At 35.9% G+C, this 72089-nt stretch overlaps 1 pseudogene; it reads left to right on the top strand.

Moving 5' to 3' along the window:
* Window positions 1–40023: 40023 nt before the first annotated feature.
* On the top strand, window positions 40024–67417 carry LOC114261053 (protein IWS1 homolog 1-like; annotated as a pseudogene).
* The last annotated feature ends 4672 nt before the right edge of the window (window positions 67418–72089 follow it).

The raw sequence follows: 72089 nt of genomic DNA, 5'->3' as shown, positions 1-72089 counted from the left end.
ACAACTAGCCTTAAAAAAAATAAACTCATACCAATATGAACATTTACATTGCAACATGAAAACATGGAACAAAAATGAAAAAAGTAAAAATCGACTACTTCAATTGCTCAATAGTAACAACAATGATTATTCAACCAACAAGTATGGTAACAAAGCTCATATCAAAATACAATGTGAATGTTCGTAATTTGCAATTAACATACAACTAGCCTTGAAAAAACTAAATTCATACAAATGTGAACATTCACACTGCAATATGAAAATATGAAACAAAATTGAAAGAAATAAAAACCGACTATTCCGATTGTTTAACGACAACAAAAAATAATTGTTCAAACAACAGGCATAGTTTACCAAACAATATATAACAAATCATCAAACAATATATAAAAAGTTATCAAATAGTTTGTATATATTGACGTACGTTTTTAGAAAAATTTGTATATAATTAATGCTGGTATAATACTAGTAAATAAGCTACACAATGCCGGTGACTGCACAAACCGACGAAGAAACTACGGTTTATGTGTAACAATGGCAAAAAAAAATGATTGTTCATCGCCGGTTTACCATCATCTCTGTTGCGAGCCCATCATCATCTCTATCTTCAGTCTAAAACTAACATTCTCTTCCAAATATTCTTCCATTGCAGGAACTTAATGCAAACTAATAGTAAAGGAAGATCCTTGATCAAGTGAATCCCTCACATTGAGGTAAAGAAAATAATCTTTCATATTCTATATACAATGTCTTATATTTATTACAAAAAAAAATACATCTAATAATTGATATTCGCTCTTCTAAATATATGGTAATAATATATATATATATATATATATTATAATAAAAGTCTATAAAAATAAAATAGTTCATATAATAATTAAAGGGCTATTTACCAATAAACCCCATCTCACAAACAAGTACTCCAATTATTCTCAAGTTTTTTCTATTGATCTATTAAGTCTTATTAGTGGAGAGTTTCTTTCTATGTAGTCCTAATTTTTTTTTTTATAATTTTAGTAGTGTTTTGGTGGACAACTATACCCTTTTATTAATGTGACAAGAATTAATGTGACACTCCAACAATGTGACACTCCAAAAAAACTAAAAACTCCGTAGTGTACTTTTTTTCAAATGTGACAACGTGGCAAGTATGATGTGACACTCCAAGACTTTTATTCCAAAAAAACTAAAACTTTGTAGAGTATTTTTTTTCCCCAAATGTAACAACGTGGCGGGTATGATGTGACACTCCAAAAAAACTAAAACTCCTTAGTGTACTTTTTCCAAATGTGACAACGTGGCAGATATGATGTGACACTAAAAAAAATAATAACTCATTAGTGTACTTTTTTCAAATGTGACAACGTGGCGGGTATGATGTGATACTCTAAAAAACATAAAAAATCATTAGTGTACTTTTTTCACATGTGACAACGTGGCGGGTATAATGTCACACTCCAAAAAAAATAAAAACTCTTTAGTATACTTTTTCCAAACATGGCATGTGATACTCCAACGTGGCGGGTATGATATGATACTCTAAAAAATTAAAAACTTTTTAGTGTACTTTTTCCTAATGTGACACTTCAATGTAGCGCTTATAACGTAACACTAAAAAACTTCTTAGTGTACTTTTTTTCAAATGTGACACTCCAATGTGGCCGGCAAATAAGTCATCACACATCCAAAAGGACTAAATGGATCACAAGAAAAAATATGGGACTATATGGATTACAAGTCCAAAATATGAGACTTATTGGTCAATCCCCATAGTTTTAATTGTAATCACATCTTTTTAAAGTCTTAAATCATTTCATAACTTTTTTGTTTTGACATTTAAATCATTTCTTACTCATTAAGTTTTAAAAATTTCTTTAATTATTTTCCTTTCAAAAACCAATATGACAATTTTTTAAAATTCATATATTTATTCTAAAATAGTGAAGTATTAGAACTATGCACTGGTTTCGGAAGTTGGGTTGAGGCGGGTCGGTGCAAACCTGGACAAGCTAGTAAATGCAGCCTCAAACTCAGCCACAGAAGAACTCGCCTGCTTAAGCTGACAAAACTGGTCTCTCAGCTTCTCCCTGACTGCTGGAGATAAGAACTTCTCCTGGAAAGCATTCACAAAAGCCTCCCATGTACCTCCTATACGACCCTTAGTAAACTTCCACCACTGACCCGCATCCCCCTTCAGCTAGAAAGATGCCAAGGTCACCTTCAACCCCTCGTCTTCGATGCCAAGCATCTCAAACGTTTTCGTTGTCTGTTCGAGCCATTCATCTGCCTTAAGCGGCTCTTTAGGATCACCCACAAATTCATCCGGATTAGACCGGAAGAACTCCCTCTTCAGAAAGGAAGGTCCTGCATCTGCAACAACATCCCGAGCGTGATTCTCAGCTCTGAGAATGCCTACTGACTCCCTGAATGCCCCTGCTATCTCTCGGGCTGGAGCGCCCATAGCCTGCTGGCCTACTGGCTCGGCCACATTGGCCTGGTCAATTCCCTCCTGAACTGCCGGAATCTCCTCTGGCACAGGCACCTCCTGCCTACCCGGCCTACCACGCCTACCGCGTCCTCGTCCTCGTCCTGACATCCTAATAAAGGAAACAAAGACGTTAGCACATTAATAAATGTGCCGAAGCTAAACACTCGTGTCCTAATGCATTGGACAACAATAATTCATTCCACGTAAGCACATAATCACATAAGCACCTACGAATTTCATTCCCGGATAATGATAGTCCCAATGCGTTACTATAGTTCCGGTTGGAAGCAGCAGTGATCAAGTGCCTTTCCAACAAGACTACTAGAAACTCAAGGGTCCAATCAACATCCTAGAAACTACATTCCATACCCACATAATCACATAAACATGTTATCACATAAGCATATAACATCACACTAAGTCTCTATCAAACGAGACGAACCCATTGTGATACTAATCACTTCCCACGTACCCAAAGTATTCAAACCCGGTACACTCTGATACCAAGTTGTAACGCCCTCAAAAATAAACCCATTAAATATATATATCATCAACATGCAATGTTAAAAAGGAACCAATTCATTATAACATTCATCAGAGTCTTACTAACTAAAAACATTACATGTAACATCAAATTAAATGCCCTACAGGCTTACATCTTTCCAAGCCAACACTTGGACACAAAAGAATGAGTTCTAACTCAAATACAAATAAAGCCCTAGGCTTGAGTGTTTACATGTACTAACAAATAAAAACAAATAAAAACAAATAACTGAAATTAGTCTTCAAAATCCAAGTCCTTCCAAGCTAAGTCCTTGGAGGTAGCTTATCACCTGAACCTGAAAATGATGTTCCCATATAGGGTGAGCCACAACCCAATAGAAATATACTAAACCAAATATAAGCATTGAATAAAGCAATAGCATTCAATAGATGGTTAACCAAGATAATCAATTACATCATTATACAGTCTCATGACCTTAATGTCTAAGACACGTTTTACTTTCCAACATTATCAGTATGGCTCAGAACCTGGCCAAACTTACAACAGTGAACTATATATATATAATATTCACATTCTTCCAATGTCAACAAACAAATGAGACTCAGGCTCAAATCAAAACACTTCATACTTCCAGTTGATACACATTTTAGTGCTGTATCAATAAAAACACTTCAATATAAATAAGCACACATAAAAGTGATGCTAATGGAGTCCATCCCCTATCTCCTCCCAAACAAAATTCGGTTTAGAGGTCCATCCCCTATCTTCCCCTAAACCGTGGAGTACATCCCCTATCTCCTCCCACACAAAACAATGTATGTAAACACATAACATATACAACACACAATCAATACACATAATGTCTGTATTAATTCAACAGTCAAAATTGATGACTTAATCAATGATTAGTTTCAGTTATCCCTAATCCACATGCAGTGTCTACAACAATCACGACTATCCTCCACCGATAGCCCAAAACAGTTATTTCTAGACTGGGAAATAAATATACCAACAATTCAATAGGCGAGTGATTTAAATTATCCAACTACGCCATTTAATCAATGAATTCCCCAATTCCATGAATTTAACCATATTTCCCCAATTCCATGAATTAATTATACAAATTAATTTATTAATACAACTAGGGTTTTTCCCCAAAATTACCAAAGTACCCCCAACATATCAAAATACTAAAACTTAGAACAAAACTTATAAGATGGTGTAGGAAATCCCTACCTCGAAGAAAATAACCCGAATGGAGAAGACAGAGATAAATACCCAAATTCCAATGTGCTCCAAATCACTAAATGTTCAGATTAAATGGAAGCCTTCGACTCACTCTATCTTTTTAATAAAGGATCTAAGGTAGAAACTCAATCTAAGTAGATCAATCCTAAGAGAGAAGGTGTGTAGAGGGAGAGAGAACTCGTAACTAGGGTTTTGGAATCTGAAAGTGTATGAAAAACTGATCTGAAACACGCTGCTGCCTATTTAAACCTGACAGGCTCGCTCGAGCGAAGACTTGGTCGCTCGAGCGACCAGACACACGAAAACCCCACTCGAGCGAAGAAAAGCTCGCTCGAGCCAAGAATGCAATGCTACAGGTCTGCAACCCAGGAGCACGCTCGAGCGACAGAATGCTTGCTCGAGCGAGAAACTCGAAAAACAAACACCTCGCTCGCTCGAGCGAAGAAAATCTCGCTCGAGCGAAGAAACACTGCTCTCAGGTCTATACAAGACGCAATCGCTCGCTCGAGCGAAGAAAAGCTGGATCGAGCCAGAAGACACAAAATACAACCCTCGCTCGAGCGACCAAGCCCTGGCTCGAGCGACCAACCCAAAAACTGGACAGCAACACTAGGTTTACGAACCCAACCAACCTGAAACAAACCTGCCCAACATATCCTATAACTCCAAATGAGAAAATAAAGGACGACAACAATAATTACACAATGACAGAACAAACGGAACCTAAGTCCGGATATAATAATCAAATGGGAAAAGACCGAGGTCCCTATAAAACTTAAGGAGGAGATTTCCGAGGCCAGAATTAATGCCATCAAGGTAGCTGATGATCGACAAGTTCTTTGTGCAAAACTGTTGACTTGTGAGACAGAGAGGAATAAGCTGCTGCAAACCCATGCCATGTATGAAGAAAAGATTGAATCTCTCGAGATGTCACAAGTTGCTTTGGAAGAACTAATGATCAAGAAAGAGAAAGAGCTCAAGTGTGCTGTGGCTACCATTGGTCTTTGGAACAAAGGATCAAAGACTTTGGAAGATATCATTGGGTCTCAACAAATGAGTTGTGACAAGAGTGGCATTGGCTTTGGTGGTAAGAAAGAGCAAAAACAGAGTGCTTCAACATCTCATGATACAAGAACTCAAGGAAAGGGAGAACAAAAAATTCAACATAAGGATGGACTTCTCAAACTTCCTAGAGTTGGTAAGGTAAAAGAAAAGAAGGTACACCCTATTTTTATTTGTCATCATTGTGGTATGCATGGTCATATTCGCCCTTATTGTTATAAGTTGCATGGGAGAGTGTATTGCCTAGACCTAGGAATAGGAAGTTGGAAACCATGTCGAGACGGGTTCCTATTATAGGGGAAAGGAACCACAACGTCAAGACACCACCCAAGAATTGCAATTCTCACAACTTTGTTCGTACTAAAGCAGTTTGGGTGAGAAAACTTGACTTGTGTTAATTTGTTTATTTGTTTTAGCTTTTGGATTTTTGTGTGTTGTTTTTAATGAAAAAAAAAAAAAAAACGTGTGCTTGTTCATTTTTTTTATGTCTTGCTTTGTTTAGAAAAATAAAAAAAATAAAAATCCAAAAAAAAAAAGATTTTCTTAGTATGGTTTTGCAAGCTTGAAATTTTTGAGTGGTCCTTGGTACATATTGGAATTGATGAGAATATCCATTACATGCTAATATATGTGTGCTTTTTATGGTCATTACTCGTTTTGGAGTGTGTGTTCTTTGATTAGTATGTCTCATTCTGTACACACTCTTGGATTAGCATATTTTGGAGTCTTCTGCCTTAGTGATTATTTTTTCTCTATGGACTTCTGTCATTGATCTTTTACGTTTCTAGAAGAATTGACCTATACTAGCATATCATGGGTGATGTTGAGTCTCTTAACCACATTCCATCTTTTTGCATCTCCACAGCTTTCCCCTTAATTCTTTGCAGTCTAGCCATGAGGAAAAGGCTACCTCAGAGTCACCAACTAGGCCATCCTTATTATATCCATGCTTCTCTGGTTCGGTTTCCATACTCTTGAGCGTGTCAGCCACCAATATTGTGCAAAAGAAAAAGAAAAAAAAAAGGGAAAAAGAAAAAGAAAGAGAAGAAGACAAAATATGCAAAAGAAAGAAAAAAAATGTGCAAAAGAAAGGAAAAAAAAGGAAAAGATTCATTGATTGAGGGGGAGCCTCCGCCTTTACTCACCAAATACTTCTTGATTCCTAGTGGTTTGACTTTCCTTTGTCGTGCTTAAGATTCTCTTGTCAGAGGTCCAGCTTTCATATCACTACTAGGATTGAATCTAGTGTTTTTGAACTCCAAGTTTCACACACACACTTTTATCATGGGATCTATGCTTTTCACATAATGTATCACTTTCTTGCATGAGGAATCTTCTACAGACTGTGCACATTGTGTTTACTAGTAATTGTGCTTCTTGGATAATCTTATGTGTTTTAAGGTACTAATCTGAAATTCCTTGCTTGCCCCACCATATTATTTTTGTTGTTTTTTTCTTCTTGTTCACTGTTTTCAGTATTTGTGGTTGATTTTAGTGAGGGGGAGTTTGGTTCATCTTGATTTGGGGTGGTAAGGGAGATTGGCTATATGTTTTGCATGTTGCTATGCACTGTTTGCTTATTATTTCCTTCTTGTATACTCCTGGTATTTACATCGTCATATCATTGCTTGTGTGGTTTATGATCTTGCTTTTGTTGTTTGAGAGTTGTTTTTCATGAGTCTTAGTTTTCATCTATTCATGTTTTCCATCTCATGTTTCAAGAAAATCGTGTCATATGTCTATTGTTTTTTTTATACTCTTGTGGGACTAATAGTTGTTTTGGAAATTGTGGCACTAATAACTGTTTTGCAGATCAAGACCTTGAAAGAGAAGTTGGCTTTTGTTGGCTGTAATGGGTTGGGGTGTTTAGAATTTTATTTGCTAGGTGTGTTTTGCCACGGCATTGCCAAAGGGGGAGATTGTTAGGTTTTATTATTGGCAATCCCGTTTGACAAGGATTTCTTTAAGAAGTTGATTTTCTTCCAAAACTAGGATTACTTTTTGGTTTTCTATAAGTAGTTGGTTTTCTCCCAAAACTAGACTACTCCTGAAATCCTCCAGATCTTCTTTTTGGTTCTTAAGGTTTATATCTGGGGATATTTTTAGTTTTTCTTTGATGTTTTGATTGAGTATTCAACTCATGGTTTAAAGAGAGTACATCAAAGGTTTTGTTTGTTCCACAAAAGAGAGAGTTGTTCTTCGGTGGATTCTGAAGAATTCGAGCCTGAAGCTTTGGTGGATTCCAGGGTGGCTCATCGTAAAGACAATTCCGAGGTGAAGACGGGTTGGAAGAGGCACATAGAGGTTGGTTCAATTAGCCGTGGATTCGCTAGGTAATTGAGAGTATACCTATGTAATTTCTTTAAATCTTCTTAGTGGATTGTTTTGTGGCTGTTGCCCGTGGTTTTTTTATCACAGTTGGAGGTGTCCAATTGTGGTTTTTTCCACGTAAAATCGTTGTGTCTCTTTGTCTTGATTGTTTGATTGGGATTGTTATATACTACTTAAAATTGTTACATAATCACAAATCAATATCTAGGGGATTTCTAGATTTTTCAATTTTATTTTTTCTTTCACAAAAGTCCAAAAAATCAAAAAGCCTATAGTAAAAGATGCATTTTAGCCCCAGGCTAAAACAATAAAAAAATCAAAAACTCAAAAAGCCAACCCACATCTCAAACGAAGCCATATGCCATTTTTTTTAAATAACAAAGTATAATTTTAATTATTAATTGTCAATACAACAATTTTAATCTATCTATACTATATATTATAGTAAGAAACATTTGAAACAAAACTCTTAAACTGATATATAAAATTTTATTTACTAGAGACAAAATATAAAAAAATTAAGTATAATTATCTTATTTTTAATAAATAATATATTATTTTTTCCTGTGCATAGCACGGGTGACATGCTAGTATATAAAATATAGAAAATGATTTAATAACTTGTATTGACATTTTAATTTTTGGAAGAAATCTCACATTCCCAAACAACCCCAGAATGTGAAGTGTTGTTTTGAACGATTTCTTTCTCTTGCCGCCGTATAGTTTAATTCCATTTTTTAGTATTTTTAAAAACCAAAAGAAGTTAATTCCTCTATTTGATTTTAGAGTTTTCAAAATTAATTTTTGAGATTTTAAAAATACAAAAATTTTGAAAAAATATATGAAAACAAAAATTCAATATTTTTTTTTGTTTGTATTTATTGATGTTTTTTAATTCCTTCACAAATAGTTTAATTTTTAAGTATATTTAGATTAGGTCTATTTAAAAAATAATTAAAATATCTCACTAAGAATATAAAAAAAAAATTCAAATGGAAAAAATGATTGATTATTTTTTTACAAGTGAAAATATTGATGTGACATTTGATTTTTTAAATTGATGACAAACAAGTTTTTTGACCTTTTAAATTTTTTCTTTTTTTTTATAGTAAAAAACATGGGTATGTTTGGTTTGGTTTTGGGACATAAATTTTTAAAAAAAATCTTGAGAAAAGAGTGTAGAAATTTTTTTGGTTTGTTTGGTTGTATATTTTGAAAATAGTTTTGGAGTAGGAGAGTTTGGGATGATTTAATATTTTGTTGTAGTTAAATAGATGTGTGTGAGAGAAAAAATGATTGAAAAGGAGAGAGGAGAGAAAAAAAGTGATTGATTGATGTGTAGGAGAGAGAAAGTGATTTTGAAAATTTTTCTCAAAAAATTTTCAACCAAACAAAATTTTAAAATTTTTTTTCAAAAATTATGTTTTGAGAGTTAAACCAAACAATTCTTAAGATGTTCCCAAACAACTCCTAAGACTATGCTTGTATCTCAAATTTGTTAAGGTAATGGAAAAAAACAAATTTGAAAATGAAATCAGGAGATTGATTTTTGTCACTTATTGCCTAACAATGCATAGGTATAAGATATAATGAAAAGAAATAAACAACTAAATGCAACACTCTTAAAGAGAAAAAAATATTCAATGTTCAAGTTTCGTAAAGATTAACTCCTACAACTCCTGAATAAAAATGTCCCACAATGGCCAACTCAAGTAATCAATTGATTGAGTAGGAAAAATGAAAATGAAAGCATTGTTAAAGAAAATGAAAAATACTAGAGATACTAGCAATCTTACTAACACACTCACAAGTTGATGTGGGTCCCATACCAAGTGATGGTTGATCTTATCAAAACTTGTGAGTCTTGCGAGTGTGTTAGTAAAATTGTTGATAAGATTGTAAGTATTCCTAGCATTGTTGAAAGAAAATTCTTTAGACTTTTTTTTTTTTAGATCAGCAAAGAAAAATTTCATTAGCAGCATAAAATTAAAGGTACAGAAAAATGACATGCATTGAGAGAGATTTGGAAAGTAAAAAATACCTCTACTACTGCTACTCGCATCCATACAACCAACCCCTTGGCCTCACGATTTTTTTAAACAAAAAAAGTTAAGAAGGACTTAACTAGAAAATAAAATATATAAATCCCCACAAAATCAACCCACCAAAACACCCAAGTTGCTCCTACATTCCTCTTTTCAACAAACTAAAATTTTCTTTTCCAACACCCAAGCTACTGTACTCCTCTATTCAACCCAATTATTTTAAGGAAAATGATTTTCCCCCCGAATTTTGTCCCCTCGAATCCCCTGACTGCCCAAAACGACGTCGTTTTGGGCAGTTTCTTCTTTTTTTTTTTCTCCTTATGCAGTTTGAAACAGAGGGAGAGAAAGAGAAAGAAGGAGAGAAGAGAGAAGAAGAGAGGGGAAAAGAAAGAGAAGAGAAAGAGAAGAGAGGGGAAGAGGGAATGGAGAGAGAGAGAGGGTCGATCGTTTATCGCCGTCGCCGCCTCCTCTGCCTCCTCCGATCGATCGCCTCCGCCTCTGCCTCCGTCAATCGATCTCAGATCACCCGATTTTTTTTTTAAAAAAATGTGTTGATGATGATGATGGTGATGTTGATGAAGATGTTGATGAAGATCTGAAGATGTTGTTGCAGATGTTGAATGGTTGAATGGTTGAAGATGTTGTTGTTGAAGATGAATGGTTGAATGGTTGTTGATGATGATATTGATGAAGATCTGAAGATGATGATGATGATGTTGTTGATGATGATTTTCTCTCTCTCTCTCTCTCTCTCTCTCTCTCTCTCTGTGCTACTCTCCTCTTCCTCCTCCTTCTTCTTCTCTCTTCTTCTGTGTTATTGGGGAAAAAAAAATTCAAAACGACGAAACGACGTCATTTTGAGTTCGGGGGATTCGGGGGAAGAAAGGATTCGAGCTAAGTAGCATAATTGTTATTTTAATCATCCATGCTGCTGCACTTCTAGTGCCCACACCACCCAAACTAAAATCTTTTCAACAACCCACGCCACCACTGCCGAGACCCACGCCTATGCTGTTGCACTCCCAATGCCCACACCACGCCTACGCTGCTGATCCGATCGAGAAAACTCCATAGCCAACACCGGAAAACTCCACATCTAAGGACAATACCAAAGGGCCAACTTCTATGCAAACACCTGAACATACCTTACTCTTCCGAACACACCCACTACAGATCCAAACACCAACCAAACACCGCCAACCACCCACCTGAACACAACTTATTCACCTATGCTGCTGCACTCCCAATGCCCACACGATCCAAACACCAACCAACCGCTGGGACACTTCTATACATTTGGAAGAAGTTCATCCCTCAAACTCTCACTCGAAGAGGAGCGCTTGAATGAAAACCAGACAGATCTGAATCGACTTCGACACCCATGTTTCCCCCCAAACAAAGCATCGATACTTCTCCATAAATCTGAACCAGAGTTCACCCCTCAAGCTCCTACTCACAAAAGAGCGCTCGAATGATGATCCTGGACGTCCTTTATGCCGGTCCAACACCAATCACCTCCTCTATAATGACCTTTGTTCTAGGCATGCCCTGATGAAAACAACAAACCACTACCCCAATGAATCAGCTATAACGGGCCCCGAAGCACCAAAAAATAATATCTACAGTAGCACACAAATCACACCTAGGTGGGAAAATAATGGGGGAATCAAGATTATTGAAAGGAAAACTAACAAACAAACGCCGGAAAGAGCTAGGCCAGCCGACCGCCATAGCCAAAGGCGGCGGCTGGCTGGCCCAAAATGAGGCCTGGGGAGGAGGTTTTTAGAGAGAGAGAATAGTTTGGCTTAGTAGTAGTGGATTCTGTATTATAGTTTGGCTTAGTAGTAGTGAAAATTCTTTAGACTTGTTTGGACCATTTTCGTTGGATTTGTTCGGACTAACATATGGGTTTTATTTCTTTAAACTTGTTTGCACTATGTTAAGTTTTATTTCTTTAGACTTGTTTGGACAATGTCAGATTTATTCGTTGAGTCACTGGCAATGTACAGGGGAGGTGTTCACATGATTAGCAATAGGAAACTCATTCAAATTAAAATATAGGAACAATTATAAAAAAAATTCAGAGCTTGAATTATATAAATAGATAACTAATTAAATGGGTCAAGTACGTAATATAAATTTTCATAATGGGCCGAAAGCTTGGCAAATTGTTGTTCGGGGCCTAATTCATATTAAAATAAATAAATAGGGACATAATTAGACGGGTCAAGTACGTAACATAAATTATTGGGGCATTTATTCATAAATCTGTGTCATGCCCGGGGTACCTGAGCGTGCTAAATAGTTTGGACTCTCGATTTCTTTGATCTAGTTTTCGCGAGTACAATGTGAAACATAGATAAGGGTCCAAATCCGACAACTTTTATAGAAAATCCATTTTATTACAAAGCCTTTGCCAAAAATGGACTGCATCACTAGATCTCAGAGTCGCCACCTAATCTTTTGGGAAAACTAGGAAACCTGTGACTCGTGCCAAGGCCACTGTTCATCATAACTAAAAATGTCTCAATTTGAAACCTTAGATATGAGAGGAGAAGGTCATTAATTAAGCACCCCCGCTCACTTGATCAAAATATCGGCCTCTACTAAACCATGTTATGAGTTTTACTGATTTTATATTTTCATATTCCGATTATTAATAATCTTAAAAATTACTGTCATTCATTTTTAAACAATTTGATTTCATGTATTTTGAAACAGTTTTAAATAATGTACAAAACAAAGAAGATTGAGTTTACAAATATGAAAATCAATTTTATCTATATATTATATAAGGAAAAAGAGATTTCTAGTGAGAAGGCTTGTGAGAGTTCCAAAGTCTCATTCAACAATTCCTATTTTTTGTGATTTTTAAAATATTTAAATATAATCCTATGAGCTAACAAAGTAAATATATGTAACGCCCTCAAAATAATATATATAAACCCAACATTCATGATATTCATAAACAAGATAATAAAGCATATTTCCATTCATCAGAGTATTCTTACAAAAGTAATACATGTTGACAACAACAGTAAAAGCCTTGTAGGCTTACAACTTTCCAAGTCAACACTTGGTTATAACAAAAGAAGAGTTCTAACTCTCTACACAACTAAGCCCTTGGCTTTAATTTACATGTATCACCAAAATAATGTAACAACCAAAAGAATCTTCAACTCCCAAAACCATCCAAGCTATGGTCTTGGAGGTGGCACACCACCTGAACCTGAAAATGATGTCCCATATAGGGTGAGCCAACGCCCAGTAGAGATATGCTAAACATAATATGAGCAATAACTAAAACATTGGCATTTGATAAATGTTTAACTCATATAAACAAACATACATCTCTTTCCATTTCATTATCCAAACCAATTCATAGGTGTGGTTCCCTATTCAGCCATACAGTTCATAATGAGCCTACAACTCATATTAACAATACTTCAACGATTCAATTTCAAATGAGACTGCAACTCATATTAACAATACTTCAATTCATCTACGTTATGAAAACGCGATTAGAATTTCGGGACTTTCACCCTGGACACTCCGGCCAACTTAGTTATCACTGGAGTCCATCCCCTATCTCCTCCCAAATTCGATTTAGGAGACCATCCCCTATCTCCTCCCAAATTCGGTTTAGGAGTCCATCCCCTATCTCCTCCCAAACAGTGAAGTACATCCCCTATCTCCTCCCAAACCGTGGAGTACATCCCCTATCTCCTCCCAAACAATATACATATACAATGTATTTAAACACTTATTATATACAATGATCAACCAAGCACATATTCAATGTGTTATCCCATCTGTCATATTCAATGACATATTCAATTTGATTAGTTTTAATTCACCTAATTATCATGCAATGTCTACAACAATCAAGACTATCCTCCCCCGATAGCCCAAAATAATTATTTCTAAACAGATAATAAATTATCAAATAGATAAATTATCTATAATTTCAAAGGTGAGTGATTGATCAATCCAACTCCACCATTAAATCTCATACGTACTCAATTTCATTATTTCCAAATCAATTTCATATTTCTATAACTTTCCCAAATTAATTTATCACAATAAATTAGGGCTTTTCTCCCTATTTCCTCAACATTGACCCAAAGGCTCAAATATCACCCATAAACATCAAGAACCTCATTTCAAGACCCAAAATATACATATATAGGTCAAAAGAACAAAACCCCTCTTTATACATTTTGAAACCCTAACACCCAACATTTCCCAACTCAACATTAAATCAAAATGACCACAAGTTTATGTCAAAGATCGTAAATATGAGTAGTAATCCCTACCTCAAATGAAGAGACCCAAAGGAGCTGATGAACAAATTTAAAGGTGCTCCAAACCCACAAATCTTCGGATCAAAACGTAGCCCACATCAAGCTCTGCACTTTTTACAAAGGGACAAGGGTGAAAGATCACTAAACCAAGATCAAAATGTAGAGAGAGAGAGAGAGAGTTCTAGAGAGAGGAGCTCTCAAAATAGGGTTTTGGAAAGCTAGAGAGAGAGAGAGTCAAAAAGTGGTTCAAAAATGGCTTCCCACGGAATGATATAATACACAGTCCGCTCGAGCGTGGAACGCCCCGCTCGAGCGTCAGACATAGACTCATGCTCGAGCATGAAAATCGCCGCTCGAACGTAGAATGCACACTTCCAAAAGTTCTGCAGACGAGGGTCCCCGCTCGAGCGTGAAAGTGGGCGCTCGAGTGTCCGATGACCTGCAGAGAAAAGTACTGAGGGTTGAATAATCACGTTCGAGTGTCAACATTCCTGCTCGAGCGAAGGAGCAATAACAAAAGGGCCCGCTCGAGTGTCAAAATCCTCGCTCGAGCGTAAAGGCCAAAATCTGGGCATCAACTCTTGGTTTCTAAATACAACCAACCTGTTTCAAACCTGCCCAACACATCCCGAACTCAAGTACAAAGAATTTAAGGATAGAGATGCGATAAAGACACAACACACATCCACAGAACCGAGTCCGGACTACAATAAACACAAAAGGGAAAGCCAGGATCGCTATGATATATATTAAAGAAAAAAAAAACAAAAAATGACCTAAAATTTTGAATTACAAGTTCCTAAAATCTCTCCCCTAATATTTATTTCTTTCCTAAATCTTATCTCATAACAAAGTAATTATACATTAAAAAAACAAAACAACATAAATCTCATCTCATAATAAAGTAATTATATATTTTTAAAAAAAAAGTTATAGATTAAAAAGAACGTAAAATGACAATTGCTAATTTGTGTAATTTTAAAAATATTTAAAAATAGTACTATTGGCTAACAAAGTAAGTATATAGATTATTAAAAAAAAATAACAACCTAAAATTGTTAATTTTTGTAATTTTAAAAATATTTAAAAGTAATAAAATTGGCTAACAAAGTAACTATAGATTAAAAAAAAAAATTGAATTACATGTTCCTAAAATCTCTTCCCTAATATTTATCTATTTCCTAAATCCCATAATCTATCGATCTATACTATATATTATACCAAACTGACTTTTCATCTTAAAGGCTCTAAGCGTTTCAAAACCTTAAATTCAATTTTTTGAATTTTTGATTTTTATAAAAAAAAAAATTTAAAACATCTATTGGCTATTCTAAGGACATAAATATTAACCTTCAAAATTATTTAATGCAAGCATATTGCCAGTCAATACCCACAAGAAAGAAAGAAAGAAAGAAAAAGTACACAATTCTCGACCTCCTCTCCCTCTCAAAATAAATCAAGTCTTTATTTAAAAAGAATATAAATCTCATACAGCGATCCCGGTTTCCCCTTCATTGTTTAAATGTATTCCGGACTCGGTTTTGTGGATGTGTTATTGTCATATTCTCATTTCTATCCTTCACTCTTTTTATTTGAGTCTTGGGTTATGTTGGGCAGGTTGGGAATAGGTTGGTTGTGTTTAGAAACCAAAAGTTGATGCCCAGATTTTGGCCTTCACGCTCGAGCGGGGCTTTTGACGCTCGAGCGAGCCCTTTGTTGTTGCTTCTTCACTCGAGCGGGCGTTTTGATGCTCGAGCGTGATTATTCATCTCTTAGCATTTTGTTTTGTAGGTCATCGGACGCTCGAGCATCCACTTTCAAGCTCGAGCGGGAACCATCGTCTGCAAAACATCTGGAAGTGTGCATCTGGCGCTCAAACGGCACTTTTGACGCTGGAGCGTAAGTCTGTGTCTGACGCTCGAGCGGGGAGTTCCACGCTCGAGTGGACCTATTTTTATATCAGTCCGAATAGTAGCTTTTTGATCACTTTTTCCGCTTTCTCTCTCTCTCTCTAACTTTTCAAAACACAAACTTGAGAGCTTCTCACTCTAGATCTCAACTTCTCTCTGAGGTTTGATCTAGTTCTAGTGTGTTTCTAGCGTAGTCCCTTTGTAAAAAAGGTTGTGCTTGGTGTGGGCTTCACTTTGATCCGAAAATCTCTTGGTTTAGAGCACTTCAAGTTTTCTTCAACTTCTCCATTTGGTTTCTCCATTTGAGATAGGGATAACTACTCACTTTTATGATCTTTGACATAAACTTTTGGTCATTTTGATTTAATGTTGACGTTGGGTAATTTTGGGTGTTAGGGTTTCAAAATGTATAAAGAGGGGCTTTGTTCTTTGGGCCAATACATGTGTATTTTGGGTCTCAAATGGGGTTATTGTTGTTGTTGGTATTTGAGCTTTTGGGTTAATGTTGAGAAAAGATAGAGAAAAGCCCTAATTTAATGTTATGAATTAATTTGGAAAGTTATGGAAATATGAAATTGAGTTGGAAATGATGAAATTGGCTTAAAATAAGGTTGAATGGTGGAGTTGGATTTATAAATCGCTCACTTTTGAAATTGGTGATAACCTATCTGTTGATGCATTTATTATCTGTTTAGAAATAATTTCTTTGGGCTATCGGTGGAGGATAGTTTTTAATGTTGTAGACATTGCATGATGATTAGGTGAATTAAAACTAATCGGTTGAACATGTCATTTAATATGACGGTTGGAATAATACATCGAATGTGTGTATTGATTGATCGTGTATATGATAATTGTTTATATATATTGTATTGTATGGGAGGAGATATGGGATGTACTCCACGGTTTGGGAGGAGATAGGGGATGGACTTCTAAACCTAGTACTTCGCCGTGGGGAGCACCAGCCCTCTTTGCTAAGAAGAAAGATGGTGCCTTGAGACTTTGTATCGATTACCAAAAATTGAATCGGGCTATGGTTAAGAATAAATACCCTATGCCCCATATAGATAATCTATTTGACCAATTGAAGGGGTCCCGTTGTTTCTCTAAGATAGACTTGAGATCGGGTTACCACCATTGAGGGTCAGGGAGGAAGATATCCCAAAGACGACATTCCGTACGTGGTATGGCCAATATGAGTTTTTGGTGATGCCTTTTGGGCTCAGCATTGCACCGGCAGTGTTTATGGATTTGATGAACCGGATATTCCGGGAATTCTTAGATCGTTTTGTAGTCGTTTTCGTGGACAACATTCTGATTTATTCACCTTCTGAGGAGGAGCACGAAGAAAACTTAGGAGTGGTGCTTGAGTTGCTTAGGACCCATAAGCTATATGCCAAGTTTGGGAAGTGTGAGTTCTGGCTAAGAGAAGTTAAGTTCTTAGGCCATGTAGTCTCTGGGGAAGGGGTGTCTGTTGATACATCCAAGATAGAGGCAGTGCAGTATCGGACACAGCCTAAGAGTGTTTTTGAGATCCGTACTTTTCTGGGATTAGCTGGGTACTACCACCGGTTTGTGAAAGATTTCTCCAGGCTAGCTTTGCCGTTGACTAGATTGACATGGAAAGGGGTCAAGTTTGTATGGAGTGAGACTTGTGAAAATTCGTTCCAAGAGTTGAAAGTTAGACTTACTACCGCTCCAATTTTGATTATTCCGGAGAGAGGTTTGGGTTATGCGGTTTATTGTGATGCCTCACGAGAGGGTTTGGGTTGTGTGTTGATGCAAGAGGGAAAAGTAGTAGCCTATGGCTCGCGGCAGTTGAAAATACACGAGAGGAATTACCCTACCCATGACCTAGAGTTACCAGCTGTGATTTTTGCCTTGAAGATTTGGAGGCACTACCTTTATGGTGAGAGGTTCGAGGTGTTCTCAGATCATAAGAGTTTGAAGTATCTGTTTACACAGAGAGACTTGAATTTGAGGCAAAGAACATGGATGGAGTTCACTGAGGATTACGATTTCGAGTTGCACTATCACCCAAGAAAGGCCAATGTTGTGGCCGATGCCCTTAGTAGGAAATCCATTAGTGATGTAGCTTGTATAGCCATCCGGGAGTGGGAAATGTTGGGTGCACTAGGCGAGTTCAATTTGCTTCTGGGCGAATCCGTTGAGGCTGCAGCCTTGTTTTCTGTAGTTGCGCAGCCTACACTTATGAATCGAGTGTTAGAGGCATAGAGAGGTGACCTTGAGGTAGAATCCCTCCAAAAGAAAATCTCCAGTGGGAAGGTTAAGAAGGGTTTGGCTGTGTATCCCGACCTGAGTGTGAGATACCGAGACCGTCTGTTTGTGCCGGAGTATTGCCGAGAGGAGGTACTTCGAAAGTTTCACCATTCACGCCTTGCGGTGCATCTGGGAGGCACTAAGATGTATCGTGATTTGGGTCGCCAGTTTTGGTGGCGGGGTATGAAGAAAGATATGGCAGTTTTTGTGTCTAAGTGCCTTACTTGTCAGCAAGTGAAGGCCAAACATCAGAGGCCAGCGGGTTTGTTGCAACCCTTGCCTATTGCCGAGTGGAAGTGGGAACATGTCACTATGGACTTCGTTGTAGGTCTTCCAAGGACTTGGTGGGGTAGTGATGCTATTTGGGTGGTTGTAGACCGGTTAGCTAAGTCGACGCACTTTATCCCTATGCGCGTGAGAGACTCGGTAGATCATCTTACCGACTTGTAGATTCGGGACATAGTGAGGTTGCACGGGGTCCCAGTGTCGATCGTCTCAGATAGAGATCCGCGTTTTACTGCTAGGTTATGGCAGAGTTTGTAGAGTGCTTTGGGCACTAGGTTGACCTTTAGCACGGCTTATCATCCTCAGACTGATGGGCAGTCCGAGAGTACTATACAGATCCTTGAGGATATGCTTCGAGGTTATGTCCTTGACTTTAGTGGGTCGTGGGAGAGGCATTTGCCCTTAGCGGAGTTTGCCTACAACAACAGTTTCCTGTCGAGTATCGGTATGGCACCGTTTGAGGCCTTGTATGGCCGACCTTGTAGGTCTCCAGTGTGTTGGACCGAGGTGGGTGATGCACTTTTGTTGGGCCCGGAGTTGGTTCAGGAGACAACGGAGAAAGTTGAGCTTATCCGTAGGAGGCTTGTTACAGCCCAGAGTCGCCAAAAGAGTTATGCCGACCGTAGGAGGAGGCCTTTGGCATTTGAGGTGGGTGATCACGTCTTTCTAAAAATATCACCTAAGTGGGGTTTGATGAGGTTTGGGAAGAGTGGGAAGTTGTCCCCCCGATTTATTGGTCCCTTTGAGATCATTGAGAGGATTAGGGAGGTTGCATACCGTTTAGCTTTACCTTCGCAGTTGTCCAGAGTACATGACGTGTTTCATGTTAGTATGCTTTGGAAGTATGAGCCGGATCCATCACATGTATTGGATTGGACCGACTTAGAGGTTGATGAGGATGCCTTGTATGAGGAGAGACCGGTGCGGGTCTTGGACAGGTGGGAACAAGTCTTGCGAGGCAAGACGATGCCCTTTTGTGGAAACATCATGGTGTGGAGGAAGCCACTTGGGAATGTGAGTTAGAGGTCCGTGAGAAATATCCGGACTTGTTTGTTAATGTCAAATTATGTATTGGGAATTTTGTTGTATCGATGAACTTTAAGAGCATTGAATATGTCTTAAGTTGTAAAACATTGTATATGTTTTGGTTTATGCAAATTGTTGAATATGCCTTGAAAAATGGAAGTTTACTTTAATATTGCATATGTTAATTATGCTCGAAAATGCAAATATATTGTTGGCATTGAATATGTTATAGAATTGTGGAACATGGTATTGAAATTTGTTGAAATTCAAGGAATACATATTGATAATGCATGTTGTAGCATATGTTGTAATTTGCCTCTTGAAAAGAGATGGAATGACCGGTAATGGGCCAAGTTGTTGAGTATTGAATTGTAATATTGTTAAGAATTAAGAAAGCTTGTTTTTGAAAACTTGTATATAATTTCGGGGACGAAATTCTTAAAGGGGGGGGAGGTTATAGCGATCCCGGTTTCCCCTTCATTTTTTAATTGTATTTCGGACTCGGTTCCGTGGATGTGTTACTGTCATATTCTCATTTCTATCCTTTACTCTTTTTATTTGAGTCTTGGGTTGTGTTGGGCAGGTTGGAAACGGGTTGGTTGTGTTTAGAAATCAAAAGTTGATGCCCAGATTTTGGCCTTCACGCTCGAGCGGGCCCTTTGTTGTTGCTTCTCCGCTCGAGCGGGCGTTTTGACGCTCGAGCGTGATTATTAATCTCTTAGCATTTTGTTGTGCAGGTCATCAGACGCTCGAGCATCCACTTTCACGCTCGAGTGGGGACCATCGTCTGCAAAACATTTGGAAGTGTGCATCCGGCGCTCGAGCGGCACTTTTGATGCTCGAGCATAAGTCTATGTCTGACCTTCGAGCGGAGAGTTCCACGCTCGAGCAGACCTGTTTTTATATCAGTCCGAACAACAGCTTTTTGATCACTTTTTCCGCTTTCTCTCTCTCTCTAACTTTTCAAAACACAAACTTGAGAGCTTCTCACTCTAGATCTCAACTTCTCTTTAAGGTTTGATCTAGTTCTAGTGTGTTTCTAGCCTAGTTTCTTTGTAAAAAAGGTTGTGCTTGGTGTGGGCTTCACTTTGATCCGAAAATCTCTTGGTTTGGAGCACTTCGAGTTTTCTTCAACTTCTCCATTTGGTCTCTCAATTTGAGGTAGGGATAACTACTCACTTTTATGATATTTGACATAAACTTTTTGGTCATTTTGATTTAATGTTGACGTTGGGTAATTTTGGGTGTTAGGGTTTCAAAATGTATAAAGAGGGGTTTTGTTCTTTGGGCCAATACATGTGTATTTTGGGTCTTAAATGGGGTTATTGTTGTTTATTGTTGGTATTTGAGCTTTTGGGTTAATGTTGAGAAAAGAGAGAGAAAAGCCCTAATTTAATGTTATGAATTAATTTGTATAATTAATTTGGAAAGTTATGGAAATATGAAATTGAGTTGGAAATGATGAAATTGGCTTAAAATAAGGTTGAATGGTGGAGTTGGATTTATAAATCGCTCACTTTTGAAATTGGTGATAACCTATCTGTTGATGCATTTATTATCTGTTTAGAAATAATTTCTTTGGGCTATCAGTGGAGGATAGTTTTTAATGTTGTAGACATTGCATGATGATTAGGTGAATTAAAACTAATCGGTTGAACATGTCATTTAATATGACGGTTGGAACAATACATCGAATGTGTGTATTGATTGATCGTGTATATGATAATTATTTATATACATTGTATTGTGTGGGAGGAGATATGGGATGTACTCCACGGTTTGGGAGGAGATAGGGGATGGACTTCTAAATCGGATATTATTTGGGAGGAGATAAGGGATGGACTCCATTGATACAGCAAATCTGTGTACCATTTGTGAAGTATGGAAGTGTTTAATATGAGTTGTTATCACATGTGAATTGTGAATTATAGAAGTGTTTTATTATGAGTTATAATTTCATTTAAATTGTTGATATTGGAAAGGTTTTTAACATGAGCCGTAGCATCATGGGAATTGTTTGACCAGGTTCTAAGCCATGTTTATAAATCAAAATTGTTAAGTAAAGGAAAAATGGAATGAAACATGGACATTCCTGTTATGAAATTGGGTTGTGCTGTATGTTGGTTTATATTGGTTAAACATTTATCGAATGTTAATGTTTTAGTTATTGCTCATATTATGTTTAGCATATCTCTACTGAGTGTTGGCTCACCCTATATGGGACATCATTTTTCAGGTGCAGGTGATATGCCGCCTCCAAAGATGTAGCTTGGGAGGTTGTAGAAGTTGAAGGCTTCCTTTTTGTGATTATTTTATGTATTACATGTAAATCAAGCTAAGGGCTTATTTTGTGTAAAGAGTTAGAACTCTATTTTGTTGAACCCAAGTGTTGACTTGGAAAGTTGTAGCCTATAGGGCATTTATTTTTGCTGTCAACATGTAATATCTCTTGTAATGAATACTCTGATAAATAGAATTATGCTTTATCTTCTTAAGTTTATGGATATCTTGAATGTATGATTTATGGGTTTATTTTGAGGGCGTTACATCTCATATAATCTTCTCTCTCCTCAAACAAATTTAATGAAAATGAACCTTTCTCATCTCCCCCTAACATGTATATTATTAATATCTTTCACAACTGGTCTGATCTATATAAATCTAAAATTAAGCCTAACATAAAATAAAAATTAAACCTTATATCTAGATTCTCTCTCTCTATTCTGTAATTAAACACTTTTTTATTTCCAAATAAATTTAAGTATATCTATACTATATAATTTTTTTTTAAATCTCATGATTTATTATTTTTTATAATGATTCCATGATTTCTTGTGCACTCTTTCTGTAACCAATTCTTTCTCATACCCAAAAATCCTAACCATCATATATTATACTTTTTCCAAGCCATTCATGTCTACCTCACCCTATAAATATTACATTCACGGAACAAAGAAACTCATTGTTTTTTTAACTTTCTTTAGGAGACAATTTGGAAGTTAGTTTATGTTTAATCTATTGTATTATTTAAATAGACTCTTTCATTCTTTAGGTACACTAATTTTTGTTTTTGTATCTCATATTTTGTGTATCATTTCTCCCTTCTCTCTACTAGCCATTATTTGTTTTTTTGTTTATAACTATTTTTTGTTGGTTAATATTGTTTTACTAGAATTTTTATACTAAAAATGGTGTGACATGATCATTTGTATAATAAAAAACACGTCACTCATTTTAAAGTGATAGATCAAAATTCAAACAAAATCATTATTAATAAGTTTTTTGTATTGATTTTATATTTGTATATCATTACTTTTTTCTAAAAAAAAAATACTTTCAATATTTTTTGATATCATGATATGTGTTAATTGACAGTTGGTGCAAAGCATTACTTCAAATGCATATAATAGTTTTTCAAAGTTATAAAAAGAAAATATTATTTTTAATCTATTTTTTCCAAACAATTACGGGTGTTGGTCAATTATTTAATTATTTATCTTTAATATGTGTAGTTTCTCTCTTCCTTTATAGTACTTCTCTCCTTATTTCACTGTGAGTTCATATGTTTTTAGAAAAAAAATCATATGTAATTTAAAATTTTGAATCTTTTATATAGGAAGTTAAAAAATAAATTTTGGAATTTAAAATATAGCTATTCAAAACCATGTCCTTTTAAATATATCTATATTTATAATTAATTTTAATCTATCTTTACCTATCCTTATTTATATTATTATATAAATAAAAATATTGTATGATAATTGAAGTTGAAAGTCCTAATCTATTTTTTTTTTCAAAATTAAAAATTGTTAAAATGCATATGTTGCAATATCATTAATTTCTTCCTGTTATAAATTTTATTTTAAATCTTATAAGATTTGTTCAATGACTAATATTCAATTTTTGTAAAAAATTCCAATATATTCCTTCCAAAAGTTAATATAGCAAGTCTACAAAATCATATTTTAAAACTCAAAATTATTAATATTTTTATTTATTTTTTGTTTTTGTTTTAAATAAGCATGCTAAAGTATAAATAAATATCCAAATAAAATTATACTTATTAATAAAACCCCCTATTAATAAATATGGCACTAGTTTTAATTGTAATCACATCTTTTTAAAGTCTTAATTCATTTTTAATTTTTTTTTGATATTTTGAATTACATGTTATGATAATTATTTCTTACTCATTAAGATTTTAATTTTTTAAAATTATTTTCCTTTGAAAAACCAATATGACAATTTTTTAAAATTCATAAATTTTATTCTAAAATAGTGAAGTATTAGAACTATGCATTGGCTTCGGAAGCTGGGTTGAGGTGGGTTGGGGCTAAAATAGCCACAAAAAAACAAAATAGACCTTTTAGTTTCAGGATAAAAAATGTTACATCCAAACTGTAATAATTTTATTTTTTCTCTCACAAAAGTGAAAGAAGCCAAAAAGCCACTCGTAAAAGAGGATTTTTAGCCCCAGGCTAAAATAGCAAAAAAAAAAAAAATAATCAAAAAGTCAAAAAGCCAACCCACATCTCAAACGAAGCCATATGCCATTTTTTTATTTTATTTTTTTATAACAAAGCATAATTTTAATTATTAATTGTCAATACAACCCTTTTAATCTATCAATGCTATATATTATAGTAAGAAATATTTGAAACAAAACTCTTAAACTTATATATAAAATTTTATTTTTGAGAGACAAAATATAAAAAAATTAAGTATATTATCTTATTTTTAATAAATAATATATTATTTTATCGCGTGCATAACACGGATGACATGCTAGTATATAAAACATAGAAAATGATTTAATAACTTGTATTGACTTTTTAATTTTTGGAAGAAATCTCATATTCCCAAACAACCCCAGAATGCGACGTGTTGTTTTGAACGATTTCTTTCTCTTGCCTAATTTTTAAAAACTAAATGAAGTTAATTCCTCGATTTGATTTTAGAGTTTTCAAAATTAATTTTTGAGATTTTCAAAATAGAAAATTTATGAAAAAATATATAAAAACAAAAATTCAATAAATTTTTTTGTTTGTATTTATTTATATTTTTTTATTCTTTCACAAATATTTTAATTTTTAAGTATATTTAGATTAGGACTATTTAAAAAATAATTAAAATATTAATTTATCTCACTAAGAATATAAAAAAAAAGAAAAAATACGAATGGAAAAAAATGATTGATTGGGTAGGAAAAATGAAAATGAAAGCATTGTTAAAGAAAATTCTTTGGACTTGTTTGGACCATTTTCATTGGATTTGTTCGGACTAACATATGGGTTTTATTTCTTTAAACTTGTTTGGGCAATGCCAAATTTATTCTTTGAGTCGCCGACAATGTACATGAGAGTTGTTCACATGATTAGCTTTACCATTTTTTTGTTTCTTCCTTCAATTCTTTTTTGTCTTTGCACCAATGATCTAATAATCACATAACAGAATTAAAAAAATCTCTCCACAACTTTCAAACTTTAGCACATGGTCCAACAAGAATAGGTTAATAACGTCCTTCTGAACAACAATAGGGAGCTCATTCAAATTAAAACATAGGAACAATTATTAAAAAAATTCAGAGCTTGAAATTATATAAATAGATACCTAATTAAACGGGTCAAGTACGTAATATAAATTATTCATGATGGGCCCAAAGCTTGGAAAATTGTTGTTCGGGGCCTAATTCATATTAAAATAAATAAATAGGGACATAATTAGACGGGTCAAGTACGTAACATAAATTATTGGGGCATTTATTCATAAATCTGTCGCATGCTTGGGGTACTTGTGTAACGCCCCAAAATTTTCCAACATAATTTTAGGTACATCAACCAACATTCATTAAAGGAAAAATAACAATTCTCCAACCTTCATGTCATTGATCATTAAGGTTTATACAAAATAGTCCCACATGTGAAATATACATTCAATAATATCAAATACATGAATCTATAGTATGTAGAACGTCAAATCCAAAAATAAATAAAGTGCCCTCAAGGGGCTTACATATTCCAAGGCATGCAACAATTACAATCACAACAAAATAGTCTTGTGCTCTCACTACATACACCCACACCCTAGTTTGGCGGGTTCACCACATCTTTTCTTGCACCAAAATCTCATAGAGTGAGCATAAACCCCAGTAGAGAATTCTTAATAAAGCATATACATTTTATACAAGCTTCCCAAAGATGAAATGCACAGGCCATGCTGTAACACCCTCAAAATAATACATATAAACCAGTCATTCTTGACATCCATAGACATAAAAGAAATAAACATATATTCATTTATCAGAGTATTCATTACAAAAGTATTACATGTTGACAACAAAAGTAAATGCCCTACAGGCTTACAACTTTCCAAGCCAACACTTGGTTACAAAAAGAGAGTTCTAACTCTAAACACATTAAGCCCTTGGTTTGAATTTACATGTAACACCAAAAATAACAAAACAACCAAAAGAGTCTTCAACTCTCAAACCTTCCAAGCTAAGACCTTGGAGGCGGCATATCACCTGTACCTGAAAATGATGTCCTATATAGGGTGAGCCAAAGCCTAGTAGAGATACGCTAAACCAAACATAAGAAATAGCTAAAACATTAGCATTTGATAAATGTTTAACTCATGTAAACAAACATACATCTCTTTCATAACCAACCCATATTCACAAATATATTTCAATCCCTTTCCGTTTCATTATCCAAACCAATTCATGGTTATGGTTCACTGTTTATCCAGACAGTTTAAAATGAGACTACAACCCATATCAACAATACTTCGATTATAATCAATTAAAATGAGACTACTACTCATATCATTAATACTTCAACACTTCAATTCAAAATGAGACTACAACTCATAACATTAATATTTCAACACTTTAATCACCTACGTTATACAAACGTAATTAAGATTTCGGGACTTTCACCCTGGACACTCCAGCCAACTTAGTTATCAACGGAGTCCATCCCCTATTTCCTCCCAAACAGGTTTGGGAGTACATCCCCTATCTCCTCTCAAACCATGGAGTACATCCCCTATCTCCTTCCAAACAAGATACATATGCAATGTATTTAAACACTCATCAGATACAATGATTAAGCAAAGCACATATTCAATGTGTTATTCCCTCTGTCATATTCAATGACATACTCAATTGATTAGTTTTAATTCACCTAATCATCATTGTCTACAACAATCAAGACTATCCTCCACCGATAGTCCAAAACAATTATTTCTAAACAGGTAATAAATTCATCAAACAGATAAATTATCAACAATTTCATAGGTGAGTGATTAACTAATCCAACTACACCATTCAATCTCATAACTTTCCAATTTCATGATTTTCTACTCAATTTCATACTTCCATATTTCTCGGGTTAATTATACAAATTAATCAATTATATTAAATTAGGGCTTTTTCCCTATTTTCTCAAATATTGATCCTAAGACCAAATTTCATCAATCATACACAATAACTTCATTTTAGGGACCACTCATACACTTGGAGCCCCAAAAATAGAAAACCCCTCTTTTATAATTTCAAGTTCAAACCCTAACCTTTCCAAAACTCCCAAACAACACCATCTATACAAAATACATAACATTTATGTTAAAACTCATGGAAAGGAGTAGGTTATCCCTACCTCAAGTGAAGAGACTCAAAGGAGATGAAGGTGAAAACCCAAGATGCTCCAAACACCAACTTTTTCGGATCAAAACAAAGATCATGCGAAACTCCACACTTTATACAAAGGAACCAGGGTAGAAGATCACTAGAACTAGATGTATTTGTAGAGAGAATATGTATTATAGAGAGAGAAGCTCTTAAATTAGGGTTTTGAAATGCTTTAGAGAGAGAGAGAGGGCCAAAAAAGTGATTTCAAAAGCTTCATCTCGGACTGATATATAATACAGCCCGCTCGAGCGTGGAATGCTCCGTTCGAGCGTCAGACATAGACTCCTGCTCGAGCGTAAAAAGCGCCGCTCGAGCGTGGAATGCACGCTTCCAGAAGTTCTGCAGACGAAGGTCCCCGCTCGAGCGTGAAAGTGGACGCTCGAGCGTCCGATGTCCTTCAGGAAAAATACTGAAGACTGAATAATCCCGCTCGAGCGTCAGACTTCCCGCTCGAGCGGAGGAGCAAATGCAAAAGGGCTCGCTCGAGCATGAAAAGCCCCGCTCGAGCGTGAAGGCCAAAATTTGAGCATTGACTATTTGTTTCTAAACACAACCAACCTGCTTTAAACCTGCCCAACACATCCCAAAACTCAAATACAAAGAATTAAAGGACGGAAACGCGATACAGATAATAACAATCATCCACGGAACCGAGTCCGAAATACAATAAACAATGGAGGGAAAAACCGAGATCACTATACATGCTATTCCTTTTTAAAAGAAAATCACATCTACATCTTTTGAAAAACTAACATGCTCATTAATAACTTGAAATCTCAATAATTCATAAATTTACAATTTAATTCAAGGGGCGGTAAATACGACTCAGGTAATCCTTAGGTTGGTGTCTACAAGTAGGCATAACTAGCACTATCCAAAAACCCCACTTTACCGATTGCTAACCGGAAGGGAAGTGGTACCTCCTCCGCGTGTGTTTTCGGTCTTTCACCCTAGACACTCAGGCCAACTTAATCAATTCCATCTACATCTCCTATCCGGACTTACCAACGTATTTTCCCCAAAACATTTCAATAGTTCTCATTCCTCAATAATTCTTTCTTAATGCAAGTTTCAAATCCCAATTCAATATTTATAACAAGAAAAGTATTGAAGTGTCAATGCCACAATTATCCATGAAATGCAATAATCAACCATGCAATGTAATGATTACCCATGCGATGTATCATCCAACCATTTACAGAACTTCCCCACGAATGTTCCATTTGCGATCACAATTTCCACTCCCTTTTTCCAATACATTTAACATATATAACACATGAACTTTTACACCTATCCAAGTGTTGCAACATTTCCACATCTCATGTGGTCTCAACATTTTGTCATTTTATGACTGTATTCATGACTATATACATGTTCACTTAAACAATAAATTCCACAAAATTCCACCAATTCTCATGCACCAAGAAAATTATCATATTCGTATACAATAATAAGAAATTCCCACTTATTCATTTATTTGGCACAAGATATCCCATAAATTCTCAACATTTTCCAAAACCCCCAAATTTCTAGGGTTTTTACCAAAACTAGACATTTCTTCATCTCTTGGTTAAATCTCACCAAAAACATCATTCTTAAATCAATGTGATTCAACTCCTCAAGAAAATCTTTTAAAGAAAACTAGAGATGAACCCTTTTTTTACAAAACCACCAATTTCTTGAGCCAAAAACTAATTTTCAAAACAATCAAAGAGGAAATTTCGAATTTAACCAAAACTTGAAAAAAATATATATATAACTCTAAGAAAATCCCTACCTCAAGTTTGGAGAAGAAAATGAGATGAAACCCTTAAAATCAACAGTGTTGAAACACGATTTTCACCGCACACAATGAAGCTCTCAAAGAGTTATCCAACTTTGATGAAGGAACAAAGATCAAAACCCAATGGATTGCAAGAAATCAAGAGTTTTTGGTGTTTGGTGGAGGTTTTTAGAGAGAAGGAGGAGCAAAAATGATTTTAGAGTGAGAAGGAAATGTATAAAAAGTGATATATACAGTCCAAAAGAAAGAAAGAAAACAGAGTTTCGGACCCAGGCCCGTCCCGCACGTGCGGCACTTACCCCCGCATGTGCGGCCCTCATCCCCGCACATGCGGCTCTCCCATTTCGCACCTCCTCCTGCACCTGCATATAACGCAGTGAGCAAACCCAAAATTCCCTTGTTTCTTGCATGTGCGGCCTCGCTCCCCGTACGTGCGGCCCCTCTTCCGTACGTGCGACCCAACCTCTCAGCCCGAAATCACTCCAGCTTGACTCGGAACACCCCGGATTCAACCCCGTACCTCCTGAAGCACTCAGAATTGAAATTAATAGGGACATAAATTTTTAGGAAAGAAATTTCAAAAGTGATGAGCCCAATCATTAGACAAAACCTCAAACTAGACTCCTATACTCTAACACGACTAACTCCCACATGCACATAAGAGAAGTAAGACGGGTTACGTACCCAGCCATCACAACATGAGTGTGCTAAACAGTTCGGACTCTTGATTTCTTTGATCTAGTTTCGTGAGTGCAACATGAAATATAGATAAGACTCCAAATCTGACAATTTTTATAAAAAAATCCATTTTATTGCAAAACCTTTGCTAGAAATGGACTGCATCACTAGATCTCAGAGTCGCCACCTAATCTTTTGGGAAAACTAGGAAACCTGTGACTCGTGCCATGGCCACTGTTCGTCATAACCAAAAATGTCTTAGTTTGGAACCTCAGGTATAAGAGAGGAAGGTCATTAATTAAGCAGTCCCGCTCACCCGATCAAAAGATCGGCCTTTACATTTTATATGTTCATATTCCGATTATTAATAATCTTAAAAATGACTGTCATTCGTTTTTTAACAATTTGATTTCATATATATTGAAATAGTTTTGAAAAATGTACAAAACACAGAAGATTGAGTTCACAAACATGAAAATCAATTTTATCTATCTATATATTATATAAGGAAAAAGAAATTTCTAGTGAGAATGCTTGTGAGAGCTCCAAAGTCTCATTCCACAATTGCTATTTTGTTTGTGATTTTTAAAATATTTAAATATAATCCTATGAGCTAACAAAGTAATTATAGATTAAAGAAAAAAAAATCAAAAAATGACCTAAAATTTTGAATTACAAGTTCCTAAAATCTCTCCCCTAATATTTATTTCTTGGAAAATTTACCCATAAGTCCTAGTTTTTGAAACGTTGAACCATTTAGTCCTAAAAGTTTTCTTATGCTCCATTTAGTCCCATTTTTACATCAACATGATGTGAATGATGTAAATGATCTGATGTTTCATTCTATAATTTCAAAATTTATTGAAATCTGATGAACATTAGATGTTTTTCATCCTATATCTTCAAACATTATTGAAATTTGATGAACATTAGATGTTTGAAATCCAATGTTTGTAACATGACTCTGATGTTATTAACATTGTATCTGATGTTATTAACATTGTAATGGGACCTTTCAGTCTATAAGAAAACTTTTAGGACTAAACAGTGCATAAGTTATTAATTTGGGATTTATTGGTGCATCCCCCTTATTTCTTTCCTAAATCTTATCGCATAACAAAGTAATTATACATTAAAAAAACAAAAGAACATAAATCTCATCTCATAAAAAAGTAATTATATATTTAAAAATAAAGTTATTGATTAAAAAGAACGTAAAATTACAATTGCTAATTTGTGTAATTTTAAAAATAGTACTATTGGCTAACAAAGTAACTACATAGATTATTAAAAAAAATAACAACCTAAAATTGTTAATTTTTGTAATTTTAAAAATATTAAAAAATAATAATATTGGCTAACAATGTGTCTATAGATTAAAAAAATAATAATTTGAATTATAAGTTCCTAAAATCTCTTCCCTAATATTTATCTATTTCCTAAATCTCATAATTTATCGTTCCATACTATATATTATACCAGATTGACTTTTCATCTTAGAGGCTCTAAGCGTTTCAAAACATTAAATCTAGGTTTTTGAATTTTTGATTTTTATAAAAAAAATAAAATTTAAAACATCTATTGGCTATTCTAAGGACATAAATATTAACCTTCAAAATTGTTTAATGCAAGTATATTGCTGGTCAATACACACAAAAAAGAAAGAAAGAAAGAAAGATAGAAAGAAAAAAGTACACAATTCTGGGCCCTCCTCTCCCTCTCAAAATAAATCAAGTCTTTATTTAAAAAGAATATAAATCTCATACAATTTTTTCTCTCCTAAAATAAATCTAATGAAAAGAAAACTTTCTTATCTCCCTAACATGTATATTATTAATATCTTTTACAACTGGCCTGATCTATATAAATCTAAAATTAAGCCTGACATAAAATAAAAATTAAACCTTGTATCTAGATTCTCTCTCTATTCCGTAATTAAACACTTTTTTATTTCCAAATAAATTTAAGTATATCTATACTATATAAAAAAAAATTAATAAAAAAAACCTCATGATTTATTATTTTTTATAATGATTCCATGATTTCTTGTGCACTCTTTCCGTAACCAATTCATTCTTCTACCCAAAAACCCTAGCCATCATATATTATACTTTTCCCAAGCCATTCATGTCTACCTCGCCCTATAGATATTACATTCGTGGAATAATGAAACTCATTGTTTTTTAACTTTCTTTAGGAGACAATTTGGAGGTTAGTTTATGTTTAATCTATTGTATTATTTAAATAAACTCTTTCATCCTTTAGGTACACTAATTTTTATTTTTGTATCTCATATTTTGTGTATCATTTCTCCCTCATCTCTACCAGTCATTATCTGTTTTTTTGTTTATAACTATTTTTTGTTGGTTGATATTGTTTTACTAGAATTTTTATACTAAAAATGGCGTGACATGATCATTTATATAATAAAAAACACGTCACTCATTTTAAATCAAAATTCAAACAAAATCATTATTAATAAGTTTTTTTTGGATTGATTTTATATTTGTATATCATTACTTCTTTTTATAAAAAAAATACTTTTAATATTTTTTGATATCATGATATGTGTTAATTGACAGTTGGTGCAAAGCATTACGTTAAATGCATATAATAGTTTTTCAAAGTTATAAAAAGAAAATATTATTTTTAATCTATTTTTTCAAAACTATTAAGAGTGTTGGTCAATTATTTAATTATTTATCTTTAATATGTGTAGTTTCTCTCTTCCTTTATAGTACTTCTCTCCTTATTCCACTGTGAGTTCATATGTTTTTAGAAAAAAAAAAAATCATATGTAATTTAAATTTTTGAATATTTTATATAGGAAGTTAAAAAATAAATTTTGAAATTTGAAATATAGCTATACAAAACCATGTCCTTTTAAATATAACTATATTTATAATTAATTTTTATCTATCTTACCTATCCTTATTTATATTATTATATAAATAAAAATATTGTACGATAATTGAAGTTGAAAGTCCTAATCAATTTTTTTTTTTCAAAATTAAAAATTGTTAAAATGCATATGTTGCAATATCATTAATTTCTTCCAGTTATACATTTTATTTTAAATCTTATAAGATTTGTTCAATGACTAATATTCAATTTTTGTAAAAAAATCCAATATATTCCTTTCAAAAGTTAATATAGCAAGTCTACAAAATCATATTTTAGAACTCAAAATTATTAATATTTTTATTTATTTTTTGTTTTTGTTTTAAATAAGCACGTTAAAGTATAAATAGATATTCAAATAAAATTATACTTATTTTGGATAATGCTGTCAATTCATCGAACCACCAATTAATCACAATGCTATTGAGCATCGACTGATCGTGGTTTTGGACCATCCAAAAACTTGTCCCAATCTAGGAGTGGATTGTTGGTGTTTTTTCTTTGACATTTTTTTTTTTATTTTGGATAATTTTTTTATTTTATTTTTAAACTCGAAAATACTTCAATGCCCTTATTATATGATTATACCAACACTTTCACAATTTCTCATTTATTGATATTGCACATAATTGTTTATATCACATCTACATTAAAATAAAATAATAAAAAAAAAACCTAGTATAAACAAAAAGTGATGGGGCAAAGGGTAATCCAAGCAGTAAAGGGCCGTTTTACCATAATACTTGATTGAGTTTCAAGTCTCTCCTTTAAGATTGAAATATTTGTGGGAAAATTATACACATATAATATAATCATATGTGTATGGATATACAGCGGAATAAAATTATACTAACCTCCTCTAGCCATTGTTGATCAAGTTGTGTAATGTGTATATTCCTTCTAAATCTCTCAATATTATATCACTCACCTCACACTTTAGGAATAAGCATCTTCTAACCTATGTAGAATTGGAGTGCCATGTTGATGGAGAACCACAGGCCTATTTATAACTGCTAGATCAGAAACCCTTATCAGATAAATATCTTATCAAATAAACCTTGTTAGTTTCCTTCCATCAAGGAAACTTAATTAGTGGAAATTGAAGGCCTTAGCCAAACCACCATTAGAGTTCTTGATATTTTAGGCAACCTTAATAATTATCACCCATATTTATACATGTAAGGATAAACATATAAATAATATATATATAATTTACAAAATTAATATGTATGTGGGCCACATTAAGTCTCCCCTTAGGAGACGTAACTTACATTCTCCCACTTGGTCCACAAATCATATAAATACTGTATTGGGTGATATGTATTGAATTATGGCCATTAAATTAGCCTAAACTTAAATATTGAAATCCTCACACTCTATTGCCAAGTGTTACTACACAAATCATAGCGGTTATGCCCTATTTAATAGACATTTCCTTCCATAAATTACAATGTATGACACTTCTCAATGAGTACTAAATAAAATACTTCAATTTACAAATGACTAACAAATAGCCATTCGGGTCCTATTTTATTTATCCCAATGGATAACAAACATGACAAATACTTTAAGTGCACAATCAAAGGTCATGAATTTATTCTAAATAAATATTGTTCTCAATAATGAATCCCTAAAAATGAGAAAGTAATTTCATACATCAAAAGAGCTAATTAGTCTCATATGAACCACATGATCATTATGTACTTTAGTCGGCAATCCTTTTGTCATCAGATCTGCAACTATCATCTCAGTGTCGATGTGCTCAATAGCAATTTCTTGCATCTTGACTTTCTCTCTGACAACAAGACACTTTATGTCAATATGTTTATTTCGGCTGCCACTTTTATTGTTTTTAGAAAAGAAAACTGCAGCCGAATTATCACCGCAAATCCTTAGTAGTCTCAATATGGAATCAACAATCCTTAGTCTTGTGATAAAATTTCTTAACCATAAGGCCTTTGTTGTAGCTTCATAGCATGCAACAAAACCCGCTTGCATAGTCGATGAACCAGTTATGGACTGCTTGATGCTTCTCCAAGATACAGCTCTTCTAGCAAGAAGAAAGTGATAGACCTTCTAGTGTCGGAACATCCAGCAAAATCTGAATCTGAATATCCAATCACCTCTAGTGAATCCGCATGTTTGTATGTAAGCTTGTAGTCCTTCGTTCCTTGCAAATACCTCAAAAATTTCTTAGCATCTTTCCAGTGTTCAAGGCCTGGATTACTTTGATATCTGCCTAACATTTCTACCACAAACCCAATATCAGGTCTTGTACAGACCTGAGCATACATGAGACTATCTACTGCAGATGCATAAGGTATGTTTTCATCTGGTCTTTTTCCAAATCATTTTGTGGTGATTGATTTAGACTAAAATTGTCTCCTTTGACAATAGGTGCTACAAAAGGTGAACAAGACTTCATGTTAAATCTTTCCAAAACCTTTTCAATGTAGGATTTTTGAGATAGTCTCAATGTTCTTCAAGATCTATCTCTGTGAATCTCTATGCCAATGACATATGAGGCTTTACCTATATCCTTTATTTCAAAGTTTTCAGAAAGAAATTCTTTCGTTTCATGTAGCAAACCCAAATCACTACTCGCATGTAGAATGTTATCTCTATACAGGACTAAGAATATGTATTTACTCCCACTAACCTTAAGGTATATACAATTATCAACAATGTTCTCCATAAACCCAAATGATGTAACAATGTTGTGAAATTTTAAATGCCATTGGCAGGAGGCCTATTTAAGTCCATATATAGATTTCTTTAACTTACAAACCAAGTGATTATCCTTTGAGGAAAATCCCTCAAGATGAACCATATATACCTCTTCTTCAAGATCCCCATTAAGAAAAGCCGTTTTCACATCCATTTGGTAACTCTAAATCAAAATGAGCTACTAAGGCCATGATTATTCGAAATGAGTCCTTCTTAGAAACCGAACAGAAGGTCTCACGGTAATCAATTCCTTCATTCTGAGTAAAACCTTTGGCTACAAGTCTGGCTTTATATCGTTCAATGTTGCCGAAAGAATTCCTTTTGGTCTTATAAACCCATTTACAACTGTGGAGAAGTGGTTTGGAAATACTCCAGGATCGAGTCAGACATCCTTGATCCTCTGATTGCTACCTAAAAAAGGGATGAACACTCCAGTCAGGGGTGCCGGGATTAGCACTCCGACGGACAAGTTAGTATGCTCTCAAGTTTACTTCTCTCTCAAGTTATTTCTTATTCTGTCTATTCTCACATACCTCTCTTTGGTTGACGTTCCTCTTTTTATATTACCCTTTGGGCCCAAGGGTCGGGCCCACTCCTAATCTCGCACTTGATTGCTTACTTGGCCTTCCGGTTGTGTGCTGGTTCCCATTCGGCTCTTCATATGGCCAATTTGTATATTCGGCTTCGAGAGCCCTTAGATTATAGCCGAATTGACTTCAGCCAAATGTCTTCAAATATCTTGGCCTTCCTTAATATATAATTATTCGGCCCCCATAATTGCCTCCTAAACATCTGATTAATGCCAATTAGTCAGCATGTTTGGTTTTAATAAATGGAAAGTCAAAAACACAGTGTGTGTACTCCTTCCAATACCGAAGCGTCAGAACAACCATGGTTTAGAAATCATTACAATTTCCCGCCCCTTCGTACGCGTTGTTCATTTAATGTGATATGAAACCACGCTGTCCCTTCGTATATTTTTTGAATTTGCCAAGCTCTTTCAACTTCACGACCTCTGCAACTTCACGACCTCTTCAATTTCTATGTGCTCCCCATTGTCATTTTCTCTCTACCCTGTAAGTTCCTCTCTTCTTTGCATTTTTTCCTCATCCCAACTCCCATTTTCTTGTTTGTTTTTAGTTTAGTGTATTTTCCATTTTGATTCGGATGGCGAAATATTAGAAAGCTCTTCTTTTCGCGGACCGTGTTTCCGCTTTGACGCCACTTTCCATTCTAGATGACGTCCATTTGTCACTTGTGACAGATAATGTACTTGACATGGAGAGGACCGATGAGAGTACAATCATCTTTCCTCTCCTGCCAATCGCTGAGGATGGAGTCCATTTCCCCCTTCATTCATTTTTAAGGGCCGTCCTTCGTTACTGGGGTCTACTCCCTTCATAACCTAATGTAAAATTTTACCGAATCATAATGGGAATAGTAGAATTAAATCGCCAACTTAGGATTAATCTGAGAATCCCTGCTATTCAACATTGTTATGCCTTGGCGAAATCATCTGGTTGGCAGGGATGCTACTTTCTCAGGGCCAAGGACACTGATCACCATTTGGTGACTATGCTTGCCAGCTCTGGTAAGCGTGTTGACGATGTCATGGTCATTGTCCGAGGCAACTGGGAATTTGGCAAAGGTGAAAATTGCCTAGATCCTGTACCTAGACAAAAAGGCGAACCAGGTAGCTGTATAGTCCCATTTCTATGCACATTTGTTGTACGTTTATTTGGCTTAGATTCCATGTACTTACCGTTTTATTTGTGCAGGTAACGATTTGAAAAAAGTGCATATCTCGGCCAACGATGTTTTGCTTGAGCAAATCAAAACTGCGCTCCAATTCTTCAGCCGTCCAAAGCTCCAAAAGCAAGGGAGGGCCGCCCACGTCCTATTGCGATACAAGCCAATGTATGCTACTTTTTCGGCCACGGATCACATTTCGATTCCAAATGGCGAACAGCAGCTTACGGCACTCATTTTTCCAAATTTCAAGAACCTTAGAGAGATTGGTCTTGAAATTTCAGATTTAGAGTAGGTCACTGAACAGGTCGTCAAACAAGTCATTGAACAGCCGAATCAATCCGACTTGGACAGATCTGAGAGTCTAGGGGAGGAGGTTAACGCGGCTCTTAATTTGGCCTTTGAGGAAGCTGGCTTCAACTTTCCATCCACTTCAGACCGAGTTGACACATCGTTAGAAGACGATATTTTCACCAGTTTAGGAGATCTTCCCGGCACAGATCTTGAGAGCATGGCTCCAGAGTTGCTCGCACAGATGGCCAGAAAAAAGAATGTTGAGAAGATGTGTAGACACCCCATTTTTGACCGTCCTCAAGACTTGGATGTTCTTGCAGGTACATCCAGCGACAAGTTTGATTGCTCATCGAGTACTCGACTTCCGCGACAGAATGCTCCAGGTTTGATCTTTCTAGACCCTATTTCCATTCTGTCTCATATTTGGACCATGTGTTAGTCTTTGCATAGTGATGTTTTGGATGGCCTGTCGGCCATCATTGAGGGCTGCCAGCCACTGATGAGGCCTGTCGGCCATCAATGAGCCACAGCCGGCCGTCATGGCCGGCCGACTACCAATGTTTCAGCTGATATTTTTGTAGATATTTTGACAGCTGTTTGCACAGATGAGCCCATCTGCTTGCACGTGGATGGTTGGATCTCTTCAAGGGACTTTTCTATCTTCTATATATAGAGCTCGTCTATATGCATGCAAGGGGTTACAAAGTTTGAGCTGAGCAAGAATTCTCTCTCTCTCTCTCTCTCTCTCTCTAGAATACTCTCTCTCTATATTTTGTGCTTGAAAGTGATCTTTCTCTACATATTTGCACTAGCACCCTTAGCCAAACACCTTCACCGTAGAGTTGAGGTTCTTGGAGGCCTTGTTTGAGCTCCTTGGAGTGGTTTTGGCTCAAAAGTTTGGCTGTTTTCTTGTTGTTTTAGTGTTGTGCTTCAAGGGTAAGAATTTTACCCTTTTGAGCTTTGTTTTAGTTCATTGCTTGGCCACTTTTGTATGCTACTTTGATGCTGGTTTTAGCCTCTAAAAAGTTCTATTTTTGAGGTCTTAAAATGGTGGTTTAAGCCTTGTGTGGTTAGGGGGGTGGTTTCCTCCCTTGGCTCTTTGGCTTGTAAAGCCTTTTGAGCCATCTTTCTAAGCTTTTGAAGCACCCTTTGCTTGGCCTTTCTACCACTAAAACTCAGAGGTTTTTCAGTGGTAGAAACTTGATTTTGAGGTCCAAAATAGGAGGGGGTGGCCTCCCCTCCTTGTATCTTGTTTGCATGTATTGATGGCCTAACATGTGAGCATGTTTTTCTACTTCTTTGTGACTTAGTTCAAGCATGTTTTAAGCTCTATTTTAGCATGTTTAAGCTTTTTTTTTTGGTTGGTTGAGTCATTCCCTGCTTGTTTCTTACACTTGTAGTGTAATCATGCTTACAAGCTTAACATACTTGATGTTTTAATCTATTACTCTAGCATGCGTTGGCTCCACTCCAGCATGTTTTTGGCCTTGATTTGACATGCTTAAACTCTATTTTGGGTGGTTTTGGTCCTTTGTGTCTTGCTTTGTATAGCTATAGTGTAGTTAGCTTCACTAGCTTTGTGTTTTGAGGCCCTTAGCATGCTTTGCTTGTGTTGTTTGCATGATATGGCATCATTTAGCATGTGATTTCAAAGCATATTCCTCTGTCACACTCTCACATATCTCACTCTTTCATTGTGTTTGAGAGTTGTGCCTTATGCCTTGCTTATGAGCCAATACACGAACATGATTTTCTTGCTTTTCATGCTATCATCTCAGCTCATTTTAGCCATTGTTTTGGTATGATTTAGCTCTGTCCAGAGCTGGTTTGGTCCTTTGTCCTTGGTATTGCATGGTTCTAGTGGAAAGCTCTTCACTAGTTTTAATGCTTAAGCCTCTAACATGTTGTATATGAGTTGTTTGCATGTTATAGTCTTGTGTTTCATGTCATTTCAGCACTGAAATTCTACGATTTCCCTCATTTCTTCATTTTTCATTTGCTTTGAGGGATAGTTAGTCTTAAAGTTGTGTTTAAGCTTGGGATTGAGGCTTGTGCTTAAATGGCTTTAACCCTCTTTTGAGGGTTCCTCCTAGTCAAAGGCATGGTTTCTCTCTTGTCTTAAGTCATCTTTTGATTGACCACTCTCTCATTAGAGGACTTTCACATTGGACAAATCAATTAAAGAATGGTTTTGTAACTTAAAATGTGTAAACAAGAATTGAATCAAGTAAAACATGCCAAGATAAGCATATGTATGTTGCATTGCATGTGTTTGGATCGGATGCTAATCCAAACACGAGAAATGTGAGACGTTTCATACTCATAGTGATGAGACGTGTCGCGTTTCTTGGTCTTCATTGCCTTTGATCTCTTAAGGTAATGGACTTGTGTCTTTGTATTGTGCATTTATTGAATTTGTGCAAGTTGGATCCTTGGCCATCATGCATTGAAAATGCTTGATTGGTGGCTTTAGACCCAATGGTGCCACTCCTTTGATGTTTTGATTTATAATCTGGTCGCACATCTCTCTTTGATTTAATCTGGAAACACACTTCTACTTGAGGGGGGCTGAATTAAATTTGGTTTACTTGTGCTTCACTTCAATTGAAATATCCAACAATTGCTGGTGGTTTTGATTTAATTTTGTTGTCTTTCTATTTCTTGACATTTCTTGTTATTGTTACAGGTGGATATCAAGGTAGCGCTTGGAACTCATGCAACTGCAGCTGTATGGATTTGAAAATGAACCACGGTCTGCTGGTGATGCTCCTCAGGTTAGGATTTCATCTTTCTTTGAAATTTATTGTTGTGACAATTCCAATTGTGCCGGTTTCTTAATAATAACTATCAATATATATATTTTTTGAAGATTTACAAGATCTGTTACAATTTTTCCAGGCGGAAAAGGGCGAAGACAATGAGGAAATCGACCAGCTCATCCAGTCAGGCAAGAAAAAGAAGAAATGTGAGAAGAGTGTTGTAGAGATAGCATTGCTTGTTGAAAATGTTATGGCTGAGCTTGAAGTGGTGGCTGAAGAAGATGTAGAATTGAATAGACAGTCAAAACCTGTTATGATTAAACTCAAAAAGCTGCCTCTCCTTATGGAGGTTCTCTCAAAGTAAGATGATTTTCTCTCATTAGTTTCATTGACATCATGTTTCCATTTTATTATTTATGGTTCTTATCTTGTTTCCTACATCAACTGTTGATTCATCATGGAGTATTAACTCTCCTGAAAACCTGGCTTGAACCCCTTCTAGATGGAAGCTTACCGAATATAAACATCCGTCGGGCAATACTGAGGATCTTAATTGATGTATAAAAAAGCATTTTCTACATTTATTTAAGTGAGATGTATGAAAATTATGTGTGTACTGATTATGTCTTGCACTTCATGCAGTTTCCCATTGATTTAGAGCATTATGATAACAGAGAGCAACTAAAGAAGAGTGGTCTTGGGAAGATCAGGATTCTCCTTATGAGGTGACACTGACACATGAATCATGGTTATGGCTTGGCAGTGGAAGGAACAACTCTGCATATTAATTTTTTTGTGTTATGCAGGTTATTATGTTTATGTGGAAGTCTGATGAGGAGACCATAGCCAACAAAAGAATGGAAAAATACTAGGCTGATAAATGGGTAATGTTATACATTTTTTTTTTTTAACTTTTGGCACTCATACATATATTGATCACTCTTCATGGTTCCCCTTTGTACTTGGATAAATTTTATGGTATTTGTTTTCTAGAACATATAGTGTGAAAGTGCATGTGGTGGATAGACTTCTTTCCTGCTCAATGATCAACCCAAGATCTATTCTCCAAGATGTTGATGCAAATTTGTCTTGAAAATCCAAAACCATTCCTGTTTCATTTTATTCTGTACTGAGCTATCTGTGCATGATGTTTGGTCATGGGGGATCTATTTTTATTGATTAAATTTATGAGTTTTGAAGATGTGCTCTCTGATATTGTTTGCTCTCCTCTTCTAATATTGTTTGATTAGTATGTGAACCCCTGTATGTAAGTATTGTTTGGAACCATGGGAGTTTTTTTTTTAATAATTGATGTGGGTACATGGTTTCTATTCATTCATATTAATATTTCCTTATCATTTAAAAATTTGAAAATAAAATGCAGAGTTGACCAATATTCAGTAAGAGCACACGATTTGAGGACATGAGAAACTTTGATGATGAGAAGGTTCCCCTTCGGAGGCCATCTGTGAAAAAGTATATATTATCTTTGTTCAATTTGCTTACACTTGTATTTTGAGCGATTTAGCCATCTTAACCTTGTTTCCATATATATCTAGTCTTACTCATGCATGGAATGTCTTGTTTATTTTTCAATAAGCCAATGAATAAAGCTTCAAGAATGGAATCTAGAGATGACGATCTTGATTTGCCTAAATTTTCACAGTAAGATGTCGTAACAGAATTAATTCATTGGGTCCTAGTCAGTCAGCCAAGTTTGATTTATTATATGGGTGATGTGCACCATGTTTTGAATATATATATTCGAACACTTCAATTTTATGAGGGATGTGCAGGGATTCGAAGTCTGGCCAGTCATCTTCCATGCATCTTACTTTAAGGCTTGAAGCAATGCCAATGTATTTTTTGGTTTGCCCCCAATCCAAGATTGATCCAGATGAGGTTAGGGCCCGTGTTACAAAGGTTGTGCAAGATCAGCACCGTCTGAAGGTTGGTCTTCCTCTCTTGGACACTTAAAATGAAATAGGTTAGGATAACTATGACAAACTCTTAACTTTAACCATCTACTATTGCAATCAGTTTCTTTCTTTCATAATATATATAAATATTATATATGTATAAATGTATGTATGTATGTATGTATGTATGTATGTATGTTTGTGTGTATGTATGTATATATACATGGTAACGAAGAGAGTGCTGAAAAGTCTACAGGATACATGTTCAAAATATGGCTTCTATTTGTCGGAAGTCTTATTGATTTGAAATTGATTTTTTCAATCCATTTAAACTCAAATGATGCTAGTTTAATTTTCATTTGAACATAACAAAGTTGAGAAGTGGAAGTATATGGAATTTAATTTAAATCATGTAAATGGCCTTGATAAAATTTAATTTAAGCTGTTGTGCAATTTCAATTTTTATCTAATAATAATAATAAAAAGATTTTTTTTTATAGGGGCCTTGTCTCAAGCTTGCCGTAAAAGATTTTCAAATGTGCACAAGCTGTGTTGCTTTTGTTTGACCTATTATTTTGGGGACACGACTCCCCTAGGGTTAGAGCACATATTTTTTTTTATAAACCCCTTAGGGTTAGATCTCAAGTCAACATGCAATTGCAATATGGTATGTACAACCTTTTCTCTTCTATGGATCAAAAAAATAAACTAGAAGATAGTGTTTGGTTCACTGGAATGAAATTGAATGGTTTTTTGATCAAAATATTCATTCTCATGTTTGGTTGATGGAAAAAATAATGAAAAATGCATTGCATATGAAATTGTCATTTAACATTGTAAGGGAATGATCATTTTACAGGCAAATCTAAAGAATGATCATTTCATTCCAACTTATTCCAACGAACCAAATAAGAGCAGAAGAGTCCTAGGCCCTCTTTTAGAAAGAAGGAGACCAAAGAACAGAGAAAAGAGCTAGTTTCATAACACCCCCCCACCCCCCCCCCCCAAAAAAAAAAAAAAAGAACCAAAAAAAAGGTATGCACTGTGGTGATAAAATGGTGTTTCATTGAATAAGTGAGAACCTTATAATGAATTCCATTTCACAGTAGTAGCTGATTTTAGTAATTAGTCTGGCTAGCAGCCTTTATTTATTTATGGTACTAGTATATTTGAACACCAAGTCATACATCTACTCATAATTACCACAAAAAAAAAAGGTCGGTACTTACTACTTATAGTTTTACTTGATTATTATTTTATTTTGTTATAAAACAAAATAATTATCATACCATGTCCACTGCATTTTAACTTGTTTTTGGCAGTGTGTTTTTGCTGTGTCTATAACTAAGAAGCACAGATGGACACATGTAGTTGACATGTGTCGGACACACGTCTGGCCATGTCTTAATATATATATATATATATATATTTTAATTCTTTTCATTGGCCACATTATGATTATGGATATGTCACACGTGTCCTATTTTCAGACACCCACCTAAAATGGAGGGTCAGACTATTTTTGAAAAGTTTTAACGAGGGGAAAAATTAGAGAAAGGAAAACTTTTCACCTTTTAGAACAGATAATTGTTGGAACAATCTTTTGTGTACAATAAATAAATTGAAAACAAATCAAACAAATAAAATAAATAACTTATAGGATTTATTTTACCGAACCGAATGAATATTAAAAGATTAAGTCGAGTGTGTGACACTCTGTCCTTAAGAAAGATTCGCCTCGCTATGGTGTTTACGAAAAAATGGCGTCTATCTCCCAAGATACAATGATCTTCACAAATTGTAGTAGCACTCCAAACAATTTGTTCGGCAAACAAAACCTATGTTCTTAACTCTTTGAATTTTTCCCTAAAAAATATATGAAGAATATATGTGTAGACACCCCATTTTTTACCACTCTTAAGAGTTGGGCGCTACTGATGGTTTACTTGATGATGCAGGCTATGCTATGCAAAGGTTCGATTCCTTCGGCAAGAGGAGAGTCAAATCCCTACCTTACACCTCATTTTGGACCAAAGCTATTTTGAATGGTTTTTAGACCTTAAAACCCTCTCTTTCAAAATATTTTTGAAATAAAGTTCCTACGACGTTCTGAGGCTCGCATTTCGTTAAATGTTGCGCTTTTCGGTAAACCGAGCGAGGACAAAGTGGAAATGAATGAAAGAGAGATGAAATCTTTGAAAAGTCTTTCAAAAAACCTTATTTATGGATTTGGAGTTGAAAAAAATGAGAGAGGAGAGAAGAAAACTAGTTGAGGAGAAGTTCGGCATAAATCCGAGTAGGATCGAAACTGAGTGGCATCATCAAAACAGGAATAACTTTTTACACAATTGGAATTTTGATGCAAGGCTACCACCATTGGAAATCTTACTTCCGAGGCTTCAATTTGGACACAAGAATGACTTGAAAAGGAGTCCAGATGAAGGAGTTATGGCCATTTAAAGTTGGACCTGGAAAGCAGAATTTTGCTCGTCGACCAGAAAAATGGGCTGTCGACCAGAAAAGTATCCAGTCGACCCAAAAAGGTGGTCGGTCGACCAGAAAAGTGGCTAACAGGCCCCAAACTCAGATTTTTGGAAGATATTTTCCCTCCAACTGTCTTCCACAACCTCCAGTTGTCCTATAATCAGACATTTCGACCAAACTCTTATATATTGCTATATATGAGGCATTTCTCCCATTTTGCAAGAGGAGAACATTTTGACCAATTATGGGAGCTTCTCACACTAAAATCTCTCTCTCTGTCTACAAATTTCAGAGCTAAATTTAAGCTTTTCTCTCAAGTTGGCTCTCTCTCTTGCCCTTGTGCGCATGCAAGAGATATACTTGGAGATATACCTCTCCTTTGCCTAGGCATCCTTGATCCAACTTAACCACCATTGGGCTGAGATTCTTTAGGACTTTGTTTGAGCTCCAAAAGGTGATTTGAGCTCAGATTTGTGCCTGTTTTGCAGCTGTGCATCAAGGGTAAGAACTCTCTCCCTTTTAGCTTATTTTGCATGCTTGCTTGGCCATCTTTTCACACTACTTTGGGGCTGTTTTGGGGGTGGTATTGAACTACAAAAACTTCTATTTTTTTCTTCTATTTTTCAGTCCTAAAGTGTTGGTTTGTGCCTTGTTTGGCTAGGGGGTTTTTCTCCATTTTGCTCATTGGCTTGTGAAGCCTTCTGAGCCATCTTTCACCACCTTTCAAACCAACTTTTTTTTGGCCTTTAAACCACTGAATTCCAGAGGAATTTTAGTGGTGAAAAGGTGGTTTTGAGGCCCCAATTGGGTGGGGGTTTTCCCCCCTCCTCTTCTCTTGTTTACTTGTGTTGATGGCCCATCAAAAGAGCATGTATTTCTATCTTCTTGAGGCTTTTTTTGAGCACTTTTTTGTGACTTTTTAGACCTTCCATGACTCTATTTTTGGCTGTCTTGGATGCTTCTTACATGCTTCATTTACTTGTAGTGCAATCCTCTTAGTTAGACTAACATACTCTATGTTTGGACCACCATTTTAGCATGTTTTTGGCTCCACTCCAGGAGGCTTTTACTCATATTTTGGCATGCCTTAGTTCTGATTTTGGTCGACAAAGTCACCTCTTGCATGGTTTATGCACTTGTAGTGCAAACTTGTTCACTAGCCTAGCTTATTTAGTGTTTTGGCTTATTGATCTAGCATGTGTATGCTTTGCTCCAGCACATTTTTGAATATGTTTTAGCATGCTTTAGGTCTGATTTGAGTGGTTTTGGTCATGCATGCCTTGCTTTGTATAGCTCTAGTGTAATTGGCCTTGTTAGCCTTAAGCTTTAGGACCTCTAGCATGTCATATTTGAGCTTTGTGCATGGCATGGCATCATTTGGCATGTTATTTCAGATCATATACCTCTGCCATATTCTTGCATTTATCATCCCTTTGTTGTGTTTGAGGGTTGAGCCTTTATGTTTCACTTATGAGCCAATATGTATGCATGCTTGCCTAAGCTTTTGGACTACCATCTCAGAATGTTTTTGGTGTTATTTTACCATGTTACAACTCTGACTTTTGTTGGTGAAGTCACCTCATGCTTGGTTTTGGTATGTGTAGTGTAATCCTGTTCATTGGCCTTGCATGCGTCATGCTTTATGCCTTCCATTCTAACATGTGTTAGCTCTCCATGCATGTTTTAGCATTGTTTTGACCTGCCTTGAGACTGTTTTGAGTCATCTTGGCCCTTTGGGGCTTGCTTGATATGGCTATGGTGCAAGTGCCTTTGCTAGCCTTAAGCTTTGAGCCTCCTAGCATGCCTCATTTGTGATGTGTGCATGATATGGCATCATTTGGAATGTAATTTTAGAGCTTTTGTCTTTGTTATACCCTCATGTTTATCACTCTTTCATTGCTCTTGAGGGTTATGCATTTTGCCTTGTTTGTAGGCCAATGAATGAGCACACTTTGCTTGCCTTTTGAGCCTTTGTTTTAGCATTTTTTCGACCTTGATTTAGAATGCCTCAACTCTATTTTGAGTAGTTTGGGTCATATGGGATTGGTTATGCATGGTTGTAGTGCAATAGCTTTGACTAGCCTAATGATTCAAGGTCCTTAGGATGCTATGCTTGTGTTGTTTATATGGTTTGGCATCATTTCACACATAATTTCAGTGCATATAGTGTAGTCACACTCTCACATTTGTCACCTCTTTAATTGTGTTTGAGAGTTGACCCTTATGCCTAGTTGATGAGCCATTACATGAGCATCATTATCTCGCCTTTCATTCCATCATTTCAGAGCATTTTGGACACTGTTTTGGCATGCATGAAGTCAGCTTGGGGCTGGTTTGCCCCATTGAGCATTGCATTACATAGCCCTTGTGTTGTGTCCTTCACTAATTTCAATGCTTAAAGACTCTAACTTGCCATGCTCATGTTGTTTGCATGTTGTTGCATTAGCATTGATAGGTAGGCATGTTGTGTGTGTTGCATTGGGTGTTAATCCAAACATGAGAAACGAGGGGCGTTTCATACTTGAAGTGATGAAACGCGCCTCATTTCTCGATCGCTGACTCTCTTAAGCAAGCATGATAGAGGTGGAGGCCCTTACGTGTTATTTGTGAATTTATTGACATTGACTTGTGCAAACTTGGCTTCTCGACCATTGTGCATTGCGATGCTCAGTTGGTGGCCCGAGAGTCCAGTACCGCACACCCTTGAGCTTGAGAAATGATAGGGAGGGTGGTTGTGCACACATATCTTGCAAATACACTGCTATGCCCCTTGTTGTTCTCTGTTGCAGCAAAACTGGAGCTTGACAAATTTTCTGGTCGGAAGACCAGTAAAGGTGGTCGACCGACCACTCTTTCTGGTCTACAACTAGTTTTTCTGGCCTACAGGTGGTCTACAACCCCCTTTTCTGGTCGGCAGCCCCCCAGGAGGTCCCTGTGTTGGAGACAAAGCATTCTGGAGATTGTACAATTTTCAGAGGTCAAATCAAATGCAAACAGAGGCATTTCTGGGCATAGCAATGGATTTCCGAGGCGACAATCGAGAGCATGCATCCTTCATTGTTCAAGGTAGAGCTGTGGCTGCCTAGTTTACATACCTCACATGCTTAGTTAGTTCCCGTGATTAGTTAATTTGTTAATTAATTAAAGTTTTGTAATAATTAGTGTTTGGTTTGCTAGTTATTCGATTTGGTTGTGTAATAATTAGTCTAATTAGATTATTAGATTAGTTTGTTTAGCTTAGCGTAGCTAACTTGTATTATTCATTCGGATCCTCCGTCGAGAGGGCAAATGTTGTAATAAGTGTGCTTGTGTGTGATGCATGTCTTCCAACCCCATTTCTTTCTCCCTTTTACTTATCAGCTTTCGATGGTTAGTTTAGGACATATTTCAATTAGCATACTTATGCTTTGCATGCATGCATCATTCATTCGTCTTGCATGCACCGGGCTCGACGCATCATACAAACTACATTGTATTTCAATACACTTTCTTGAATACGTGTTTTAGAGCATGTTATCAAGTGTTGCATTCATATGCCATTCTAGATAGCCGAGCCTATTTTAGTTGCATTTTTGCATGTGTTGCATTAGGCATCTTAACATAGCTAGGATCATGCATGATTTATAACTAGCTTCTATTTTGGCTCGGAGTACACTGTGAGTGTTTACGCTTTAGCATCCTTGCATGTGTGTAAATGGTTGCCATGATAGCATGCTTTCCATGAGGCTATGTGCTTAACTGCTATAACTGTTTGAATGCCTGTGGATGAAGGCTTTATTACTTGAATTGGAACAATTCATCGAAATGTGAGTTATAAGCCCACTTGAAGTGGTAAATCATCATGTTTTAAGCCCACTTGAGGGTGGCAAATCAGCGTTTTAGCCTACTTGCGAGTAGCAACTTCAAACCATTTTCAAAAAACAAACATGAGATGTTTTGTTCCAACTTGAGTGATTTAGTCTATACTTTTGTGTTGTGCGCATCACATAGTAAAGTTAGCTAATAAACCGGAATAAGAACGCATGTGTTTTCAAAAACAACACATCATGTTAGTAGAGGCCGATCTTTGATCAGGCGAGCGGGGGTGCTCATTTCAGGACCTTCCCCTCTCATACCTACGTTCCCGAGCTGAGGCAACTTTGGTAATGACGGACACGTGGCCTTAGGCACGAGTCAGGGTTTCCTAAATTTCCCCAAAACAAAATATTTAGGTGGCGACTCTGAAATTTGGCAAAACAGTCCATGTTTGGCGCTTTTTGATTAAAATCGATTTTCCAAAACGATTTGTCGGATTTAGACTCTTTGGTGATTTATCAGTCTTACATTGCACTTTGTGAGATTAGATTCAGAACCGTGATAGGAGTCCGAACTGTAGTAGCTAGAACTACAATTCGCGCCTTCGCACGCGGAGCGGAGTTCGGGCGGTCTACAGTTTCTGGCGACTCCACTGGGATTTAGAGAACTTGACTCGAACTCATGATATGTTGTTTTATTTACACTTATGTGTTTCTTTTCATTGCATTTGCATTGGTGTGCCTAGGACACCATGTTTGTCGTGTTTACTTGTGTTACACTTAATTCTTTAAATGTCCATTCCAAAGAATCTGAAAACGACGTCAAGTTCTCATTCACTCATAAATGGTTTTGACGAACCGTCTTCACCATGTGACTTACCATGCGATAAGGAACACGTCACCTCTTCGGACCCACCTCAAAAGACGTGTGGACCCCACTCAATTTTGGGCTCAAAGATGGCTCAAAGATGGCTCAAAATAAGCCTACAAAAAAACCATCTTTCCAATAATCCCCCACATGAATGGAATTTGATGGAGAAAAAATGCAACAATATGATCTAATTATAAAGAGTATAGAAATTAGAAATATTCTGCAAAGGATATGTAGCTTTTGGCTTTGAACCTTCCCTTGTGAGACGCTATCGGATTTACTAACTAACTAGTGAACATGATGTCTTAAACTGTTCAGCCGTTTGTGTAAACCAAGATGTTACCCAAAAGACAACCTAAGAAGGGGGTGAATTAGGTTTTTACAAATAAAAATAATAATACCCTAATAAAAATTATGGTTAGCACAACAGATAAATACAGTTAATGAAATAAAAATAATTAAAACAAGTGTTTTAACAACTATGTCAATTAATGATTTTAGCACAATAAAAATATGAAATATAGGTATGGCAATTTAAATAAAATAAAGAGATAAGGGAAAGAGAGGCAAACAAATTTATAGTGGTTCGGCTTCAACTCGACTTATGTCCACTTCTCAAGCTTCACTTGAGATTTTTTCACTATTCTCTAGCTTCGCAGGGTGCTAGCAATCTTTTCACAGATGGAGCAATCCTCCACGAATTTTACACGGACTTTCTAAGTCCAAAAAACATTGAGAGTACTATACTCTTACAAGATTGAAAAGAAGGTGTTTTTGCTTTCACAGAAAGCTACAAGAATTATCTCTCAAAGATAGATATAAAAATGAGACTCTGATTTTTCTGTAATCCTTACATAGGAAAGATGGGCTTAAAGCTATACGACTTAATATATAATTTCTGAGAGAGGATGTAAACAAAAATTGAATAATACTTCTCAGAAAATTTTTCAGAGAATAAATGTGAGTGATTTAAGATCAAAGAATATTTTATGGTTTTTGTAACTTGTTTGTAGTTGCTGTAACTTGTTCACATCAGAGGCTTTGGTACATATAATGAAACTTATAGCCGTTTATAGCCGTTGTATTTATAGTTGTTTATAGTCGTTGTATTCATTTGAATATCTTCCACTTCATCATTACTAATTTGAATATCTTCCACTCCATCATTACTAATTTGAATATCTTCCACTTGAACCTTTTGGCCTGTTGCTGTGCTGGGCTATTTGAACCTTTGTTTTGGACTGTTTGAACCTCTGGTCTGGGCATTATTTTTGGGTTGAAATGAACTCCTTATTTAAGCAAATTTTGAATACGTTCAAACAATATTTAGGATAAAAGTTTAGGTGATAAATAATGGGACAAAATAAATTTTGATTCTATTTTTCTCTTTCAAATAAATTAAAACATAATTAAATAAATCATCAAAATAAATTTTGGATTCTATTTTTCTTTTTCAAATAAATTAAAATATAATTAAATAAATCATCAAAATAAATTTTGAATTCTATTTTTCTCTTTCAAATAAATTAAAACATAATTTAATAAATCATCAAAATAAATAAGTCTAGCACAAGATAATATAACTCGCACAGTATATTACCAGACACAGTTTAGTTCTCACTATTGTGTTTATTTTGGCCCTGAACAGCCTGGTCTTTTATGAGTGCTCTAAAGACTTGTAACCCTTCACAAATCTCATAGAACCAGCCTAATTCACACTCATATAGGGGATTCTTATGAAGAATATCTTGCCATACTCTACTAGGTTTATCTAGATATAAGAATCATTAAAAGTATTACTTTACCTAAAAGCACTGCAGACATCACTATTTCATCATAGAAATGGGTAGGAGTTTGACTTCCCAGTGATCCTTATGAGTCATACACAACTCGGTTGTTCTTTTGAACCTAGATCTTGGGATCTCCAGTCAACTAGGTTGCGTTGCCATTGTGGTAACTCTTATATAATAGGCTTAAGTCTCATTCCCCTCGATGAATTTTCAACTAACTCTCATGCTAACCCTTTGGTTAGTGGATCCGCTAAGTTGGGTTTAGACTTCACATATTCAATAGAAATAATTCCATTAGAGAGTAGTTGTCTCACGGTGTTATGTCGATGACGAATGTGTCGTGACTTACTGTTATACATATGACTCTGTGCTCTACCTATTGCTGATTGATTATCACAGTGTATGCATATAGCATGCGCCGGTTTTGGCCACATTGGAATATCTTCAAGGAAGTGGCGAAGCCATTCTGCTTCTTCCCCTGCTTTATCTAAAGCTATGAATTCTAATTCCATAGTAGACCTAGCAATGCAAGTTTGTTTGGAAGATTTCCAAGATACAGCCGCCCCATCAAGAGTAAAGACATACCGACTGATGGATTTTGAGTCTCTAGTATCCGATATCCAATTTGCATCACAATATCCTTCAAGTACTGCTGGATATCTAGTATAATTAAGCCCAATGTTATGAGTAAATCGGAGATATCGAATAACCCTTATAATAGCTTTCTAGTGTTCTACTCCTGGATTATTCGTATATCTACTTAATTTACTTACTACATAAGCTATATCCGGACGAGTGCAGCTCATCAAGTACATTAAGCTTCCAATAATTTGGGCATACTCGAATTGAGAAATACTTTCCTGTACATTCTTAAAGAGAAACAAATTAACACCCACAGGTATTCTAGCAAGATGATCATCATCTTTGCTAAATTTGTTAAGTATTTTCTCAATGTAATGTGATTGTGACAAAACGTAACCTTCTGATGTTTTGGTAATTTTTTATACCAAGAATTACATCAGCAATGCCCATGTCCTTCGTGTCAAAATGTTTATTCAACATTTTCTTGGAAGTTTTAATCATGTCATTATCACTACCTATGATGAGCATAACATCCACATAAAGACATACTATAACATAATCGTTGTTTGTGTTTTTGATATAAACACATTTGTCACATTCATTAATTTTGAAACCATTTGACATCATTGCTTTGTCAAATTTCTCATGCCATTGCTTTGGCGCCTATTTTAAACCATATAATGATTTAACTAATTTACACACTTTCTTTTTTTTTTCTTTTCCTGGAACAGAAAATCCTTCTGGTTGTTCCATGTAATTTTCTTCATCTAACTCACCATTTAAGAAAGCGGTTTTCACATCCATTTGATGAATTTCTAGATTGTACAAAGATGCAATGGTAATTAGCATTCTAATGTGTTAGGTCCCTAAGTCTTGTCAATTCCACGAACAAACTTGTGTAATCGAGTTGTAATTTCTGTGCTGTTTTGTGTTGCTCGCTCGAGCGAAGAAGTCCTCGATCGAGCGAAGGACTGCGTCTGGCTGCAAACCTGAAAGAGGTCATTGTGCGCTCGAGCGAAGCATTGGAGGCTCGAGCGAAGAACTGCGTCTGCATACAAACCTGAAAGAGTTTATTCCTCGCTCGAGCGAAGACTTTATGGTTCGAGCGAAGGTACTTATGGAAGTCACGCGAGATAAGCTTCTCGCTCGAGCGAGATAAGCTTCGCTCGAGCGAGCTTCAGAATCCAGAATTCTATAAGTAGTTGGTTTCTCCAAACTTTAGGATTACTTTTTTAGATCTACTTTGAGATTTTCTGAGGTTTTCTTGTGGAGAGATTTTTGTGAGTTTTTCCTTGATGTTTTGAGAAGAGTTCTTCACCCATGATCTAAAATACATACATCAAGGAATTGGTTACTTTAAATTCAAGAGAGAGTTCTCTTCGGTGGATTCCGAAGATTCAAACATATAGTTTCAAAAGGCGTTTGATTCTATACGTAGTCGTTAATTCGACAAGTGAGGTTCTGGAATCAACTTCAGGATTTATCAGTTCCAAGACGAAGTCGTGGAGAAAGAGTTACAGAAGATTCGAAGACAAATTGACTGAGTTGGGTAATTTGTATGTTATCTTTGTAATCTTTTTTACTTCAGTAGTGGATTGATTAGTGGCGTTTCGCCCGTGGTTTTTTAATCACAGTTGGAGGTGTCCAATTGTGGTTTTTTCCACGTAAAAATTGTATTGTGTCGATTTATTATTTATTCTGAAAAACAAACAATCTAAATCACTTTCGTAAGTGCTTGTTGATTTAGATTGTGTTTTTTGGATTTTTGGGATTTGGAATACTTTAATCTTGATCTAATCACGAATCACTTAGGATTTTCAATTGGTATCAGAGCGGGTCACTCTTTTTTTTTAAAAAAAATATAGGAGTGTGATTTTGTGTGACTAGTATTATGGATTCTATTCGTGAAGGTAACTCGACCCATAGACCTCCTTTACTCGATGGTACAAACTATTCTTACTGGAAAGCTCGTATGAGAGCGTTTTTAAAATCCATCGATGAGAAAGTCTGGCACTCCGTGATCTATGGGTGGAGTGAAACTACTATCACCATTGATGGTGTTAATATTCCTAAACCCCTTGATAAATGGGACACAATTGATTACCAAAACTCGAGTTGGAACAGTAAGGCTCTCAATTCCCTGTTTTGCTCCGTCACACCTGAAGAGTTTCGACGTATCTGCACGTGTGAGGTAGCAAAAGAGGCTTGGGACATATTGGAAACGATTCACGAAGGTACTACTTCTGTCAAAAGGTCAAAACTTCAACGTCTCACCTCCGCTTTTGAAACCCTTTTTATGCGCGATGAGGAGACGTTTGATGATTTCTATGCAAAACTTAGTGATATCGTGAATTTCTGTTTCACACTCGGGGAAAAAATCCCGGAAGCTAAAATTGTTGGAAAAATTTTGAGGTCTTTACCCGAGAGGTTCCAACCAAAAGTGACAGCCATTGAGGAGGCTCAGAATGTTGATACCCTCAAGCTTGATCAATTGGTTGGAAACTTGCAGACTTATGAAGCCCACCAGATTTCAAAGAAAAAACAAAAAGAAAGTGTGGCTTTCAATAGTGCTCATGAGTCTGCAAAAACTCCGGAGGCTGAATTTGATTTAGAGTCTGAGATGACGGCTATGTTTACTAAACAATTTAAAAAAATTTTGAAGAAAAAGAAGCCTAATTTCAGAGACCCTATTTCAAAAGACAAGAGTAATGATAAACCCAAAACGTTTCCACCAAAACTTGCTCCAAAAACTGAAGAGAAGATTGTAAAGGGGCAAGGGGTCAAGTGCTATGAATGTCAAGGGTTTGGTCACATTGCCCTTGAATGCCCTTCAAAAAAGAATCGAAAGAAAGTCTACACTGTAACTTGGGATGATGAAAGCGGGTCGGAGCAAGAACCCGAAGAACCTGAATCTGGAGAAGACGGGGATAGTGCTTTCATGGCATTTTGGTCCACTTTCACACAACCTCCTCCAAAGCCAGCAGAGTTAGCTCGTGGTCAGAACTTGCATCTTGCTCCCACCTTTGACGGGAGTAACTACCTATTTTGGAAGATCAGAATGAGGGCTTTTCTGAGAGCCTTTGATCCAGAAGGCTGGCAGGCCATTGAAGAAGATACAGAAAGTGCTAACAATCCGAGCAATCTGAAAGCCCTTATCACTATTCGTAGAGCAATTTCTGCTGAAGAACAGCAACGGGTTGTTCGTTGCACAAAGGCTAAAGAGGCATGGGAAATTTTGAGCCAATTCCATGAAAGTGGAAATTCACATTCACCACCATCCAGCAACTTTTCAGTCTTAGTTGCTAGATTGGAGGAGGCAAAGGAGAATGAAGAGCAAAAAGAGGATGATGAAACATCTGATGACAATGATGAGATCAATGGCGATGAACTACAACAAGCTTACGAAAAGCTATACGAGGAATCTCTGAATTTATCCAAGACCAACGACAAACTCTCTCTCAAGCTCAAAACATGTGAGAGTGAGAATGTCAGGCTGAAAGGAGAACTTGTAGCAGCAAAGCAGAATATCGTCAAGATCTCGAGTGACAGGCAAGACTTATGTGGAAAACTACTATCCTGTGAAACTGAAAGGAATGAACTTCTGAAGGTGTATTCCACATATGAAGAAAAGCTTGAAAGTCTTGAGCTGTCACAAGCTAGATTGGAAGAGATAGTCTGTCAAAAAGATGAAGAGCTCCGTGTTGCTAGAGCCACTATTGCCATGTGGAACAAAGGTTCCAAATCTTTAGAAGACATCCTCGGGTCTCAACAAATGGGTTGCGACAAAAGCGGGTTAGGCTATGGTGCAACAGCTCACAAGGGACAGGCCTCTACTTCACATGACAAGAAGACTCAAGCAAAGGGAAAATTGAAGGTAGACCAGGCTGATCTCTCTCTTCATCTACCTAAAGCTGGTAAGATCAACAAAAAGGAGGTAAAACCGGTTTTTATTTGTCATCACTGTGGTAGGTATGGCCACATTCGTCCTTATTGCTATGAATTGTTTGGTAAGGTGTCTCAAAAGGGTAGAAATTCAAATACTTTTTGGGCTAGGAGACAACCTTACATGTCTAGGCGGAATACCAAGACTAAAAAGATTTGGGTGAGAAAAGATGATTTGACTTGTTTAGTTGTTCACACTGCTCTAAAAGCACGTGATTCACACATGTGGTATCTTGATAGTGGGTGCTCTCGTCATATGTCCGGTAACAAATCTTACTTCACCTCCCTTGAAAAGTATGAAGAAGGAATTGTTACTTTTGGAGATGGCGGCACTTCTAGAGTCATTGGTAAGGGCTCTATAAGTGTTGCTGGTCTTCCTAAGCTCGAAAATGTACTTCTTGTTGATGGTCTTAAAGCAAATCTTCTAAGCATTAGTCAAATGTGTGATTCCCATCATGAAGTATTGTTTTCAAAAAATAAATGTGAAATTTTGGATAAAAAGGGAAATACTGTCTTACATGGGGTTCGCACATCTGATAACTGCTATGGGATTGTTACTACTAATGATCTCACTTGTCACTCTGCCATCATTAGTAACATTGACTTGTGGCATCAAAGATTAGGTCACATGAATTTTAAAGACCTAACTAAGATAGCCAACAAAGAGCTTGTGAGAGGAGTACCTAAATTGGGTAAGAATTTGAGCCATGTGTGTGGACCATGTCAACTTGGAAAGCAAACCCGTGCCCCTCATAAAAAGGTGAACAGATTTACAACCAAACGTCCTCTTGAATTGGTTCACATGGATTTAATGGGTCCTACTCGCACTGAAAGCATCGGAGGTAAAAGATACATTTTTTTAACTATTGATGATTTTACTCGATTTTCGTTGGTAAATTTTTTAAGGGAAAAATCTGATACGTTTGATGCTTTCCAGGCCTTAGTCTTTAAAATCCAAAATGAACAGGGTGTTTCCATTAGGCGTATCATAAGAATCCGAACTGATCATGGTCGTGAATTTGAAAATAGTTCGTTTTCGGATTTTTGTGATATGCATGGAATCAAGCATGAATTTTCTGCTCCTATTACTCCACAACAAAATGGAGTTGTTGAGAGGAAGAACAGGGTTGTTCAAGAAATGGCTAGGGTCATGCTCCTTAGTAAGAAACTTCCTCCTAAGTTTTGGGCTGAAGCCTTAAATACTGCTGTTTATGTCATAAATCGCGTGTATTTATGGCCCAGCACTTTACAAACTCCATATGAATTGTGGAAGGGTTTGAAACCTAATGTAAAATACTTCAAAACTTTTGGGAGTAAGTGTTACATCTTCAAAGATAGAGAGCCTTTGGGCAAATTTGACTCCCGAAGTGATGAAGGTATTTTTCTAGGGTATTCAACCACTAGTAGGGCTTTTAAAGTCTATAACCTGCGAACTTCATCTTTAATGGAATCTATCAATGTGGTTATAGATGACACAGGTGCACCTACTCCAGCAACAAATGAGGATGATAATGATGAGTCTCCAATCTTGGATACGGAATCACAAAATCAAGGAGAAGGTGCGGATCCATCATAAGAAATGGTTACAGAACCATCTTCACAGGTAAAGTCAAGTCCAAAGAGTGCTCCAAGAGACATCACTCCTGTTGCCCCTGTCACTGCAAGTCCTGAGCTTAAACCATCAGCTAGGGTGAAACTGAATCATCCAGCTCAACAGGTGATTGGAAGTGTCTCGGATCGAATGAAAACCCGAAGACAGATTCGGGATGAGGTATCACATATGTGTTATGTTTCATTAATTGAACCTAATAATTTTAAAGAGGCCTTGCTAGATGATAGTTGGGTCAATGCTATGCATGAAGAATTAGGTCAATTTGAACGTAACAAAGTTTGGACTCTAGTTCCCAGACCTAGAGACATGAATGTGATAGGTACCAAGTGGATCTTTAAAAATAAATCTGATGAGAATGGTACAGTTGTTAGGAACAAAGCTAGGTTGGTTGCTCAAAGCTACACACAAGTAGAGGGTGTTGACTATGATGAGACGTTTGCCCCAGTTGCACGTCTCGAATCTATTCGTATTTTGCTTGGTGTTGCATGTTTTCTTGGCTTTAAATTGTTTCAAATGGATGTGAAAAGTGCCTTTTTGAATGGGTACTTGAGAGAAGAGGCATATGTTGAGCAACCAAAAGGGTTTGAGGACCCTAAATGTCCTAATCATGTCTACAAGTTAGACAAGGCTTTGTATGGATTGAAACAAGCCCCTCGAGCTTGGTATGATAGACTTGCTACATTTCTTCTTGACAATGATTTTCAAAGGGGTAGTGTGGATAAGACTTTATTTGTGAAACATACTAAGTCTCATATTCTTGTTGCTCAGATTTATGTTGATGATATTGTGTTTGGATCCACTGCTGAACATCTTGTGAAATATTTTTCGGATTGCATGACACATGAGTTTGAGATGAGCATGATGGGAGAGTTGTCTTATTTTTTGGGTCTTCAAATTAAACAGTCGCCTTCAGGTATATTTGTGTCTCAGTCTAAGTATGTGAAAAATCTCGTGTCTAAGTTTGGTCTTGAGTCTGCCAAACATGCACGCACTCCCATGAGCACCAATCTTCACCTCTCCAAAGATTCCTCTGGTATTGATGTTGATCCTACCCTTTATAGGAGTATGATAGGGAGTCTTTTGTACCTCACAGCCAGTCGTCCTGATATTGCTTTCAGTGTAGGTGTTTGTGCCCGTTACCAAGCTAGTCCTAAAGAGTCTCATCTTCTTGCTGTCAAACGCATCATTAAATATGTTAATGGGACTTTGGGGTATGGGGTTTGGTTCTCCACTGATACTACAGCTGAAATTACTGGTTTTTCTGATGCCGACTGGGCTGGGTGTGCTGATGATAGGAAGAGTACATCCGGGGGGTGTTTTTACCTTGGGAATAATCTGGTTTCCTGGCATAGTAAAAAGCAAAATGCCATCTCTCTTTCGACTGCTGAGGCAGAGTACATTGCTGCAGGGAGTTGTTGTGCACAAATGCTGTGGATGAAGCAAATGCTTCATGATTATGGGATAGAACAGAACACTCTTACTCTTTTCTGTGATAACATGAGTGCCATAAACATTTCAAAAAATCCTGTCCAACACTCTCGCACCAAACACATTGACATTCGTCATCATTTTATTCGAGAGTCAGTGGAAGAGGGCCTTGTTGTTCTTGAGCATATTCCCACTGAGCATCAAAAAGCTGATATTTTTACAAAACCCCTTGATCTTCTTCGGTTTGAGTTCCTTAGAAAGACCTTGGGTGTCATGCTCGATCACTAGAGTGTTACTTGTTACTTGAGTAGGTGTAAGTGTTTTTGCCTTATGTATGCTTGGATGTCATAATCTCATTGTCATTGATATCTGTTGTACTTGCATCCAACTTTTTTATGTACACTACTCATGCTGCTTACAAGATCTCATTGTTCATTGGTCATAGCTCATTTTGAATGCCCATGCTCATTAACCTCATGATCTCATTCTGTACACATCCTTGAGATTAATTGTTGCAGGGGTTTCCACACATGTGATCAAAGTTCTCTATGGACCACCAACAGTGTTTCTTGTACTTTTACAGTGGAATTGACCGATACTAGCATATCATGGGTGATGTTGAGTCTCTTAACCATCTACCATCTGTTTTCACTTCCACGGTTTTTCCCTCAGTTCCTTGAAGTCCGGGCATTAGGAAAAGGCTACCTTAGAGGCACCAACCAGGCCATCCTTTATGATTTCATTCTTCTCTGGTTTGGTTTCCATACTCTTGAGAGTGAAAGCCACCAGTGAGTGCCCACAAGAAAGAAAATGTTAAAAAAAATAATAATAATAATAATAAATAAATAAATGGGACTCATTGATTGAGGGGGAGCCTCCGCATTTACTCAACAAATACCCCGTGATTCCTAGTGGTTTGACTTTTCTCTGTATTGTTGAGTTACTCTTGATGGAGGTCCAGCCATCCGATCACTACTAGGATTAACTCTAGCTCAGTGACCTCTCATGGATTGCACACACACACTTTTTTATGTGAGCTCTCATATTGGATTTTGAGTTGTACATTCTCATGTAGCTTATGATCATTGATTATATTTTATCTGCTTTGCTCATGATTTCCAGTGTCATTTTTTTTAAAATTGCAAGTTCACAGGATTCATGAATTGCGGATTATTTCATCTTAGTATTCATTTTTGGCTAAATATGATCATCTATTTTTGTTTCAGGTCTCACCTCTTGATTTTGAGTATAGTGTTGTTTTTATATTAAAAAAAAAAAATTGACTTGTTTTTTTTTTTCTTGGCTCAAGCAATGATTTCCTCACTCGAGCGTGCTTTTGCCACTGCATTAGACCTGAGAGCATGTTTTTTTTAGCTCGACCGACCCATTCTTGGCTCGAGCGACCGCCTGGGCATTTTTAGCTCTCGATCGAGCGAGAAAGTCTTCGCTCGAGCGACCTGTCGCGGTTCAAATTCTGAATCTGTGCCTATTCAGTTCATTTTTCCCCCCCTTCGTCTTTTCTCTCTCTCTCTCTCTCCCCTAGGGTTTTTCGTGGTTATCTTTGCTGCGATCTTCTGCTATTTTCCCTCTTGATTTCGGAGTTTTTTTTTGTTTCTTCATCTTCTCTCTCCGTTTCTGGTAAGTTTTTTTTTCTTTCTTTGTTTTATTTTCTTTTTTTGTTAGTATGGTACTTGGGTTGAGATGTGGTTGTAGTTTTTCTTTGTTAGACTCTAGGTTTTATTTTTGTTGGTTGTGGTTCTTCCCTCTAATTTTCGAGCCTCACTCTTGCATCTAGGGTTCATGATTTTGTCTATTGCACTCTCCATTGTGCTTAGGGTTTACCATTGGGATTGTGTTAGAGTTTAACATTGGGGATTTCATTTACATATACATATATTGCCATTATGTGATTGTAATCTGTTTTCTCTCTATTGTTCCATACATTGATGTTTCGATTCTATAATGGTTGTAATATCTTGTTTTCTCTGTGGTTGATTGTTGTCTCTTTAGCACTGCTAATCATTTCATTTCTTTTCTGCTAATGTTACGAGTTTCATTGCTTTTCTAACCCCTGTTGGACTAATGTGTTTTGACTGCCTCCTTGTGTTTTGTTTTGGGGGTTTTCTGGTGTTGTTTATTGGATGTTCCTTGTCTTTCTGGGCTCTTGTCTATGTTGCTCTGTTTGGGTTGTATTAGTCATGGCCGAGTCATCCAAGCGCCGTAAAACTACGGTTTCTCGTTCTTCCTTCAACACTGAAAAGTTCCCATCTAAAGAAAAATCTAAGTTGTTTAGGGAGTCTTTTGCGTCTCGTAAAGTACATTTAGAGCGTAATATCCTCCCAAATGCCTTTGAGGTTCTTCCCATTCGGTCTTTATTTGATTCGTTAGGCGGAGATCAAGTGTTGCATTTCTCAGGGCCACAAAATTTGAGTCTCATCCGGGAATTCTATTGCAATATCCATTCCATTCGCAAAGAACTTCCGGCATCCTTTGAGACTTGGGTTAGGAAGAAGTCTCTTGTTATCACTGGGGATGTGTTTCGGGTTTTACTTGGTCTTCCTAAAGTTCGTAATTGTCATTTTCCGTTTCTTACCCGGTCAGGTGTTGATTTTGATTGTGTTGCTTCTGAGTTATGTGGTGTTAACCGGACTTGGATCACCGGGGCTCTCCTTCAGCAAAATGAGTTGCTTCCTCGGTTCCGTCTCTTGAATATCATCGTGTGTGCGAATCTTTATGTCACCACCCATTCCTCGCATATTACTCAGGACCAAGGTTATGTTCTGTATTGTATTCATCACCGACTACCTATTGACCTTCCGGAGATGATTGTTTCAAAAATGATTGGGGTCTCTGAGGGCAGAAAATCTTTGGGGCTTCCTTATGGGTGTTTTCTTACTCGTTTTCTCACTTCCCTTGATGTTCTTTTTTTTGATGATGATGAGTTTGCTTACCCTATCAAACCCATTACTAAATTGACAGTCTCTCAGAGTCAGGCTCATGTGAGGGGGAGTGTGTCGGGGGTTGGGAGTTCTGGTGCAGGTGATGATAATCCCCTTGCCGAGGAGGAGGAGTTTGAGGCCGCCAATGCCGGTGCTCCTGATCTTCCTGAGCTACGTCCTCGCTCATTTCGTGGCCAGCTACAGCACTTTGAGCAGTCTGTTACACGTCGCCTTGATCTTTTGGCTACACGTCTTGATGCTTTTGATGGCCGCCTTGATGAGCAGAGTGCCATGCTTGCTCAGATTCTTTCTCTTCTTCAGTTGCAGCAGCCACCATCTTCTCCTTCTTAGCTTTTGGCATATGCTTCTCTTGGACAGTTTTTGTTCTTCCTTTGGATAGTGTTTTTTTTATGCTGTATCTGCCTGTTGTTGTTTTTGGGTCACTCCCGGACAAAAAGGGGGAGTAGTTTTGGGGTACTCATGATTTTTTTTGCAGATGAGCATTTGGACATTTATATGATGTGGCTATTATTGATATGGATATTGGGTTTATATGATGTGGCTATTATTGATATGGATATTGGGCTATATGTTTTTATTTTATATCTTGATGGTTTGTTTTGTTATGTTACATTTCAGGTTTGATGGAGTTAGATTTCATTACAGGTTTTCCTCAAGTTTGGTTTATTGTTTCAAGATGTTAGTTCCAGTTTGTTTTGAGATTGGTTGCATAGTTGGTTTGCCTTGAGTTGTAATCGTTTTAGCTAGTTCGTTTGCTTTGAGTTGTAATCGTTTTAGCTAGTTCGTCTGTTTAGGAAATTGTGTTAGGAAGTTTTGTCCGGGTATTGACAAAGGGGAGATTGTTAGGTCCCTAAGTCTTGTCAATTCCACGAACAAACTTGTGTAATCGAGTTGTAATTTCTGTGTTGTTTTGTGTTGCTTGCTCGAGCGAAGAAGTCCTCGATCGAGCGAAGGACTGCGTCTGGCTGCAAACCTGAAAGAGGTCATTGTGCGCTCGAGCGAAGCATTGGAGGCTCGAGCGAAGAACTGCGTCTGCATACAAACCTGAAAGAGTTTATTCCTCGCTCGAGCGAAGACTTTATGGCTCGAGCGAAGGTACTTATGGAAGTCACGCGAGATAAGCTTCTCGCTCGAGCGAGATAAGCTTCGCTCGAGCGAGCTTCAGAATCCGGAATTCTATAAGTAGTTGGTTTCTCCAAACTTTAGGATTACTTTTTTAGATCTACTTTGAGATTTTCTGAGGTTTTCTTGTGGAGAGATTTTTGTGAGTTTTTCCTTGATGTTTTGAGAAGAGTTCTTCACCCATGATCTAAAATACATACATCAAGGAATTGGTTACTTTAAATTCAAGAGAGAGTTCTCTTCGGTGGATTCCGAAGATTCAAACGTATAGTTTCAAAAGGCGTTTGATTCTATACGTAGTCGTTAATTCGACAAGTGAGGTTGTGGAATCAACTTCAGGATTGATCAGTTCCAAGACGAAGTCGTGGAGAAAGAGTTACAGAAGATTCGAAGACAAATGACTGAGTTAGGTAATTTGTATGTTATCTTTGTAATCTTTTTTACTTCAGTAGTGGATTGATTAGTGGCGTTTCGCCCGTGGTTTTTTAATCACAGTTGGAGGTGTCCAATTGTGGTTTTTTCCACGTAAAAATCGTATTGTGTCGATTTATTATTTATTCTGAAAAACAAACAATCTAAATCACTTTCGTAAGTGCTTGTTGATTTAGATTGTGTGTTTTGGATTTTTGGGATTTGGAATATTTTAATCTTGATCTAATCACGAATCACTTAGGATTTTCATAATGGATGTTATTCTAGTAACTAGTGAGTATGTGTCAAAGTAATCAAAACCTTCTTTTTATCTAAAACCTTTGACCACAAGTCTTGCCTTGTATTTATCAATTGATCCATCCACTTTCATTTTTCTTTTGAAAATCCACTTGTATCCAAGAGGTTTACAACCTGGTAGTAAATCCACCAATTCCCAAGTGCGATTTTGCAGGATGGATTCAACTTCACTGTTTACAGCCTTTTTCCATAAAGGAGCTTCAGGGCTGGACATAGCCTCTTTAAAAGTGAAAGGCTCATTTTCTAACAAAAATGTTAAGAAATCTGGACCAAAAGATTTTGAGGTTCTAGCACGTTTACTACGCCTAAGTTCCTCTTCCTCATTTTGATCTATCTCTTGCTCTTGCTCCTGTTCTTGATCTTGTTATTGATCATGACTAGTAATAGCATCATAAGATCTTTTATTAGTATTAGTCTCTTGTCCACTTTTATTTGGAAATACATGTTCAAAGAAAGACGCATTCCAAAATTCAATAATAGTATTAACATGCATTTCAGAACGTTCTAATTTATGAATCAAAAACCGATATGCACTATTATTCTTGGCATAACCAATGAAAATGCAATCAACCATTTTAGGACCTATCTTAGTCTTTTTAGGACTAAGAATAGCCACTTTAGCCAAACATCCCCACACTTTTAAATTTTTTTAGGATGATACTCTCTCATGCCACAATTCATAAGGTGTTTGATTTACTTTCTTTCGGGGTACTTTATTAAGAATATAATTAACAGAAAGTACTTGCTTCCCGCCACAAGTTCTGAGGTAATCCAGAACTTATTAACATGGCATTCATCATTTCTTTTAAAGTCCTATTTTTCCTTTCAGCAATTCCATTTTGCTGATGTGAGTAAGGAATGGTGGTTTGATGAATTATTCCATGTTCTTTACAAAATTCACCAAAAGGTGATTCATATTCACTACCTCTATCACTTCTAAGTTTCTTAATTTTCTTACCAAGTTAATTTTCAACTTCATTCTTATATTGAATGAAAGTTTCCAAATTTTCATCCTTGGTTCGAATTAAATAAACATAACTATATCTAGTATAGTCATCTATAAAAGTGATAAAATATTTTTTCCCACATCTAGTTTGAATTGATTTAAAATCACAGCTGTCACTATGAATTAATTCAAGTGGTTCTGTACTTCTTTCAATTGAATGAAAAGGAGTTTTGGATAATTTTGCCTCAACACAAATTTCACATTTATGATTTGAATCAATGTCAAATTTAGGTAAACATTGCATGTTAATTAATCTACACAAAGATCCGCAATTAACATGTCCAAGTCTACCATGCCATAAATTTGAAGACTCAAGCAAGTAAGAAGAAGATGTATTTTTGTTAATAACAGAAGGTAGAAAAGTCATTACATTCATTTTGAAAAGGCCATCAGACATGTAACATTTTCTTATATACATCCCGTTTTTAGTAAGTACAAACTTGTCACTTTCAAAAACTCGCCTAAACCCATTTTTACTCAACAAAGATCCGAAAACAAGATTCTTGCGAATGTCCGGTACATGCAGCACATTGTTGAGAGTGAGTTCTTTTCCAGATGTCATCTTCAAAATAATCTTTCCTTGTCTTTCAACTTTAGACGTCGAAGAGTTGCCCATAAAAAGTTGTTCACCATTGTCCACCACTGAATAAGATGTGAACATCTTTTTGTCGGCACAGATGTGGCGAGTAGCACCAGTGTCCACCCACCATTTTTTAGGATTTTCGACAAGGTTTGCCTCGGAAACAACTGCAAAAGATTTATGATATCTATACCATTGAAAATTTTATCCATTTCGGTCATATTAGCTTTAGTAACCTTCTTACTTGATCTTCCTTTGCCTTTGCAAAAACCAGTTCCTAAGAACTTCTCTAAGGAGGGGTTGCATTTTACCATGATTCACTGGCATAGACCCAACATAAGGAGGGGTTGGTGCAATGGCAATTACCATACTAATACTGGTCTGAACATAAGTTTGACCGGTTTCTGTAGCCATGAATTCTAAATTATAAAATAAAATTAGAATTAGAATTTTATACTACACAGAAAATTAAACAAAAATCACAGAATTAAATTATGTAAAAATAAAAGAAACAAGAATTGTAACTTTTATTTCCAATTAATTTGAAAATAAAATAAAATTTTATTTAAAAAAATTAATTCTACACAGAAAATTAAATTTCTGTAAAATAAAAGAAGCAAGAATTGTAACTTTTATTTTCAATTAATTTGAAAATAAAATAAAATTTTATTTAACCAAATTAATTCCACACAAAAATTAAATTTCTGTATTACTTCAATAATTAAAAAACTGAAACAAAATTTTAATTAATGAGCACTTAGAAATAATTTTTGAAAAACCAAAATTAATTTCTGACAAATTATTTTGTAAAACCAGAGAAAATAATTTCCGTAAGAAGAAAGAAGAAAGGAAACAAACGAAAAACTCTGTAAATAGAATAATTCGAATCTGTCTTAAGATTGTTGGAACAATCTTCTGTTTACAATAAATAAATTGAAACCAAATCAAACAAATAAAATAATTAACTTACAGGATTTATTTTACCAAACCGAGTGAATATTAAAAGATCAAGTCGAGTGTATGACACTCTGTCCTTAAGAAAGATTCGCCTCGCTACGGTGCTTACGGAAAAATGGCGCCTATCTCCCAGGATACAATGATCTTCACTAATTGTAATAGCACTCCAAACAATTTGTACAGCGAACAAAACCTGTGTTCTTAACTCTTTGAATTTTTCCCTAAAAAATATATGAAAAATATATGCAACAGAGCAAAATTGGACAGCAAGAAAATGAATTTTTCTGTCTATTTCTGGATGCAAAAGACTTCAAAAATGGCCTCTATTTATAGACAAAAGAATAGACCCGAACAGGTACATATTAGAAGTGAACAGATGCAAATTCAAACTGGACAGATACTATTTGAAATTCAAACAGATTTGTTGGTAATTGCTGGATAGATTTGAATCTGTCTGGGCAGTTTTATAACTGTCCGGGTGCAAATAGTTTTGGACAGTTTAATCTGTTCGAATTTCAGACTGAAAATTGATAGAAATCTTGAATTCAAATTTGAATTAATTTCCTGCAAGATTTTTTGATAAAATTCAAATGAATTTTGTCCAAAAAATTAAAGTTAGAATCGACCTGACCCACAACCCACACTTGCGCCCGGCTTTGCCGATTGGACGACGACGGCGGCTTGGGCTAAGGCCCACTTTGTTCATAACTCCTCCTTTCTACAAATTTGGGGTGCCCCTCGGGGCCCAACCCAAGGTTGTACACTTAGGGCATGTTTGATTGGATGGATTAGAGCATGAGATTGGGATTATTAATCTGTGGGCCCAATTATCCTATGTTTTAACATTTTGGTTTAGGATTATTTAATCCAATGAATAATTAATCCAACAAATTTGTAGGATTATTAGTAATAGAGTAAGGGTGGGATTATTAATCCAATGGATAATTTATCCTATTAATCCAATTGGATAGTGAATACCACACTAATTTGATAGGATTATTAATATCTCACTATTATTCTTGTGAATTAAACATGGCCTTAGAGCTTATATACTCACAAAAACTCTCTTAAAGTTTCAATGTGAGACAACCCATTTCAAGGAAACCCACATTCAATTCTTTAAATGTCCATTCCAATGAACCCAAAAACGACATCAAGTTCTCATTCACTCATAAATGGTTTTGACGAACCGTCTTCACCATGTGGCTTACCATGCAGCAAGAAACATGTCACCTCTTCGGACCCACCTCAAAAGACGTGTGGACCCCACTCAGTTTTGGGCTCAAAGATGGCCCAAAATAAGTCTATAAAAAATCATCCTTCCAACAATAACTTCTTTTGGCCGCTTTCTTATCCCCATCATCCCCCCCTTGAATTATTAGTGAAGGCGGTTTGAAAGCCTTTTTGAGGTATTAATATTATTTTTTCTAGACAAGCTCTGAGCAGTGCACTTGCTTCCTTTGTTTGTTGACAGATGCAAAAGAAGTTGCAATAGTTGAAACCTCCAAAAAAGAAGCAGCTTCAAGCTACAAAACTTAGCGTGAAGGGTCGTGGCATGGTCAAATACTTGTAGTTCTCTCCATGGGCGGAGCTATGCATGTAGTAGTGGGTTTAATTGAACCCACTTAACCTTGAATTTTTTTAAAGAACTATGTAGTATTATATAGAACTTTTGACAAGTTTTCATAAATTGTTCCAAAAAATATATTTATCAATTGTTTTATTAAAAAAATTATTAATTCTATGTTTATCATATTTTTATATGTTTAGCACGCATAAAATTATTAATGGTTGAATCAAGATTGTTAAAATCGGGATCTTAGGTAAGATCGTTGAGAGGGACTCATAGATCGGATTGAGTATCATAGGATTTTACTTTTAATATAAAATACAATGAAAAATTATAAATAATAATAATGTATGTTACATAATTTTAAAAAAAATTAAAGAAAAATGATAAATTTAATTTAATGCATTTTTTATACTAACATAAATTAGAAGAGACGTTTGAAAAATGAATTTATATTCAAATTTTAAATATAAATATACACATACAGACATACATATAATAAATAAATAACAAAAAAAATTGTGGGATTTGGATCTTAGTAGAATTGGGATTGTGGGGACGTATTTTTAGGGTCTCGCCACGTGGCCGAGGTGTCACGTGGGCAAGCCATGATGCTGAGGTTGTTATGATATTGTCAAGATATAGTGCGGTAATGTCGGAATCCAAGATATTCGGATAAAGGACAAGAGTCCTAGATGATGTAGGACTACCTATTTGGGTAAGGATGTACTCTAAAGAGAGTTTATTCTAATCTGAATAGGAGTCTTGGATAATTGATATCCTTGTAAAGGGTAGAGTCTCGTGAAGTAAGACTTCTACGAGAAGTTAGACACTGATCATCCCCGTGAGTCTAATGTATGCTTTTTGATTGTGAGTTATATACTTGATTTGATATCTTTGAAAGATAAGTTGGCTGACTTGATCGTCGGAGTGCCTTGGGTGGACGAGCCACCGTGGTATTTTTGTTTTCCTGTTGGCAGGTGTTTGGTTTAATATATTCTGCCGCGTGCTCTCCAGCTAAGTTCCTTATTTAGTTGTGAGGTCAAAAAATCAACACCCTCAAGGATCATATGCGATTCTACATGATTTTATAAATAGGATCATAGTCGCTTTAAGATCTTACTAAATTTAAAATATTAGTGTAATCTGGATCGTTTAGTTCAATTAAGATCCTAGAATCGCAAGATCTTACGATTCGGATCGAGATTTTGATCACCATGAGTTGATTATGAATATGAATAAGATTTATATGGATATCATTACAACAACCATTGTGTATGTTACACATGAGATATCATGTAAAAATATGGTGGGTGTAACCTTATTGATATAATAAATATTACGATGACATTTTCTTAATAATGATATATAAAAAAAATGCTTAAAATATTAAAAAATGGAAATTATTTTAAGGTCCCTCATATTAAGATTTTATAGCATAAATGACATGAAATATTTTTATAGTAATTGGGGTCTCAAATTTCTATAGAGAAATTTCGAAGCAGAGAAATTTGTAAATTCTTTTTTGTGTTTTGAAATTTCTTTGGATCAAAATTTCTTTGATTTGCTCAATTTCTCTATGTTTTCAAATTTTCTCTGTATTTTTAAGTTTCTCTGGTTTGAATTTTTCTGGTTTGCTCACAAATTTCTCTGTATTTTGACTAATTTTGTTTGATTTGCTCACAATTTTCACTGTATTTTAAACAAATCAAAGAAAATTGAGCTACTCACAAACAATTTTCTTCGGTATCAATCAAGGCACTAATGACAAAAAAAAAACTGCAGGGAAATTCATTTCAACCAAACTGCTAGCTTCAACAAGATCAAACAAGCACATAAAGTAAAGTGAATCCAATGTCTTCACAGAAAATTGTAATGCCAGAAAAATTCATCTCAAGAACACTTGCCAAAGAAAATTATGTCAAGAGTTTTAACTAATCCTTGTATGAAAATTCCTTACATCTTGACATGGTTTAGTAGCATGTGTTTTTCTCAGTTCATCAAGCATCCAAGGCATAATATTGCCATTAGGATAGTGTGTTCCAACATACCATCATCGATGCACAATAAAGTTCTATTTTTACAATCTCACTTTCTCCTCTCTATTTCTTTTTTAGGACCAACTGTGTTTTCAAAATTTTCATCACTTTCATTTCAAAAAATTGGAAAAATATAAACTGTAAACAAACAAATGAAAAATGAAGAAATTGATGCAGAACAGTACCGTCTAGATCTAAGTCATTTCTATTTCCATTGGGTTCTATTTTTAAACTTTACATCATTATCACCATCTAGTTTTATTTTTACCATTCTCTACACACAATGTATGTAATCATGTCTAATATTTGTGAGAATGCAGTATTAATCTCTACCATGGTATGTGTTGATCTTTAATAACAAGTGTCATTAGTTGCCTTTCGAAGCCTTCAACTTCTGTAATATTTTATATTAGTGGTCACAATTAGTTGATTGCAAAAGTCAACAGACACCTTAATTAGGATAAATGCAAATTTTATCCCAATTAAAGTGTGGAAACTTGATATATGTATAGATAGATAGATAGATAGATAGATAGATAGATAGATAGATAGATAAATAGATATACACACAGAGAGAGAGAAAGAGAGAGAGAGAATACATAGATGGAAGAGAGGAAGAGAGAGGAATAGAGATTTGATATATGTATATATAGAGAGAGAGAGGGCGTGGTATATGGGTGCGGGTGAAGATCTTAGGTTGCAAGAAAAATAAATATTATGAACCTTTCCTATTATTAAAAGTTACAGAGGGATATTAGACCAATTTTCCCTATATATAATACGATACTATAAGAATTTAAAATCCGTGAAAATATTCCATATGGTCCCTATGAGAATTTAATTTCCATTGAAATATACTTCAAAGGGCCCTCTTAACTCATGGACAGCTTTTTAGTGACATGTCTAGCGTTATAGTATAAATATATATTTTTAAAGTCTTAAAAGTTAGATTGAACAAGTAGGACAAGTCATCTCCTATCGCACCACTAGAGATGGCATTCGGGACCCGGCCCGACGAGGACCCGACCCCCCAACCCCGAATTGAGTGGTTATTTCTCAAAAAATACTCCCGATGGGCCGGGGATGGTATTAAAAAATGAATCCCTGATGATATTCGGGCCAGAGACAGGGATACATGTTTCAGCCTCGGACCCGGCCCGATCCCGGCCCTGATTCCCACCCCACTCTCACCCCAAATATTCCCCGAATAATTTCCTAATATTCCCCATATATATACCTATATGTTTAGGGTTTTTTGAGTCTATTATTTTCAGCCTCTCTCGTCTCTCCCACTCACACACTTATCTTTTCTCAAACTCTCTCCCTCTCTCTATTTGCTGCAGGTGCTCCCATCACCGCCAATCTCCCTTCTCCCCCTTCCCCTCCGCTGTCTTCGTCGAGAGAGAGCTATTGATTTCTTGTAGATCTTACGAGTTGATTGTAAGGATCGGATCACGGAGATGGGATGAGAGGGAAAATGAAGGTTGGCTAGTGAGAGATCTCAGATCTATGTTGATCTATTGTGCCATAAACATGTGCCATGAAGGGCTTCTCCCTATGGTGGAAAACCCATCCCCAAAATCCACCACTCTCCTGTTCATCGTCTCTCCCAAACCCTTCATTCCAATTACGCCCTTTCCATCATGAAGCGCTCTCTCTCTCTCTCTCTCTCTCTCTTTCTCTCTCTCTCTCTCTCTCTCAATAAGCTTATTTACAGTTTTGTTTTCTGGGTCTTTGATGATAATTGTTTTATTTGTCTCTTGTTATCTATATGAACCCCTATGTGAGTATGTTTGTGTGGATTTGTATAAATTTTATAATGGGTTTTGATAACTTTTTGAATTTATGGGGGTTTTGGATTGAAATTTGCAGCACCCAAATCCAATTGGAAGTGGGTTGGGAAACGAAGCTATAGTGGAAGCAGCAAGGCCAAATTGTATTGTGCCGGGGCAAATTACACCCATTAAATTGATTTTGTTGATGATTTGATGTATTGAATTGGAGCTTAAACACACTCAATTTTTTTTTTTTTTTTTTTTTTTTGATGTTGTGTTTGATGTATTTGATCTGTAAGTTACACACATGACTTTTGTATTACTGTTTTTTTTTTTTTGACCGAGGAATTTTCGGGGTCGGGGAAACCCGATCCCCGTTGGGGGGCGGGGGCGGAAACGGTGATAGGTTCCCCATTGGGGCCGGGGACGGGAAAATTTTCACCATCGGGGATCGGGGACAGGGAGTGTGATCCCCGGCCTCGGTCCGCCCCGTTGCCATTCCTACGCACCACCACTACTTCCATTAGTAATACAATTATTAATATATTAATTTTAAAATTATAATTAAATATAAGAAAATATTTTTTTATACAAATAAAAGGAGGATTGAGAAAGAATGGGAATGTCTTTGGCAATATGTTGATTGCAATCTTGACTATAAAATTAGTAGTTGAGTTGAATAACGTATGCATTGGTTTTTTCAAATAAAATTAAGGAAAACCTACGTATAATTTTAATAAGTGGACTTATTATTCAATAGGTCTTTTGATAATTAAATATTAAATTAGGACTAAACCCCAATCAATATTCCATCATCTAAATCCTAGGGGTGAAACAAAAAAACTAAACACCTACCAAACC

Source organism: Camellia sinensis, chromosome 11, assembly GCF_055761805.1.
Source record: "Camellia sinensis isolate YWXY chromosome 11, ASM5576180v1, whole genome shotgun sequence".
In the NCBI taxonomy this organism is placed as follows: Eukaryota; Viridiplantae; Streptophyta; class Magnoliopsida; order Ericales; family Theaceae; genus Camellia; species Camellia sinensis.
This window is presented reverse-complemented; position numbering and strand designations above follow the sequence as displayed.